This window comes from Zea mays, chromosome 6 (genome assembly GCF_902167145.1).
Source record: "Zea mays cultivar B73 chromosome 6, Zm-B73-REFERENCE-NAM-5.0, whole genome shotgun sequence".
Taxonomy (NCBI): domain Eukaryota; kingdom Viridiplantae; phylum Streptophyta; class Magnoliopsida; order Poales; family Poaceae; genus Zea; species Zea mays.
Window position 1 is genome coordinate 163,997,139 of NC_050101.1, and position 72,089 is coordinate 164,069,227.

The 72,089-nt window shown below is 48.4% G+C and overlaps 2 protein-coding genes across 2 annotated transcripts; both read left to right on the plus strand.

Annotated features, from left to right (window-relative positions):
• Positions 1 to 5,634: 5,634 nt before the first annotated feature.
• Positions 5,635 to 6,448, plus strand: LOC100502077 (RING-H2 finger protein ATL66). The gene has a single exon (NM_001196612.1). It carries the CDS (start codon positions 5,816 to 5,818, stop codon positions 6,344 to 6,346), a length of 531 nt encoding a protein of 176 aa, NP_001183541.1. The 5' UTR covers positions 5,635 to 5,815; the 3' UTR covers positions 6,347 to 6,448.
• Positions 6,449 to 36,127: 29,679 nt separating this feature from the next.
• On the plus strand, positions 36,128 to 37,541 carry LOC100274863 (uncharacterized). The gene has a single exon (NM_001294248.1). The coding sequence runs from the start codon at positions 36,195 to 36,197 to the stop codon at positions 37,350 to 37,352; it is 1,158 nt and encodes a 385-aa protein (NP_001281177.1). The 5' UTR covers positions 36,128 to 36,194; the 3' UTR covers positions 37,353 to 37,541.
• Positions 37,542 to 72,089: the final 34,548 nt, after the last annotated feature.

The following is a 72,089-nucleotide window of genomic DNA, read 5'->3' on the forward strand; positions in this document are numbered from 1 at the left end:
CCCGATGGTGATACCAGCCGGTAGGGGCAAGTCGCGCATACAACAGAGAAGGACGAACTGATCTCTCCAGTCATATCCGATGTAATCTACTTCAACCCTATCTTACCAATTGATCTAATCAAACCGTGTATCAAGTAGATCCATCTCATGAACCTAGATCCAGACCTAAAACTACGCAGAACCTGGCTCTGATACCACTGTAGGATTACGGGGAGGCTACACTAGCGCAAAACAAAATTTTTAACCCTATAATACCAAGAACTACTGCGGTTATAGGTCATGGAATTACCACTAGACGCGCAGAGCAGCGGAAGACGTCTCGATGTAGACGAACGCGTCGAGCAGTGCCGTGCAGTCGTCGGCGTCCTTCACGTCCTCGCACGGTCCGTCCAAGTGCTCCAGATGCAGCACCTCCGAGGTATCCACACGTACAGGGAGGAAGCGCCGCGTACCGAACTGCTAGGTTCGCGACGGCGGCTTGGCGAGGGCGAGAGGTGGGCGGAGGCTGTTAGTTCGCTGGTGGCGAATTAGGTTATCTCTTAACCGCGCCCCCGCCCCTCATTATATAGGCGTTATGGTGGGCTTCTGACGCCGAGGCCCATCATTAACCCTAAAGCCCAGTCTAATTTCGGATCTAATCCGAATTAGGCTTCCTTCCCCTTAAGTGTGTGACCCTATAGGTTCACGTACAAATAGACATAGCCCGAGTACTCTTACTTGGCCCAATAATTGACAGCGGCCTCTAGCAAGACATGTCAACTCCTATGTGTACGTAAAGATCATATCAGACGAACCATTGCGACATTAAGTACATGCTGTTCCCTTTGTCTCACGATATTTGGTCTGACTCTAAGCTGACCTCTCTTTCTCGATACTGTGAATTGGAATCCTTTCAATGGTTAACTCTTAACCCTAGCACGGCCATGCATTTCTTGATCCAGTCACTCGAGGGGCCCAGAGATATCTCTCTCAAAAAGAGAGGGACAAATTCCATCTTGACTGACCATGCCTCATAGCATGCTTCCTGACAAACCCAAAACTACCTTTATAACTACCCAGTTACGGGATAGCGTTTGATAGTCCCTAAGTAAGTCAATTCACATCTTGAGAACATGCGACAATCTCAGGTCTAAGGATACAGTATTCATGTTGCAAGAAGAGAACTATATTACAATATCTCACGTTGGGTCGGTCCAGTCTCATGTCATACATGCGCCCACATTATTAATTTAACATCTCCATGTTCATGACTTGTGAAATGTAGTTATCAACTAATACATGTGCTAGTCATCGACTCTGACTAGGGACATCATTTAGAATAACCATATAAGTAAAGAATCTCACAAACAATTCACATAATTGCTAATCAATACAAGGTGCCTTCCATGGATATTCAATTAAGCAATATATATATCATGGATACAAAGAAATATGCTCATCTCTATGATTATCTCTAGGTCATATTTCTAACACACAGAACTTGGATAAACCGACCTAGGCTTCGGTGAGCACCGCCTGGAGTCGCCTCCCCACTTCGATCAGTAAGTAGCTCGTTAAGTGCCTGCACATCCTGCCTCTCTGTAGGATCGTCTAGGATGAACGAAAAACCTGACCAGCCTAAGGGGTCCATCATCTCAATCCAAGGCAAGCCGGAGCAGATCCAATGCTGCTTCGTACTAAGGGCTTGTTCGGATTAAAGTGAATTGAGAGAGATTAGAGGGATCTCATCTTATTCAAATTTAGATAGAAGGGAATTTAATCTCTTCTAATCTTTATCAATCCATCCCTAACTGAGCAAGTATTAAAAGGTGAAATGACCCTGTCTGGCCACTTTCGGCTTTTGCCCTCCTGTGGATGAACAAGTTGTATCCTGTACCAGCGATAGCCGATAGATGAGGCGTTGCGTTGGTCTTGGTCCATATGATCTCATCAATCACCTGCCGTTGCCATGCATCCTCCCGGCACGCACTGACGCGACCCGTCAGGCCATCCACCGGGCTACTCTACTCAACGGGGGGCCATCATCGTGCAGCAGTGGCCAGACGCTATAGCTTTCACATCGGACATGCACTCACCGTCACATCTTTGGATCTGAAAGGCAAGATCAACGCGTCTCGTCGTCCATCTCCTCGTCAGCTGTGCACTGTGTGCTGGGACTGGGAGCAGAGATCCAGTGGGCCGCAAACCCGCAATCCGCATCCGCCCTCCCAATCCTCATCTCATCAGCCATCATGGATGGCCGGCCGCTAGCTGGGCGGTCAGCTAGCAGCAGGGCACAAGGCAGCAGCAGCAGCCGCCCAACAAAAGGACGACGGATCCACCGCCGGATCGCACAACGATCCGTCGATTGCCCAGTGTGGTGTGGTGTGGCAATGTGCACGCATGTGTGCTTTTGCAGGAGATAGAAGGTACGTACTACCTGCCTGCCTGCACGTACATCAACTGGGATGGCTGGGTAGTGGGTAGTGGTGCGATGCTGCCCAGGACACGGGCGCTTTTGCATGCATGCCCTGCTGGAACGAGCGCCGCTTTGAGCTTTCATCCGCCGCACCGCATGCATGGCCGCTTGCCGGATGCGGCATCGGCAGGGCCGCGTGCGCCTCGCCCTCGCGCACGAACGACCACCCGATCGACAGCCTGCAGTCCTCTATACACTACTACACAGGCAAGGCTCTCACCACCGGCAGTGTCCGGCGCTACTGCACTACACGACCATAAAAAGCACGGAAAGCGGCGTCCCATCTTGCCATGCCGCTGCAGGATATTTTCGCAAGTCACGGTGCCTGGGCTATACTATTAGTCCTTTCGCAGCGGCGTGCCCCTGTCGTTGTTAGCGTGAATAATTTATTGACGGGATAGGATTGATCCCGTGGGTGGCGTTGGCAAAAAGATATGGTGATTTCTGCCGCTAGTTGATATGGATGACCCGCACTCAGGCCTGGGCAGGAAGGGGTCCCATGGCGCGATCTATATTTTTCTCTGTGCCTTCAGCCTTATCATCTCTGTGAGCGCGAGCTAGCTATATGCCAGCGTTCGCTTCCACCTGCGCAGGGCCGTGCCTGAGGTAGGGCGGGAGGGGCGGCCGACCTGGGCCCCATCTCACAGGGGCCCCACAGCACACAAAGTCCAATAAGAATATAGGATAGAAACGGATATTATTTACTATATCAATATATTTTTGAGTTTGTTAGGAGAATGGATTGCTATCACAATATATTTGTTGCTTATCGAATATTATTTACTATACCAATAACTGTGGCATCAGCTGAAAGGAGCTTCTCAAAGCTTACGTTATTGAAGAATTATTTAAGGTTTGCAATGTCTCAAGAAAGGTTAGACGGGCTAGCAACTTTATGTATTGAGAAGAAATTATTAGATGATGTAAATATTGAAGCCATCATTGATGATTTTGCATCTAGAAATGTTAGAAGACATTTTTAAATTGATCTCTAAAATATATTTAAGGTAATAATCTTACTTATATTTTTTACTGCTAAAGTCTTTCTGTGGTACATCAAGTATAATTAGTTGATACTCCCTCCGTTTCTTTTTAGTTGTCGCTGGATAGTTCAATTTTGTACTATCCAGCGATAACTAAAACGAAACGGGGGAGTATATATAATAGTAAAAAATAGTTTTTATGGTGTTGGGGCCTACGTTTATAATCTTGTCCCGGGCCCCTCAAAAGTCAGGAACGGCCCTGCACCTGCGTCGCCAGACCATGCACACCGCGCGCGGTGGGTTGCACTTTTTTTTTTCTTTTGCACGCAGCGTCGCATGTCTCAGGCACGTACCAGGCGCGTACCATACGCGGTGGGTTCTCCGTAGCTCCTGCAGCCTTTGTTTTCCAGCAGTCGATGTCGATCCGGCCTGCCGTGGAAAGCCTTTGCCCAAAAAAATGCGTGTGCGTCAACTACTGGAACGCACAGATCGACAGACAACCACGCATGCATGCATTGCACGCACAGTTTGCATCAGCACGGAACTTGAAGAGCTTTCCTTTGTTTAATTTGGTGGTGTTGGTGTGTGTGCGCGCCACGGTAGACGTTCGGGGGCCGGGAACCATATATGCACGGATCGGAAGACCATGACGACGGACCACGTCTATCTATCTGCATTCGGCGGCAGGGTGGTTTATTGAGGGGTCCAGAGTGAGATTTATTAATGAAGACCCTAATACCATAAAAGCTATTTTTTATTATTATGTATCATAATAAAAAATGGAGTGGTTTAAAAAATAGGAGAAATTATTACCCCAAATATATTGTAGAGATCGCTTTAGAAAATGTTGTCTAGATGCAAAACCATCGATGATGGCTTCAATAAAATAAATTGATTTATGTAATTTGTTAAGCGTAATTACCTGTTAGAGAAATTGAAAAGAATGCATGTATATAAGTTATATGTCAGTTGTTATACACATGCTAGTATTGGTTTATCATTCATGGATTAATATTTAAGAAATAAATAATATGTTGTGCCCCTACAGCCCTGTGACATGTGGTGATGTTGTTTGCCTTGTTTGACAGCCTGCTGCCTACTACGCTGAGCTCTAGCATTTGTTGTGGCGCAAAACGTCTGATGCCTGAATTCTGATGATCGCGCGTGTGTGTGTGTGGAACTGCGAATGCGGCGTGCCCTAGCGTATTTACGTTCGTTACTTGGTTGTCTATTAGCTATCGCTAGACTAGGTCCTATATGCACTGGGACGGCCCCTAGGAAGTGGGGGCCCAGGCAAGGCAAGGCGTGGCCCTGTTCGGCGGCGGTGTATTGCATTCGTTGCCTTGTCGTATTAGACCCGTTTTGTAGGCACAACGGACAGCGACCTCGATCAAACGCCCGTCCACGTGTACATGTACATGTACACATGCCTACCTGTGCCGATTCACAGCTGGTCGAGTCAGCGGAGGTGGAGCCATGGAGGTCGGAATTGTTCGCCTGAATGCATTGACCGTGGTCCGGCCACGGCGGAACAGTCCTACATGCTAGTACAGTTTTACGCCTACAAGTCTACCGTGACTGTTACAGATCCAAACTCTAGCCTAACCAGCGACCGAATCTTTGGAGCTACATGCTGAGAACGAAGCCACGCACGAACCATGCCGGATACAGTCCAACGAGCCAGACAGAGACCCGACCGTCCCGTTCCGTCGGCACGCCGACTGCCGGACTGATGACTGCAGTCGGCATGGATACAATATTGTTGGAGCCAAAGTTTTAATTAATCTCTGTTATTCCCCGCTCAAATTCAAATCAAGTTCCAGAGATTCTTACCGTCCATTTAATTTAGCGCTCATTCGCTGTTGCCACTTTGCAATTTGGCCGTCAGTTTGGATCGAGGCTTTTGTTGGTTCATTACCCCACTGGCTGACGGCTCTGGCGCGCGCGGTAGCCTCCGCCCTCTCGCCAACCTTAAGGCCTTGTTCGGTTAATCCCGTTACCCATGGATTGTATGGGATTGGAAAAAATTAAGAAAGAGTTTGACTTAGTTGGGATTTAAACCCATCCAATCCCACTCAATCCATGTGGATTGGGAGCTAACCGAACAAGCCCTAAAAGTGACCGGACCGGGCGCTTTCAAATTTTATAACCACACCCCCATCGCACTTGCCACCCCCGCGACCGTGATCGCTCAGGCCGCGCCCGGTCGCCAGCCTCGGCGAACCACACGCCACCGCCCGCCTAGCTTGACCACACACGAGCGAGCGAGTAGCTACCGATCGACGACGCTCCTTCTGCTTCTCCCCGTCGTCGTCGTCGTCCCATGCACCTCTGCCACATATTGTGAGCGAGCGGCAGCGGTGTGTGCCGAACAATGGCAGCGCAGGAGGCCGCAGCAGGCGGCGGGAGCCCGCAGGTGGTGATGCGGTGGCGGTACGGGGACGTGGGCGACAGCAACTTCGCGGTGCACGGGCGCGCGGTGCCGCTGCTGGTGGGGCTGCTGTGCGCCGTCGTCTTCTTCGTCGCGCTGTGCCTGTACCTCCGCTGGAGGTGCCACCGCCGCCACGCGCCCGACGACCCGGAGGCGGACGCCAGCTCCCCGTCGTCGGCCGCAGCGCCGTCGCTCCCCGGCCTCGACGCCGACGCCATCCGAGGGCTGCCCGTGACGCTGTACCGCCCGCCCGCGTCGCCGCGCCTCCGAGGGGAGGCCGGCGACGACGACCCGGCGGCGGCGCTGTGCTCCATCTGCATCAGCGCGCTGCTGGCCGGCGAGAAGGTGAAGGTGCTCCCGCCGTGCGGCCACTGCTTCCACCCGGACTGCGTCGACGCCTGGCTCCGGTCCCAGCCCAGCTGCCCGCTCTGCCGGTGCCTCCTCGCCGCCGCCGCCGCCAAGGACGCCGTCTGAGTGCCAACGCCAGGCGCTTCGATCGTCGCATGACAAGCGGGCCCAGCTACCAGCGTCCCTCGACACCCGCGGGCTTTTAAATCAGCGCACTAGTTAATGATAGCGGCCGCCAAGACCGCGTCAGATCTACTCGTTGTGAGTGCGTTTGTAAAGACTAAAGAAGCCTTGGTTTATTAGGGCCTGATCACCAATGGCGTGGCGTGGCGTGCCGCTGCCCTCCGAGTCCGACGAGTTGTTTGGAGGCAGGCGTGGGGTCGGTCACCTGACCAAATCAGCCGGGCGGGGGGTTTCTCTGTGGCGCAAGGCTCTCCACTCACCAGTGCAAGAGAAAAGTGGTGTAAGCTGTACATAGCTTTTGAGTATTTATAACCAGAGAGAATTTTAAGGTACGATGTGGTGCTTCAGGTCGAATCTACTACTATGTTTTAGCGTAAAGTTCTCTAGTACCGGTGTATTACTACTACTACACGATGATTATGTTATGCCCATGTGTTTATTTTCGATTCCACAGAGCACAGCACTTCCGTAGAAGTGGCATTTGCAAATATCTCTGCCCTACATGAACTAAATATATTGTTCCTATTGTTAAAGTCATATTAGTAGTACATCTAATTATGGTCTAGCGAGGTGGAGGGATGAACATGTTCTAGAAAAAAAAATACACTAGCATCAAGATTTCGTACTATCGATGGTGCTGTTCTTCTTTATTTAGGTCAAGGTTTAGGGGGTACTACAGCTACTACATTTTTTTTTAGTTGTGTATTCCTAATTCAAAAAATATCTCAAGCTAGCCAGAGGTCTGGACACAATTGAGTAAGTTGTTTGATTGAGATGTTTTCTTTTTCTTTCTTTCTTTTCCGACAAAAGCACAGCTGGGTAAAGTCTAAAGAAGAGCATAACTGGAAGGCCACAAACAACACAAGCGAAATAAAATCTAAAGGCCACAACTCGGCAAACTACTAGCAGCGCAGCGCACAATGGACGTCGGAGATTGCGGCACCCTGGAAACAAACTGGCCTTGGAACTGTTCTTCTTCAAACACTCTTCAGGGTCAGAGAGAGGAAAACCTGAAAAAGGTAGGCATGAGCGCCAATTTGAGAACGACTCAAGTACGCTTTCCACTGGGAGGAGCTCCTATTGTAATCCGATTCCAATCAATGGTATCTTTGATGAAGCGTGCCACCAATATCAACATGGTTTGTACATACTAGTATTTCAATATGCCATCATAAACATATATCTGAAGCCACCAATGCAAACCTCGCGTCTACGCATATTTTAAAAGTTAGAGATTTGCCATCAGCATCTTCTCCACTGCTGTACTTTTCCCCCCCCTCCTATTCTAGTATAAGATTTTAGAAGAATTTCGAGGTTATTGATTTTGACAAAATTGTTTTGCCTACAACAAAGTGAAACAGGAGGCTAGCGCTTAGGCTATTCACAATGGAGGTTTCATGGGGTGTTTCATGTATTAATTAGTCTGCCACATCAGCTATTTTGATGACATGTCACATCATTTAAGAAGGAAGAGTTTCATGGAGTTTCATAGGGATAAAACCATGTTAACTCGTTTCCAAGATCTTGGAAACTGTGTGAAACCTCCACTGAGAGTGTTTTGTTTCATCTTCATATAATTGAGTAAATCCTATTGGTTATTCATATGCAGCATTTAAGAAGTATGTTGACATATGAAATAGTGAGATGAAACTCTCTATTGAGAGAGGGTATTTCATTCATCCATAAATCTGATGTGTCATTTTTGGAAACAGTGACATGAAATCCCCATTGTGAATAGCCTTAGTTGCAATTGAAGCTACCTTTCTGTCCTCCACTTACGTTCTAAAATGGGCATGGGTCCTTGGAGTAAGACGGCGGCCCATCGGTTCTGCTGGGTTTGGCTAAGGCTGAAAAAAATAAACGAGAGGATGACGGGATGTATATTAGCTTTATAGTATATATATAATGGCCATGATGTTTGATTGTTTTTCTTTTAAAAAAACTGTAACTTTTGAACTGGTAGCAACTAGTACTACGGGGTAATAACAGATAAGGTTGCAGAGACAAATTGTGAAAAAAAATCAATTGCCGAAAGCTTTCATGGAATAATAATATGTTGTTCAAGGATCAAGTGAGCTACAGCATCTTCTCGGGCTGTCGCAGCACAGGCACAAGGTACGTGCACATCTGCACACGAAGGCGTGAAGCAACTTTATTGGGCAGCAGTACCACTTGCAGGTTCCCGAAGCAACTTGGATTCTGGATGGAGTTCCAGATGTTCTGCATATACGGAGTATATATACTGGCTGGATCCTTGGGAGTTATCAGGAACAGGGGGCGCCACAGAGCAGCACCCAGCACTTGACCAATTCTTCTTTTTTTTATGGTCTCGGCTTGATTAGTTTTTCACGCATGCAACTAACCCCATCCCGCTGTCCATCATGCGGTCTCCCGCTTTCCCCCAGCTGGGACATTCGTTCTGATCCGGAAAGATGATGAAGCTCGACGAGCAAACTACAGGCGAACGAACTAGCAGGTAGCGAGTCGATCGGTCGAAGATACTCTCCGGCGAAAAAGGTGAAAGATATATCAGAACTGATGTTGTTTCTGTTCTGCTCCTTGTCTGCCCCCACAGTGCACTAGCGTGCAGTATTTAAATTCAGCCTGGATGTCATGCGCGTGGATTTGAAAAAAAAAACAGAGAACAGGATGGGGTTATCGCCGCTCGTCACCAACTCACGATACGACGGATGGATCGAGCAGCGACACCGCACACGAGTACACGAGATTGCCACGGACCGCGTGCTGCGTCGAGAACCATTCACCTAAGGGCTTGTTCGGTTATTGATATTACATGTGTATTGGAGTGTATTGAGTGGGATTGTGATGTATTTTGACTTGTTATGGATTTAAACCGGCTCAATACCACCCGATACATGTGGATTATCACCAAAACGAACAAGCCCTAACCGTTTTGTTATCGAAACCCGCCCATCGCTGGTATATATCGATCGGCCGGTTTGCTAGGACAAATTCAAAATTTTTAGTGTCCGTTTATGGATGAAAAAAATCATCGGTAAACTGGTCAAAACCCTGAATTTTTTATGCTCACTATAGAAAAAATAAAAAAAATGACAGGATTCATTTGTATTGCTTAATTCATGTTGCACAGTAAATATAAATTGATCTATGTTTCACCGAAATGTCATGCACCAAACATATATTACCACAAACTACAATTCTCGCTCGTACAACAAACAACCAGAGAACTCCGCAATACTCAAATACAATTTACAGTTCTCCAGCGACACAAAGGTCGATTTGTTTCACAATACTCACGTATTCAGCTCATATCATATTGATGGTACTCAGGCATATTGGAAGGATCCTGATATGGTTCCAGTCCATCATAGTGATAGTGATAGTCCTATACAAAAGACATGAGACACCAGCGAGAAAACAAGAACGACAAATAAATACTTATCGACAAAGCAAAAATAATATACTTGTATGCTTATAGTTACATGTGCATGCATCTGAAATACTTGCACTTCTATGTGTGAGATGCTCCTTCAAATAGGTACCACCACCTCCGCTCTTCGTTTCTCTACAATACTTACACTTGAAACCCGTGCCAACCTTCTCTCCATGCTCCTAGACTATGACAGACATGTCTCTTACAAGAACAATATATAGTTGACATAAAACATGTAACTAAAATATAAAACATGTCATGTATGAACAGTTAAACACTAACAATGTCTAGGCACTAAACTAGCACTTAAACTGGGCAAAAAATAGCATCTAACAATAAATCATCTTCACATATAGCATACAACATCTTCACATATAGTATATAATAGTGAACAAACTAATATGCCTAAACTGGCCACTAAATGCCTAATCTGGAACTAAATCTTAGCATTTCCCGGCAAAAAATGGCGGTTTACCGAGCCAATAGGGCGGTTTACTGAGTCAATAGGGTCGTTTATCGGTGGTTTTCATTTTTTTTTCAAAATTTTTAAATTTAGAGTAAATTTTGAAAAATCCCGATGGTTAATCGGTACCGCTGGCGCGGCGGTTTCGATAAACCTCTCAATAAAGCGACAGTTTGTACCGGTTTTGTATTTCTTGTCGAGGACGGGAAGATGGGCTGGCATGGTGTTTGGCTCCAGATACTAAGACTACTAAGTTAGTTTATGTTAAATCATATGTTTAAATATTAATAGATAATATAATATTCATGTGTTGCGATGACATATAATCATATTTGATGATGTTGAGTGGGATAGGTTAGGTCTTACCAGTAGTGCAATGGTTGAGTGACATACAAGGGTCCAGTAAACTAGTGTGGTGTATCATCCTCACAGAAAACCCATAATAAATAAATATAATATGAAAGTGAACACATGGTCCAAATACCAGATACTCCCTCCGTACCAAAATATAATTCTTTGTAGCCCTCTTTTTTCATCCATATTTGAATGTATGATAATAAATGTAGACATACATATAAACTATATTCATATGTTAATTAATGAATATAAGTTTAGTCTAAAACGAATTCTATTTTGGGATAGAAGAAGTATTAAAGTAATAAGAACAAATATTATATTTTATCTAAGTTAAAAGATCAAAAAAGATATAAGTTGAAAAGAGCATGAGTCCTTTTTCATAGCTTAGTTCGCTCAGTCACTCGTCCTCTTTCAGCTAGCGAGGTAGTAATATGTGTGAGCATTGTGTTGTGTGTGGCTTCCTGTCGTATTGGGATCGGTGATTTCTTATAGCCCATCTATGGGATAACGACCCACTGGTAGCGCGAGATGCGAAGGAGAGGACACGCTCGTGTTGGGTTTGGTGGTTTCTCATAGCCCATGTGTGCAGTAATGATCCACTCATAGGTGAGAAACGCGGGAGAAAACAGATCTACACGCTCCATGAGACACACGAAACTCGTGCTTTAAATGAGTAGAGATTACGAGTATTAAATATAGTATAATTATAAAACTAATTACATAGATGAAGGCTAAATAGCGAGAAAAATTATTAAACCTAATTAATCTATAATTAACAAATATTTATCTTATCGTTTAGTCCTTAGAGAAAGGCAACATGTAACTCAGCTGCGTTCTCCATGTTTGACAAGAGCTGTGTGAATCATAATTTGAGAGGTACTGCATGTTTTCAGTATAAACTTTTAATTTCTTCGTGTCAATACTTCTGGGCCTATCCTTCCATCATCAATCTAACATGGGTGTGTGCATTCTGATTTTTGGCAATGTTTGTGAGCATTCATTTGGGTAAATTGGGCGTTACTTTTCTACTTATCATTCAGATTCCATTCTTAATATCTTGATCCAGTGATCTTCTCATTTGACTTGATATAACTGCAGGATTGAATTTTCTGACCCAGTTGCAGTCAGGCATGCATTGTCATTATTGTCTGAAATTGCTACGAAAGATCCGTACTCTGTTGCAATGGCATATTGGCATTTGCGCCACAGATGGTCGATCTAGCTCCAGTATATCTGGCAAGACATAGTATCTTATGAGCAAGGAGCCCTGCTGCTCTCATGAGCAAAATCAATCCAGATCACACCCTCTACATCCAACGGTGCTGTGTCAGGGGGGTTTTTATAAAATGTACAGAGTTGCAAATAACATTTTATAAAACCCCCTGACGCAGCACCGTTGGATGTGGAGGGTGTGGTCTGGATTGATTTTGCTCATGGGAGCACCAGCGCTCCTTGCGCACAAGATACGGTCTCATCTGGCAAAGGCATTGCACGATCTTGAAGTTGAGAATGGTGCAAATGCGCCTAGGATACACTCCATGGATGATTATTTCATGATTGAAGTTGAGAAGGTCAGCACGAATTGGAAACTACTGTTCTTTCTAATATTAATTTAGTTTGTGTAATAGTCTTAATCTGGGTAATCTGGCCAATATTCTCTTTAGGAAGTGGAAGACATCGAAAGCTATCCTTGCGAGTTTTTACTGCCATAAAATATAACCAAGCTGACATATTTGTGCGCAAAACTTGTTTCCCGAACCCTGAATTTATTTATTTGTGCAAAGCATTACGTGTCATTGGTGGAGCTTGAAAAGCTGAATCCACAACTCTAGTGCCAACATCGACCATGGCAATCGAGAAATGCAGAGCATGGACACACAGGATCCAACAGTTGTTTCCATTCCCTGTCCTCGTCTTATTCATTCTTGATTCGTCTTCTAGCTCCTTCCATATGCGAAGAAATTGCTCAGTCGTGTTTTTGTAGCTTTGCTTGGATTGCTTCAACTTCCGTGTGATTGGATAGCTGTATATGTGCAGCACCGTTCGCTGGAGCCTGGCCAAACAAATACGCAACTTTCACACGTATCCACAGATGCAGATAAAAGCCTCCGCCAAAAACGTAAATTGCACCCGCGCATGCAATTCTAATCATCTAATGCGGTCAACCAAACATATCCGAACACTTAGTCAACGCATACGACCAGCCAGGCTACCGACGTGCCCACAACCAAACACACGACTTGTGTACATGCATATGCAAATAGATGGCTCTGTTTCAGATGCAACCCAAGGTTGGAAATTTGTCATCCAAGAAACTGATAAAGAAATTCAAGGATGAATTTCGATGGTATATTAATATGTTATTGACTTCAGTGTTGGTTCTTGCCCGCTATGCATGAGACCAGGTAGTCCCAGTGTGCTTTTATATGGAACGACCCGGCCTGCAGCACAACCGTGGTGCTCCCGTCGGAGCCTAGGGACAACACAGTCTTGGAGGTACTGAAGAAGCGTTTGGTGATATTAAGCCTCACATGAGCTGGAATATTCCTGCATTTGTTGCTGTGTCAGTTGTTGTGACTCGTCCAAGGTGATTGCCTAAGCACATTGTTTTGGATCCATATCTACTACGCTAATGTTTCTATGTTATTTGCAGAGTACAGGTTGGAGTTCTTCCCTTTACAGACATCCTTGTTCTGAGTTCAGACAATGATCCACTTCTCTATGTAGGTTCCCTGTTCAAACTATGTCATTTCTATATATTTTGTTATGTAGATATGATCATGAAGTCAAGTTCGCACTGTTTTTGTAATTTGGTCTTGAAGACCCAGCACTACTATTTGTCACATGGAAGACCCCAGTTGTTCATTCCTTTATTTGACTAGAAATCGATATAATTAATTTCTATTGCATTAATTATGAATTCAAACAGTTTTTAGAGTTAAAACATTAGTACCCTTAGATATTGTAATTCTTTTGGAGCTTACTCTCCCAATCTAAAGTGAATTTTGAAGAGTAAATAATTACATGTCTTGTGGAAATGTGAAATACCATTGTGGGTTGCCGAATTTTTTGTTTTTGAGTCCTTTTTGTGTCAATAATTTCCAATTAGAACCCCAGAAAACTTAAATGCAATTTTGGACCCATTTCTCAACGCCATGAGCTATGTAAACTCGGCGCCATAGATCTTGGCGCCGAGCTCGCGTCGTAGACGACAGCGCGGCAGGTAGCTCGGCGCCAAGATCTATAGCGCCGAGCTCGAATGTGTAACCACAAAGTTTGTCTAGCTTAGTTGGTATAGTGCAAGGCTCTTAACCTTAAGGTTGTGGGTTCGAGCCCTATCGTGAGCGTTTAATATTTTTTTGTCTTTGTCACTGATTTGTTTTTTTATTGTCCAGATTTTTTCGTTTATGTCGCTGATTTGTCCGTGCGTTCAATATTTTTTTGTCTTTGTCACTGATTTGTTTTTTATTGTTATTATGTATTTAGAATTTATATTCAAAAGAACTCAATGAAAATATAATATTTTTATTTGATCACGATTGAAGTAAGAGTGTTCTCATTTGATTTTTATTGTGGTTAGCTGAGCAAACAAGGGGAGAAGTTGACGGCTTGTGAGCACTATGGCACACAGCCGCTGTGCTCGCTGAATAAAAAAAATCTGGACGAATAAACAAATCAGTCACATAAAAAACTGGATGAAAAATAAATCTGGACGGACAAATCAGCGACATAAGCGAAAAATATGGACAACAAAATAAACAAATAAGTGACAAAAACAAAAAATATTAAAAAAACGTCCAATGTGGGGCTCAAACCCACGACCACAAGATTAAGAGCCTTGTATTTTACCAACTGAGCTAGACAAGCTTTCTATACAGAATAGAGCTCGGTGCCAAAATCTATGGCGCCGAGCTCGGTACCACGTCAGCGCCACGACGTCCGTTTGTGCCAACGCAGCACGTACCTCGGCGCCATAGCCTATGGCGCCGAGATGTGTTACCTCGGCGCCATAGGCTACGACGCCGAGTAAAGGGTCCAAAAATGACATTAAAATTTTCTAGGGTCTAAACATGAATATTTTTCGATAAAGGACCAAAATACAAAAAATTCGGTGTGGGTTGCACCTTCTCACGTAGAAGGAAACCATGGCCCCAATTACCCAGGAGGCATGGGCATGACGATATGCTTCTATGCTAATTATTAAAGATTGTTAGGGCTGATCTATATAGAAGGCAGCAGTCACATTGATTTCTTTTAACAAGAAACATATCTAAAGTTTCCCTATTCAGGGCTTGTTCGGTTCTACCCCAATCCATATGGATTGAGGGGGTTTTAATCCCTAATAAGTCAAAATCTCTCTCAGTCCGTATCAATCCCCTACAATCCATATGGATTGAAAATAACCGAACAAGGCCTCAAGGAATCTGTGATCAGAGCCTCTTCCTTGGCTTATGGCTTTATGCCTTTATCAAGTCCAGCTGAGTTGAGTGGCATCTACTCTATTGATATTAAAAAGCTGTACAAACTGCATTTTGAATACTGTAAAAAAAGATCCTTATTTCACACCTGATTGTTTGGTTATTGAATAGTATGCCTTTTGATTGCTTTTTTATAAAGTTCCCTGACAGTTCCAGTGTAGATTTTATCTAAAAAGGACATCACTAGCAAATTCTGGTTGTATTATTAAACTTTCGTCTTTCTCTTTGCAAAATGTAAATTAGTAATCACTGGTTCATTTTATGTCAAATGCAGTCTGGGAAGCAGTGCCACTGCAGATATATTCTCCCTAATGACTTGGGAAATGGTTTCTTTTCAAATCATGAGCTAAATTCAGATATTTACTCTGATCTGAAGATCACAAGCATAGTTGATGCTGTTGAAGGCCGTATAAATGTGACATACAGTAATGACTTGGTAGGATGTTCATGTACTTTGTCCTTATGTGTCCTGGTTTACTCCACATATTATTGGTTTATAACTGTCTTTGTTCCTTTCGTTTTGACAACTATGTCGTTTACAAAGAGTGTGATATGTTGGGTTGTGTTTTGATCCTTTGTTCTGCATCGGCTCTGTGTTTGTTGTGTTAATTTTTGATTATTTTATGGTTTATAGTCAAATTAAATAACAAATAGGAAAAATGCTATTGATTGGTTATATATTTTTTGCATGTTGTTCATTAACTAATCTATTATCCTATCCAGATTAATCATAACTTTCCTATGTGATATATTCTGAAAATATTAATCAAGAAAGCTATTTTGCTTAACTCTACAAAAACTTAAATTTAAACGTTCTTTTCAACTGTGTTCCTTTTCTCACTGTAATTTACAATTTTAGACTTCTTTGATATGTATCCCTCGGTTGATCTTATTGCAATTTTGTCCATTTACTCCTTTCCAGATGTTCATTGCGCAAAAATCCTTCCTCTTCTTTGGTAAGTGACTGCATAACTGCAATGGCAGAGGGTTTGCAAAGCTGCTTTTACAATCAGTTCGTTTTTCTTTTTTGGGTAGTGATGCTGCCTACCTATATTCAAGCTCTCAGGTCAGAATGGGAATTTTTTAGTCGTGAAATTAAAAGAGTTCGTACAAAGTATGTACAAACTTTGTCAACTAAATCACTCACTTTGCCAAGTAAAGCTTGGGACTTCCTGATCAATAGCAAATACCATTCCCAATACTGCAAAAGGGCCCTATCATCTTCCAATTCATTTTTGCCTGTCATATAATACATGCAAAACTGTTTTTAATCCCTTTCTCTAGGATGAGCATAGTTTAGATGTGTCATAATATTTAGTTCACGAGAGACCTGACCTGCAACACAACCATGGTGCCGCCTTCGGTGCCTAGAGACAGCAAGCGGTCTTGAGGTGCTTGTCCTCTGCTTGAGGCTGCCGGAAGTGACGACGTACACAGCATGTGGCGGTAACCAGACACATGACAGCGCGACACTACCACAGGCCACAAGTCCACAACTATCAGCAGTGCATCTTTTCTTAAACATCAAATCGATTTTTTAAAAAAAAATCGAACAAATTTACAACAAAATTATAATCATTAAGGTATTGTGCAACTCGATGTCTATTCATATAGGACCGTATCAGATAAAAAATGTTACAATATCCCTATCCCATGAAACAAAATTGGGATATCGTTCATTAATAAGGGGTTTGATTTTATCCAACTATCGTTATATGATTATGTGTCGTTATAACGCACGTGCACTTAACTAGTATTTACTATAATAACTTAATATTCATTTGAATGACTTAATGTTGTCTCAATGCATGAACGACTTTGCTTGGACTCTGAATTGATTTAATGTTGTCTAAACGTTAAAATAATTTAATATTGCATAAAATGTCTCAATCAATAATAAGGAATATTTGAAATGCATAAAAATGACAGAATGACTAAATGTACGATGGAATGTCTTAAACAGAAGAAAAATAAATTAATAGATGCGCGCCTATGGAGCCGACGCGTGGTACATAGGGATCCGCGTGTTGGGGAGGAGCCGACGTGTGGCTAGGAAACGCGCGGGTGCGGAGCCGCGCGTTGGGGAGGGGCGCGGTTGGGCGGTGTCGGCGTTTCGACCCCGGGGGGTCCCTAGACCGACGAGTAAAATTATCGCTGCGTGTCCTAGCCCAGATGGGTTGGCGCAAGATGGAACACAAGGGGGGGAAACGCAGCTCGTGTTATCCTGCGCCCGGGGGATGCGCTTGCAGTAGGGGTTACAAGCGTTCGCGAGGGAGAGAGAGAGCCTGTTCGTCAGCCCGTCCTCCCGCGCGACCCTCCCCGCATGAGGGCCCAGGACCTTCCTTTTATAGGTGCAAAGAGAGGGTCCAGGTGTACAATGGGGGTGTAGCTATGCGCTAACGTGTCCGACAGAGAGGTGCCTGAGCCTTGTGTACATGCCAACGTGGTTGTCGGAGAGGTGCTAGAGCCTTGTGTACGCGGTGTCGTGGCCGTCGGAGGAGCGCTTGAGCCCTGTAGAAGCACAGCTGTCGGGGCTGCTGAGACCTTGCTGACGTCTCCTTGCTTCCGTAAGGGGCTGAGAACCACCGTCGTCATGGACGCACGCGGGGAGCCATCATTATTTGTTACTGGGGCGAGCCTGGATGGGACGCCGGTCTTGTTCCCTCGTAGCCTGAGCTAGCTAGGGGTAGGGTAATGATGTATCCCCCGCGGCGCGGTCGGTCCAAGCCCAAGGTCGGGCGAGGCAGAGACTCCTCCTGAGGCCGAGGCCGGGGTCGGGCGAGGACGCGATTCCTCCCGAGGTTGAGGTGGAGGCCGAGCCCTAGGGTCGGGCGAGGCGGAGACCACCTTCCGAGGCCGAGGGTGAGGCCGAGCCCTAGGGTCGGGCGAGGCGGAGACCTCCTCCTGAGGCCGAGGCCCAAGGTCGGGCGAGGCAAAGCTTCCTGTTGCGCCTGAGGTTGGATTTAGCTGCTGTCAGCCTCACCCTAGCGGGTGGCACAGCAGTCGAAGAGGGGCGAGCGGCGCTGTTTTCCTGTCAGGTCGGTCAGTGGACGGGCGAAGTGACTGCGGTCACTTCGACCTTGCCGACTAAGGCACGTGTGTCAGGATAAGGCGTCAGGCGGTCCTCGCATTGAATGCGCCTGTGATATGGTCGGTTGGTGAGGCGATTTGGCCAAGGTTGCTTCACAACGAATCCTGCCCGAGCTAGGCTTTGGGCGAGTCGAGGGTGCGCCCGTTGCTTGAGGAGGCCCTCGGGCGAGGCGTGGAATCGCATGGGACTACTGTTCCCGCCCGAGGCTGGGCTCGGGCGAGGCGGGATCATGTCCCTTGAGCAGACGAAGCCTTGACCTGAATCGTGTCCATCAGTCTCTGCAACTTGTGCTGATGGTGGTTACCAGCCGTGTTTAGGAGTGTTGGGGGTACCCCTAATTACGGTACCCGACAGTAGCCCCCGAGCCTCAAAGGGAGTGTTGGTACTCGCTTGGAGGCTTTGTCACACTTTTTTGCGAGGGGACCGGCCTTTCTCGGTTACACTTTGTTCCGGTGGGTGCGCACGAGCGCACCCGCTCGGTGTAGCCCCCGAGGCCTCGGAGGAGTGGTTTGACTCCTCTGAGGTCTTAGTGCCTTTCGTGATGCCTCGGCCGGTCTGGTTGTTCCCTCATGCGACCTGATTGTAGCCAGGTTGCGTGGTCAGGTTCCGAGTTTTCAGGCTGGTTTGTTGACGCTGTCAACGGTTTGGCCGTAGCCGGGTTTGCGAAAGCAGCCCTCGAGCCTCTGCACGGAGCAAGAGGACGATCAAGGACTGTCTCAACTTTTATCATACGCCCCTTCATCGCCTTTCCGCAAGGAGGAAGGGGGGAAAGCGCCATGTTGCCCTCAGAGGGTGCCGAACATGGTGTCTCCAGTGAGTTGCTAACGGGTGATCCGAGTGGACGCCCGTGCCTCGTTCGATAAGGGTCGGCTAGTGGCCTAGAGGCGCGCTCCAAAAGTACCTGCAGGTGATCCGGACCCGGTCCCGTTCGATAGGGTCCGAGGGCTTGATGCCTCCCTCTGGTGGGATTCCGTTACAAAATCGCTCCTGCTGGTCTTGGAAATGTCCTAGGGTACCTCGGGAGCGTAGCCCGAGCCTCGGCCATGTATCGGACGTACCCAGAGTCATCCCTCGCTCTGCGTGCTCTGGGGCGGCTGTCGAACCCTTCCGAGGGGCCAGCCTTCGAACCCCTGATCAGTAGTGGGCGCGGAGCCCGAGTGCTCTGAGGCGGCTGTCGAACCCTTCCGAGGGGCCAGCCTTCGAACCTCTGATCAGTAATGAGCCTGAAGCCCGAGTGCTCTGGGGCGGCTGTCGAACCCTTCCGAGGGGCCAGCCCTCGAACCCCTGATCAGTAGGAGGGCTTGGGGCCCGCTTCCTTCGCGGAGAAGGATCCCTTTCGAAATTTCCCCTTTCCCGGTCCCTGTAGCAAGAGAGAGAAAGGGGAAGAGGAAAAGGATATGAATTTAAACGGTGTGGCGCACCTTTTTTGACGCGGTCATCATGGCGGAGGTGAAACGACGCCCGCTTCGCCTGCCAAAGGTGTCGCTTGCCCTGCCGCGGAGTTAATGCGACAGGATGGGTGGTTCGCGGGGCGGTCGCGTGCGCGAGCCGTTCGAGGAACGGAACACGGGCGCATCGTCTTCACGCCGTGGGAGAAGGCTCCCCTGCTGCTCAAGGAGGGGATGTGAGCCTGCAGACGATTTGACCGCTCCGCTCGTCTGCTGCCGCCATTACTGCCGGTCCACTTTTGGCCATATCAACCGTCGCGCCTCCTCCCGCGGCTGACTGACCCGTGATAGATGTGCTCGATTGGCACTGTTGGGCCATGCGTAGAGTTGCCTCGAGTCGCGGTACCGGTTCCGCAGTCGAGGAGGCGCGACATTGGCGCGAGTGGCGGTGCGGTTGCTTGCACGTAGTAACCAGCGCGCAGGTTACATGACGTGTGGGCCTGGGCCTCCATGCTGGATGGGACGAAGCCGAGGGGGTGCGCCCTCGCGGTACGGTTGCACACCACCTGCATGGCGGTCCGCCCTTTCAACCGCTGGTTTCAGCGAGGATGGAGGAGTGCTTGTAACCGCGGGGCGGTTACATGCTCCGCGTGCGGCGGTTTGGCTTCTTCCGTTCTGGGCCAGCTTGCATGACGTGTGGGACCCAGCCCTCGTGTCGTAGGGGGAGGGCCCTGGAGTACGTTGGTGAAGACTTTGTCCGTGACGCCTGAGGACGCGAGTGGGGAGAGCCGCCTTTAAAAAGGGGTTGATCCCCCGGGCGGTAGCCATGTCTTCACACTCCCCTCATGCATCACGCCCTTCCACCTTCCATGCCCCCGGATGGGGAGCGCCCGCATTGCCTTCGTTTTGTTGTTGGAGGAGCGCAACCTCACGGAGGTTGGCACCCTTCAGCCATCGCTTGGCTTCAAGGATTTTCATCAGGCAGCCCGGCTGCATTCCCTCACCAATGGTCACCCAAGATGGTGACCACCAGTTCGATGGTGGGGAGAAGCAAGCCGGGCTACGGCCTCTGCCCCGCCCTCAGCTTCAAGGATCTTCATCATCCTTGTTGGGGAGGAGGGCGGGGCAAATCGGGGCCTGCCTCTGCGTGGGCCGGCGACCCGCTTCTTCCTCTGGCATCCGGGGGAGGAAGACATCCTCCAGCTCTGCGGAGGAGGCGTCCTCCAGCCATGCGGGGGAAGGCGAACTGCAGCTGCCTGGCCAGGGTGCAGCATTCCGTCCTCCGTCCGGGCGACTGGGGCCGGCTGCACCGGTGGGTCGCACAACACGTCGTACGTCGCGAGGGTGGTACTCGTGTTCTGGGACGGTACCGTTCTTGTTCTTGTGGCGAGAACGGGAGTGAGGACCTGCCGGTGCGCTTTGGGGCGGCCAGCGCTCGCTGGTGCGGTGTTGGTGGGCAGGTGGCCGCTGTCGTCGGTGCTGAGGTGGTGGCAGCCGGAGAAGGTTTCTCCACCGACGACAATGTTAGTGCCACCTGCGCTCCGGGCCTCTGGCTCTTTGGCTTTAATAGCTGGTTCTCGTCCCCCGTGAGGGGACGCGAACGAGGGCCTTCCAGCAGTAGCGTTCGCCCTGGGGCCATCGCTGCTGCTGTCTTGCCGTCCGAGACGGAGGTCGTTGCTGTGCTGTGGGTGCAGCGGTCGCCGGCGAGCCACCCGGAGTTTGTCGTCCCGCAGGCCCTTCGATGTGGAGGTTGTTCATACCCGCGGGAGTGGAACCGGAGTTCTGTTCGTAATGGCACCTTGAGTACCGGTGTATGTTCATTGTGGCTGTCGGGGCCTGAACATCTAGGTATTTTGGCGTGAAGCCGCGCTTCTTCCTCATTTCGAGCACCAGGACTCGCCTGTCGGCTAGCTGAACCGCTTAACCGAGTGTGAGTTGCCTTGGGCGGAAGGTGACGAGTGAGGTATCCGTATCCCGGAGGCGTAGGAGTCCCTCGGCTCGGTCGGCCTTGCCACTCAAGGCTTCTCTTGCTCAGTTCTAGAAACTTCGGCCGCTCTGCGATGAGCTGGAGCCGGAGGCAACGGTGTCGGCATGGACAGAGGCAGAGTCGGCTCGAAAAGAGGCTTCGTCGGCCCAGGAGCAGGCGGCTTCCCAGGTCGAGGAGGTGCAGCAGCGACAGCTGGAGCTTGGCCAGGTCGTCCGCTAGCGGGACCAACCCCGGAGTCATGCTGCCGAGGCCATGAGCCGGGCTGATGTCCTCGGGGGACAGCTGGCTGAGGCTACGGAGCGGCCGGTCGAGGTGTCTGCTCGGGATGGGACCCTTGCGGAGACCCTGGCTACGATGGCCCAAGCGCAGTGCTGGCGTCCTCCTTCGAGGTGGAGATCCTTCCGCCCGTGTCGTCGTCCGAGGCCAGGCCAGATTCCGCCGAAGGTGGAAACAACGCCGAGGATGTTGCTGCTCCCTCTGTCGATGTCTGAACTTGCAGGAACAGTTTGTCTGTAGTATGCGTATGCTTGTTGCGACCGTCGAGGCCCAAACATATCATTGTCGTGTTATAAAGTTGCGTTTCCTTTCCTCTTGTTTCGAGTATCAAGACTTGTTCGTCGGTAGCAGAATCACTTTTTCGAGCGAGAGTTACTTTTCGCAGAAGGTGATGAGTGAGGTATCTGTATCCTGGAGGCGTAGGAGTCCCTCGGCTCGGTCGGCCTTGCCGCTTACGTGTACTCTTAATCGTCCGCAGGATTCTGTTATCGATATAGTCGAGAAGGCACGAAAATCGTTCTGGCAGAAAAGTTTTCGAGCGTTAGGACTTGTTCGGTAGCAGAATCGCTTATCCGAGCATGAGTTACTTATCGCGGAAGGTGATGAGTGAGGTATCCATATCCTGGAGGCGTAGGAGTCCCTCGGCTCGGTCGGCCTTGCCGCTTACGTGTACTCCGTCGTTTTCAGGACCCCGCTATCGAAGCAGTCGAAAAGCGCGAAAGATGTTCTGGCAAAAGACTTTTTCCGAGGAAAATTTTGACGCAGAGGGGGTTCCCTCCTTCTAGCCCCCGAGGGAGGGTCGGGCTTTGTCGAGGCATGGCTGACCCTTCCTTGACGGTTAGACTTTATTTTTGTATGTATAGAAAACGAGGTATATGAACGACTTGAAAACATCTTAAGGGTAAAAGCGACGTAGCTGTCGGATGTTCCAAGCGTTGTTGTAGACCTCGCCCTGATCGTTGGCCAACTTGTATGTTCCGGGCTTCAAAATCTTGGCGATGATGAACGGCCCTTCCCAGGGAGGAGTAAGCTTGTGGCGCCCTCGGGCGTCCTGCCGCAGCCGAAGTACCAAGTCTCCCACCTGGAAGTCTCGGGGCCGAACCCCTCGGGCGTGGTAGCGTCGCAGAGACTGCTGATACCGTGCCGAGTGTAGTAAGGCCATGTCCCGAGCCTCTTCGAGCTGGTCCAGTGAGTCTTCTTGGCTGGTCTGGTTGCTTTGGTCGTTGTACGCCTTTGTCCTCGGGGAACCGTATTCTAAGTCTGTGGGCAAGATAGCCTCGGCCCCATAGACTAGAAAGAACGGCGAGAAACCCGTGGCTCGGCTTAGCGTCGTCCTCAGACTCCAGACCATCGAGGGTAGCTCCTTCATCCATCGGTTTCCGAACTTGTCGAGGTCGTTGTAGATCCTCGGTTTAAGTCCTTGCAGAATCATGCCATTGGCGCGCTCCACCTGCCCATTCGTCATGGGGTGAGCTATAGCGGCCCAGTCCACACGGATGTGGTGGTCCTCGCAGAAGTCCAGGAGCTTCTTCCTAGTGAACTGGGTGCCATTGTCGATGATGATGGAGTTCGGGACCCCAAAGCGGTGGATGATGTTGGTGAAGAACGCCACCGCCTGCTCGGACCTGATGCTGGTTAGGGGTCGGACCTCGATCCACTTGGAGAATTTGTCGATGGCGATCAGCAGGTGCGAGAAGCCCCTGGGTGCCTTCTGCAAGGGACCGACGAGGTCCAAACCCCACACAGCAAAGGACCAGGTGATGGGTATTGTCTACAGGGCTTGAGCGGGCAGGTGCATCTGTTTCGCGTAGAATTGACACCCTTGGCAAGAGCGTACAATCCTAGTGGCGTCGGCCACCGCGGTCGGCCAGTAGAAGCCTTGTCAGAAGGCGTTCCCAACGAGGGCTCGAGGTGCTGCATGGTGACCGCAAGCCCCCGAGTGTATTTCTTGCAATAGCTCCTGTCCTTCGACGACGAATATGCATCGTTGGAGAATGCCTGAGGGGCTGCGGTGGTAGAGCTCCTTTTCATCACCTAGTAAGACGAACGACTTGGCGCGCCGCGCCAGTCGCCGAGCTTCGGCCTTGTCGAGGGGTAGCTCTCCTCGATGGAGATATTGCAGGTACGAGGTCTGCCAGTTTCGATTAGGTGTGACCCCATTCCGCTCTCCCTCGATGCGCAATGCTTCACCCTCGGCGGCCGAGGATACCTCGGGCTGGGCCGAGGCCTCCTCAGGGTCAGGCGTGTCATCGGTCTTGACGGAGGGTTGATGTATGTCTCTGGAGAAGACGTCCGGGGGAACCGTTGTCTGCCCCGAGGCTATTTTAGCCAGCTCATCTGCAGCCTTGTTGTACCGTCGAGCGATGTGGTTGAGCTCGAGCCCGTAGAACTTGTCTTTCAGGCGCCGAACCTCGTCGCAGTAGGCCTCCATCTTCCGGTCGCGGCAGTGGGAGTTCTTCATGACTTGGTCAATGACGAGCTGCGAGTCGCCACAAGCGTTGAGGCGCCGAACCCCTAGCTCGATGGCGATGCGCAACCCATTAACCAGAGCCTCGTACTCGGCCACATTGTTTGACGCCGGGAAATGGAGGCGCAGCACGTAGCGGAGGTGCTTCCCGAGGGGTGAGATGAAGAGCAGGCCCGCGTCGACTCCTGTTTTCATCAGCGACCCATCGAAGTACATGGTCCAGAGTTCCGGTTGGATCGGAGCTATTGGCAGCTGGGTGTCGACCCATTCAGCCACGAAGTCTGCCAAGACTTGGGACTTTATTGCCTTCCGAGGAGCGAACGAGATTGTCTCGCCCATGATCTCCACCGCCCACTTTGCTATCCTACCCGAGGCCTCTCGGCACTGGATGATCTCCCCCAGGGGGAAGGATGACACCATAGTCACCGGATGAGACTCAAAGTAGTGTCGCAACATTCGCCGCGTCAGAATTACTGCGTACAGTAGCTTCTGAATTTGTGGGTAGCGGATCCTGGTCTCGGATAGCACTTCACTGATGAAGTAGACCGGCCTCTGGACGAGCAGTGCATGCCCTTCTTCTTGTCTCTCGACTATGATCGCGGCACTGACCAACTGAGTGGTTGCGGCTACGTAGATCAAGAGGGCTTCTCCCGCAGCGGGGGGCACCAAGATGGGCGCGTTTGTAAGGAGCGCCTTTAAGTTTCCGAGGGCTTCCTCCGCCTCAGGGGTCCAAGTGAAGTGCTCGGTCTTCCTTAAGAGGAGGTACAAGGGTAGGCCTTTTTCGCCGAGGCGCGAGATGAAGCGGCTCAGAGCTGCAAGGCATCCCATGACCCTCTGTACTCCTTTCAAATCTTTGATAGGCCCCATGTTGGTGATGGCCGCGATTTTCTCTGGGTTTGCCTCGATGCCTCGCTCGGAGACAATGAACCCCAGGAGCATGCCTCGGGGGACTCCGAAGACACACTTCTCGGGATTGAGTTTCACGCCCTTCGCTCTCAAACACTTGAATGTCGTTTCAAGGTCAGAGAGGTGGTCAGAGGCTTTCCTCGTCTTGACTACGATGTCATCGACGTAAGCCTCGACCGTTCGGCCAATGTGCTCTCCGAACACGTGGTTCATGCACCTTTTTTATGTTGCACCTGCATTCCTCAAGCCAAATGGCATAGTAGTATAGCAGTACATGCCAAAGGGTATGATGAAGGAAGTCGCGAGCTGGTCGGACTCTTTCATCTTGATTTGGTGATACCCTGAGTAGGCGTCGAGGAATGATAGGGTTTCGCACCCAGGAGTAGAGTCCACAATTTGATCGATGCGAGGCAGAGGGTAGGGAACCTTCGGACATGCTTTGTTTAGACCAGTGTAGTCTACACACATCCTCCATTTTCCACCTTTCTTTTTCACAAGCACAAGGTTGGCTAACCATTCAGGATGGAATACCTCTTTGATAAACCCTGCAGCCATAAGCTTGTGGATTTCCTCGCCTATGGCTCTGCGCTTTTCTTCGTCGAAACGGCGCAGAGGCTGCTTCCCGGGTCGGGCACCGGCTCGGATATCCAGTGAGTGCTCGGCGACATCCCTCGGTATGCCAGGCATGTCCGAGGGACTCCATGCAAACACCTCGACGTTCGCACGGAGAAAGTCGACGAGCACTGCTTCCTATTTGGGGTCAAGCTTGGAGCCGATCCGAACTTGCTTGCAGGCATCATTGCTGGGGTCGAGAGGGACGGACTTAACCGCCTCAGCTGGTTCAAAGTTGCCGACGTGGCGCTTCGCATCTGGCACCTCCTTGGAGAGGCACTCCAGGTCAGCGATGAGGGCCTCGGACTCGGCGAGGGCCTCAGCGTACTCCACGCACTCCACGTCGCATTTGTACGCGTGTCGGTACGTGGATCCGACAGTGATGACCCCGTTGGGCCCCGACATCTTGAGCTTGAGGTAGGTGTAGTTGGGGATGGCCATGAACTTGGCGTAGCACGGTCTCCCCAGCACCGCATGGTATGTTTCTCGGAAACCGACCACCTCAAACGTGAGGGTTTCCCTGCGAAAGTTGGAGGGAGTTCCGAAGCAGACGGGCAGATCGAGTTGTCCAAGGGGCTGGACGCGCTTCCCGGGGATGATCCCGTGAAAGGGCGCCGCACCGGCCCGGATCATGGACAAATCGATTTCCAAGAGCCCGAGGGTCTCAGCATAGATGATGTTGAGGCTGCTGCCTCCGTCCATGAGGACCTTGGTGAGCCTGGTGTTGCCGTTAACGGGGTCGACAACGAGCGGGTACTTTCCTGGGCTTGACACACAGTCGGGGTGGTTGCCCTGGTCGAAGGTGATGGGCTTGTCGGACCAGTCTAGGTAGACTGGTGCCGCCACCTTCACCGAGCAGACCTCCTGGCGCTCCTGCTTGCGGTGCCGAGCCGAGGCGTTCACCACTTGCCCACCGTAGATCATGAAACAGTCGTGGACCTCGGGGAACTCCTCTGCCTTGTCGCCCTCCTTCTTGTCGTTGTCATGGCCCTTGCCACCTTCCGCCGGGGGCCTGGTCTTATGGAAGTAGCGCCGAAGCATGACACATTCCTCAAGGGTGTGCTTGACGGGACCCTGGTGGTAGGGGCACGACTCCTTGAGCATCTTGTCGAACAGGTTGGCACCTTCGGGAGGCTTCCGAGGGTTCCTGTGTTCGGCAACAGCGACAAGATCTGCGTCGGCGGCGTCGCGTTTCACTTGCGACTTCTCTTTCACCTTCTTCTTTGCGCCACGCTGGGCGGACGCCTCAGGGACGTCTTCCTGCTGGTGCCCTTGAGGCTGCTTGTCCTTCCGGAAGATGGCCTCAACCGCCTCCTGACCAGAGGCGAACTTGGTGGCGATGTCCATCAACTCGCTCGCCTTGGTGGGAGTCTTGTGGCCCAGTTTGCTCACCAGGTCGCGGCAAATGGTGCCGGCGAGGAACGCCCCGATGACATCCGAGTCGGTGATGTTGGGCAGCTCGGTGCGCTGCTTCGAAAACCGCCGGATGTACTCTCGCAGGGATTCCCCTGGTTGCTGGTGACAACTTCGGAGATCCCAGGGGTTCCCAGGGCGCACACACGTGCCCTAGAAGTTTCCAGCGAAGGCTTTGACCAGGTCGTCCCAGTTGGAGATCTGCGCAGGAGGCAGATGCTCCAGCCAGGCTCGGGCGGCGTCAGAGAGGAACAGGGGGAGGTTGCGGATGATGAGGTTGTCATCGTCCGTTCCACCTAGCTGGCAGGCCAGCCGGTAGTCCGCAAGCCACAGTTCCGGCCTCGTTTCCCCCGAGTACTTGGTGATGGTAGTCGGGGCTCGGAACCGGGTCGGGAACGGCGCCCGTCGTATGGCCCGACTGAAGGCTTGCAGACCAGGTGGTTCGGGCGAGGGGCTCCGATCCTCCTCGCTGTCGTAGCGTCCCCCACGTCTGGGGTGGTAGCCTCGGTGCACCTTCTCGTCGAGGCGGGCTCGACGGTCACGGCGGTGGTGCTCGTTGCCGAGGCGACCCGGGCTGCAGGCGTCGCGTCCCGCATGCACCCGTTGTGGACCGGGGCCTCCCGCATGAGTCGGGAAGTTGCTGCACAATGCTCCGGGGGGTACCCTTGCCTTCGGGAGGCAGAGCTCTCCTTGGATACGCTGCCCCTCGGTGGTGGACGGCTCTGGCATCGCTCGGAGTAGTATTGTCGCTGCAGCCAGATTCTGGCCGACCCCGTTGGAGGCCGAGGGCAGCCTTGCCCTGGCATCATCAGCGATACGGTGCTGGACGTCTCGGGTCTGATGACGCACTTCTCCGGCCAGTGCTCGGCCTGCCCACTCCTGCTCGATGTTTTGCCGGAGCTGCACAAGTTGTCCTGCTTCCTCGTCGAGCTTGGCCTGCATCTCGCGGATTTGCTCGAGCTGTGTGTCCTGACCCCCCGCAGGGACTGGGACCACAGCTAGCTCCTGCAGGATGTCAATGCGAGGCGCAGGCCCAGGGGGATCGTCATCCTCTGGCATACCAAGGTGGTTGCCTTCGTCGTGACCCTCTAGATCGACGTGGAAACATTCACGACTTGGGCCACAACCCTCGTCGTCAAGGCTGTGGCCATCATCGGAGCAATCGGAGAGGAAGTAGTCACATGCGGTCATGAAGTATCGCATGGCACTGGGATTACCGAGCCCGGAGAAATCCCAACCAGAGTCGGGCTCGTCTTCTTCCTCGGAACCTGGGGGCCCGTAGGTCGAGACGACCGTCAGTCGGTCCCAGGTTGACCACATATGGTACCCCGGAAGGTTAGGATATGCCTTTATGAAAGCGCTCACCGAAGCGGGGTCGCTTGGTGGATCGAAGCTGAATCTAAAAGGCACAGGGTGGAAAATGGACGGTACCTCTCGATCGATGGACGGTGATGAAGTCACGTCGGGGACGGACTGCACCGTTATCTCAGGTACGAGGCTAACGCCCAGCAAGTCCTCCGCAAGAGTGCTGGCCTCATCTGTCCGCTTGGGGCTGGCATGTTGCGGGAAACGACACTCGCCATCGTCTCAGGCGCGAGGCCAACACCCGACATGTCCCCCGCTGGGGTGCCGGCGTCGTCGACCCGCTCGACAGCCGACGAGATGTCGCCTCCTGCCTGGCCACGGTTGCCCCGTCTCCTCCTCCTGCTGCAAGGAAGGCAGTGGGACAAACCCGGATGCTGCTCTTCCGCCACGGGGGGAAGACGTCGTCGAGTCCGCCGCCGCTGGGCGGGCTGATGGCCGTCGTTGTCGCTGTCGCGTTGCGGGGGAAGGAGTACCATGTCGTAGCTGCCATCGAGGGGCATGAACTCGAGGCTCCCGAAGCGGAGCAACGTCCTGGGCTGAAGAGGTTGCTGGAGACTACCCATCTGGAACTCAACGAGAAGTTGTTCGTCAACACGCAGCAGGCCCCTACCTGGCGCGCCAACTGTCGGCGTTTCGACCCCAGGGGTCCCTGGACCGACAAGTAAAATTGTCGCTGCGTGTCCCAGCCCAGATGGGTTGGCGCAAGATGGAACACAAGGGGGGAAAACGCGGCTCGTGTTATCCTGCGCCCGAGGGATGCGCTTGCAGTAGGTGTTACAAGCCCCGACAGCCTGTTCGTCAACCCGTCCTCCTGCGCGACCCTCCCCGCATGAGGGCCGTGGACCTTCCTTTTATAGGTGCAAGGAGAGGGTCCAGGTGTACAATGGGGGTGTAGCTATGCGCTAACGTGTCCAGTAGAGAGGTGCCTGAGCCCTGTGTACATGCCAACGTGGCTGTCGGAGAGGTGCTAGAGCCCTGTGTACGTGGTGTCGTGGCCGTTGGAGGAGCGCTTGAGCCCTGTAGAAGAATAGCTGTCGGGGCTGCTGGGACCTTGCTGATGTTTCCTTGCTTCCGTAAGGGGCTGAGAACCACCGTCGTCATGGACGCACGCGGGGAGCCATCATTATTTGTTACCGGGGTGAGCCTGGATGGGACGCCGGTCTTGTTCCCTCGTAGCCTGAGCTAGCTAGGGGTAGGGTAATGATGTATCCCCCGCGGTGCGGTTGGTCCGAGCCAAAGGTCGGGCGAGGCGGAGACTCCTCCTGAGGCCGAGGCCGGGGTCGAGCGAGGACGCGATTCCTCCCGAGGTCGAGGTTGAGGCTGAGCCCTAGGGTCGGGCGAGGCGGAGACCACCTTCCGATGCCGAGGGTGAGGCCGAGCCCTAGGGTCAGGCGAGGCGGAGATCTCCTCCTGAGGCCGAGGCCCAAGGTCGGGCGAGGCGGAGCTTCCTGTTGCGCCTAAGGTTGGACTTAGCTGCTGTTAGCCTCACCCTGGCGGGTGGCACAGCAGTCGGAGAGGGGCGAGCGTCGCTGTTTTTCCTGTCAGGTCGGTCAGTGGACGAGCGAAGTGACTGCGGTCACTTCGACCTTGCCGACTGAGGCACGTGTGTCAGGATAAGGCGTCAGGCGGTCCTCGCATTGAATGTGCCTGCGATATGGTCGGTTGGTGAGGCGATTTGGCCAAGGTTGCTTCACAACGAAGCCTGCCTGAGCTGGGCTTCGAGCGAGTCGAGGTTGCGCCCGTTGCTTGAGGAGGCCCTCGGGCGAGGCGTGGATTCGCCTGGGACTACTGTTCCCGCCCGAGGCTGGGCTCGGTCGAGGCGGGATCGCGTCCCTTGAGCAGATGAAGCCTTGACCTGAATCGTGTCCATCAGTCTTTGTAGCTTGTGCTGATGGTGGTTACCAACCGTGTTTAGGAGTGTTGGGGGTACCCCTAATTACGGTACCCGACAGGCGGGTAGGTGGGCACGCCAGGGTGGTACAGGTGATGGACCGTTGGGTCCATCACCCTAGGTGTCGAATAGAGTATATACACAAACAACATTGTATAATCCACCAGTTTAAACTTGCAAAATCCACCAAACAAATTGCACCCAGATTTAACACACCTTCAACATCAACGGTTCAAATAGCTGGATAACACATTTTCCCTTACTCAAATATGATAGTCAATATTATTTCGATCATCCCTAATTATTCATCCCTCCCCCGTGACCCACCACTCCCTACCTTCCACCTCTCCCTCAACCTCGCCGTTGTTGATCCTCCCTCACCCCATCGCCACCACTAGCCCCTCCCTTACTCTCATCCTGCGACTTCAATGTCCTCTCCCTCATCCCCTCACTTGTGTCGTCATCGTTGTCGACCTCTCTTTGAGATCGTAGTATTAGGATGTGTTATATAGTTGTTGAACACCAAAAATGTCCTGACGGACTATCCGGTCTGAGGCCGGACGGTCCGCGGTCTGGACTGTCCGCGGTAGCAGCGCAGACCGTCCACGCGTGCGCAAAATCACTTAGGGTTCAGAATTTCTTGTGGAATTTGTTAGCTAAACCTGCGGGATTAACTCGAGAACCGACTTGTAACGGGTCTAGACCTCCCCCATTATATAGATGAAGGGATGTGACCGATTGAACCCCCACAATCGATCCAATCAACTCTACTTATCGTTTTTACCTTATGCATTAGGAGTGGCTCTAGTTTATCTCTAGTTTAGCCCCCTCTACCGCGAATCTTCACCTCTCTTCGGGTCTACGTTGACTAGATGCATCTTGGGTGGCCTGTCGATACCAAGACACACCCTAGGATCTCTCGTCCCCGATGGGGTCCTCCCGGGAGGTGAGATCTAGGTCTGCTTCGAAGAATATGACCCTCTATACCATCGTGAACCGTCCGAGCCCTAGGCGCGGACCATCTAGAGGTATGCAGAGGAGGAGCCACTCCTACGCCCAGGTCACGGACCGTCTGTCTCCCTATGTCGTGGACCATCCGCGCCTACGTAGAGAGCACCACCATATGGTTCGTTTTAGTGTTTGGCGCCCAGATTGACGCCAACAATAGTATAGAGAGAGAATGTACCTTCTCCTTGTCTCATTACAGTTGACCTAAATAACTTTAGCCCGAAAGACTCACAAAGCGATTCATTGTCAAAACGGAGCTTCGCCTTCATCTTGCAATTTGTAACAGATCTCCTACGCTCTCTGCCCATGGCTCTTCTTCTAGAATAAAAGGGGTCCCGACACTGCAAGGCTTCCATTCCCCGGAGTTCTTGGAGTCTTGTCTTCGGCCTCTCGCTAACCGCCATCGACCACACTGAGCCCCAAGCCCCCAACTCCTGAGCCCTCGCACCTTCATCCCTGCCTCCCATGGCTTTGCCTCTGTGGTGGCGAACCTCAACATCGACCTGGTGATAGATATCATGAACTGTGTCCCATGCGCAACCGACCGCGTGTGAATGGCTGTCGTTTGCTAGGCATGGCTCGAGGCGGTCGAGCGGGCAGAGCCTGACATTTCAGCTCCCGTCGCTCCTCCTCCCACTCGCGGACGTGACTGGCGTCTACTGCTACATCAACAGCTTCCGTGAACACAACATGTTTCCCGGGCCCCGCTACTTTGGCTCGTACGATGGCTGTTGGTTCTTCCTCGCCTATGGCCAGACTCGTGGGCACCGGCTGCTTAACATCCACATCGGAGAATCCCACGAGCTAACCTCTGCGCCATCGCGGGCTGTGCAAGCCCTAGGCACGGACCGTCAGGAGGTACATAGAGGAGGAGCCACACCTTCGCCCAGGTCACGGACCGTCTGGGCCTGTGCCACGGACCATCTGCGCCTCCGCCGAGAGCATCACTAGGTGGTTCGTTCTAGAGTCAACACACTTTTTATTGACTCCGCTGGAACTGAGGTGTTTAGATCTACTAAAAATTAGGCACTCAAATGGCCGGTTCTAAAGATCACACCGATATCTCCCCGGAAAATATCCTGAATCGGCCATTGAAATTCTAACGGTCGATGAGCAACACCAATATGAAGACTACATGCGTCAAGCGAAGGATAAATTCTTGTCACAATACACGGTGGATCGCGACCAGAAGGTTGTCAAACATGGACAGACCGATGTTGCATCTCTTCTATCTTCGCTTCAAATCCCCAACGTAAGTAAACCCGACGACATCCAATCTATTAAACATTATGTAGATCAGCAGCAGAATCAAATGAAACAATAGTTTGGAGGGTTAGAAAAATCAATTAGAAAATTAACGCGTTTGTTGGAGAAATCTGTAGCTCCTAGTTTTCCATCATATGAAACTAGTAATAGGATATCTATGCCTAATACATTGGCAACAAATGGGGATTCACAGCCCCAACCATTATATGGTATGTCGATGAATTTATATCCCGGGCAAATACCATCATTGTCGTCCCTGCTTCGCAAATCGACGCCCCCTAGACACAGTTGGACCGTCTGAGCTTTTGACCGAATAGTCCAGCCCTTACACGGACCGTCTGGCTTTGCCTGTCGGATAGTCTGGGACCACCACGTGGCGCCCCAATAGTAGCGAACACAACCGAATAGTCCGACACTACGTCGGACAGTCCTTCATCGCGTCGAACAGTCTGACTGCTTGGGCCAGACCATTCGGATGCGCATACGCAGAACCTACTGTTGCACACTATGCGCCAATTTATTACACACAACACCAGTAGTATGTTCCGCCCCTACATATTTAAACCACAATGCACCATATAATTACAGGCTGATCAACATTACTGATCGGTCACGATAAGAAGGTCGGTATAACAACGCCCGACCGAATGAGCCCCACAGCCCAGGGTCCGGTGGTCTGCCACCAGGCGCAATGGAGAAAATTAGGGAAGAGATGACTGAACTATTTTGAGATATGCTCGGAGTTAGTGTAACCAGAGTAGGGTAGTCATATCAAAATCCATATGGTCACCGGTTTGACACTATCCCGTACCCGTAAGGGGCAAGGATACTAGAGTTTTCGAAGTTTTCTGGTTAAAGTGGTAGAAGCACACACAAACATGTATGCCAGTTTCTAGCACATCTAGGCGAAATGGCCGATGGGGAAGCCTTTCATGTTCGTTTATTTTCTTTATCTCTTACTGGTACTACTTATGCATGGTACTTTGCCCTACCTCCTAATTTCATTAATTCCTATAATGATTTAGAGAGTAAATTTCATGATCATTTCTTTTTCGAGGAATATGAATTAGGGTTGGCTAATTTAGCCTCAGTCTAATAGGGACGCAAAGAATCGGTTAATGATTATATTCGGAGGTTTCAAGACACTAGAAATCGATGCTTTCGAATCCATGTCACAGACAAAAGAGCTAGCAGGCTATCTTTTAATGGGTTGCTATCCTACTTAAGAGACAAATTAGATGGCACTAAGTTCTTTTCAATAACTCAGCTACATTAGCGGGCTTTAGCCTATGAAAGCCGATGTAAAGAGACATCAAAATCGGCCGCCCATACTATACATCTAGTAGAGCATGATAATTCAGATGATGAATTCGCAGATGTATATACTGTTGAGCTTGTTCGGCCAACGAAGGCCAAACCTTTTGCATGTTCTTCTTTGCAGCCGGTTCAAAATAATTAGCAAGAAGAAGTTAAATTTACTTTTAATGTTGCAAAATGTGATAGAATATTTGACGAGCTAGTAAAAATGGCAACATTAAATTAACACATACTATTTCTCCTATGGATGAATTAAAGAGACATGCTTATTGCAAGTGACATAATTCTTTTTTCCATGCCACCAACGATTGTAATGTTTTTCGTCGATAGATACAATAGGTCATAAATGAGGGTCGATTGGTTTTTCGGGAGATGCAAGTGGACACATAACAATTTTCTGTCAATACGTTAGAACCCACAAGCAAAAAAGTCTTGGTTCGGTCGGAAATAGCCGATAAAGGCAAATGCTAAAGCATCATCATTGATGATCCTTGCACGTCAAACATATCACAAGGAAAGATTGCTCGAAAGGCTCCAGACAAAAAGACTAACAAGTCCGGAAGCACTTGGGGGTAGACTCAATTGAGCAGCCGAGCATGGCTCCCTGACTCAAGCATCCCGGACTGTCCATCACCTACATGCGGACGGTCCGGCTGACTCAGGCGGACATAATGCCCATGGTCAGAGGTGTCAGCCTCCACACAAAGCGAAAAAGAAGACACACGAGCAAAGCACATATAACATACATGGTCGGCTGGTCAAAGTCGACCCTACTTTTGATCGATTGCTCTCTAAATACGTTAGCAAGAAAGCTGTTCTACGCGATCGGCCAAAATAGAAATCACGATCACCTGCTAAAAAAAATGGTCTGAAAGGCGACGCAACAAGCATCACCTATTCATCTAGTGATGCAAGGATACTTCGCACCCGCCTACTCATCATCGGTCAATTGTCCTATTCAAATGTGGAATGATACGATGATGAACTTGTGGTACATACATAGTCCATTTGCCTATTCATGCTGGGGGGCACATCCATTTTATACCTTTTGATCCTTTGATGAGATGGTCATGGCCGAGAAAGATGCAATCTGAAACGACCCTTTATGCACTAGAGCTCTATTGAATGATCACCCTATTGAATTGAAAAGCCGATGACTTACATCAGGCTTACTGTCTATGCTTTTGGTTTGTCAACCTTCACCAAAATACATGGGGCATATGTTGAATGCCAAAATTGTCCAGGCGGACGGTCCGGACCTCCACAGTGGCAGCGCAGACCGTCCGCGTATGCGCAGAATCAGTAAGGTTTCAGGATTTCTTGTGGATTTATTAGCTAAACCTGCTGGATTAACTCGAGAACCGACTTATAATAGATCCAGACCTCCCCTTTACATAGATGAAGGGTTATGGTCGATTGAACCCCCACAAATCGATCAAATCAACTCTAATTATTGTTTTTACCTTATGCATTAGTAGTAACTCTAGTTTAGCCTCACTCTACCTCAAATCTTTACATCTATTTAGCTCTACGTCGACTAAAGACGTCTTGGATGGCCTGCCGACACCAGGACACCCTAAGATCTCTCCTCCGTGACGAGGTCCCGTCCGGTAGGCCAGATCTAGGTTTGGTGCGAAGAAGATGACTCACTGCGCTATCACAGACCGTCCAAGCTCCATGCGTGGACCTCCGGAGGTATGCGGAGGAGGGGCCGCTCCTACGTCTAGGCCGCGGATCGTTCGTCAGGTAGTTCGTACCAGTGTTTGACATCCAGATCGATATCAACAATAATATAGAGAGAGAATGTATCTTCTCATTGTCTTATTACAGTCGACCTAAATAACTTTAGTCCAAAAGACTCACAGCGCGATCCATCGTCGAAACCGAGCTTCGCCCATCTTGCAAGTTGTAACGGACCTCCTGCGCTCTCTGCCTACGGCTCTTCTTCCAGAATAAAAAGGGGTCCCGACACCGCAAGGCTTCCGTTCCCCAGAGTTCTTAGTCTTCTCGGCCTCCCGCTAACCGCCATCCACCACACCGAGCCCCAAGCCCCCCAACTCCCGAGCCCTCGGACCTCCATCCCTGTTTCCCATGGCTGTGCGGCCTGTGCCTCCGCGGTGGGCGAACCTCGACATCGACCTGGTGACGGAGATCATGAACCGCGCCCCGTGCGTAATCGACCGCGCGCGAATGGCCGCCGTCTGCCAGGCGTGGCTCGAGGCGGTCGCGCGGGCAGAGCCTCTGACATTTCAGCTCCCGTCGCTCCTCCTCCCGCCCGCGGACGTGACTGGCGTCTACTGCTACCTCAGCGGCTTCCGCGACCACAACATGTTTCCCGGGCCCCGCTACTTCGGCTCGTACGACGGCGGCTGGTTCTTCCTCGCCTACGGCCAGACTCGCGGGCACCGGCTGTTCAACATCCGCACCGGAGAATCCTACGAGCTACCCGACGGGCTCGCGGATATCTTCACTAACGATATCCACAGCATGGTCGTCCTCGCCGCCACCCTCTCGTTCCCGCCTCATCACCCGGGATGCGCCGCCGCAGGCATCGTCACCTACCAGCCGGACCTCGACGCGCCGCGCCAACGCCACTTCGCGTTCTGGCGCCCAGGGGATAGGATGGCCGTCTGCGACGTTGTGCCCGCCGTGCCAATTGAGCCGGGTTTGGAACCGGAGGACGTCGTGTACTACCGGGACTCCTTCCATTTCCTCACACAAGGTGGGCATATCCTCGTGTGCAGTCCGATCTTTGATGGTGAGGGGCATATCCCAGGAGCGCTTTTAGAGTTAATGCGCTTCCAGGAAGCGTGGTGCACTGACGAGCAGTTCGTCCGCGCTCGCTACCTCGTGGTATCCCGCGGGGAGCTGCTGGTGGTCGTCAGGCTCGCTGCCCACCATCACGCGCCGACTTCGTCGTTCAAAGTATTCCGGGTGATTCTAAAGTCTAAGACCTGCCGGTTCGAGGAGGTTGCATTGTGTGGCCGGATGCTGTTCTTGGGGCGAGGATGCTCCAGGTCATACGAGGTGAGTCAGTACCCGGGGTTCAAGGACAGCATCTTCTTCTTGGACGATAGGAGCTTCTACGACGACGCCGAGATGATGTTCGGCGGAGTCAATGAGAGGCAGTACCCTTGCAACGACATCGGTAGGTGGTCGCCGGAAGGGCTGCTGCCTTCCCACGTCGAATTCTACTTCCCGGAGCGGGTTCCTTCTTACAACTCTCCTCCAGCTTGGCTTCTCCCTTGAGATAGTAACTGAAAATGTATGCACTGTTTGGTTCGCATATTTGAACCAAACGGCACCCAGATGTGTTCTGTTTGTTGCGTCTAGCATTCCAACTATTCTGTACTTTGTGCTACTCTATGTGAAATGTGCAGAAAAGGTTGCCAGTTTATGACATCTTTGTGTGAATTAACGGGGAATCCGGTTTCTTTTTTATTTTGATGCGTAATGGTTCCTTCTGATTCACCTTGTCTTGAAACTGAACTAATTTTGAATTAGTATCCTTCAATTCATTTTTTTGAGGAAGTACCCTCCAATCCATTTACCATCTTAACGTTGACGCTCTAAGCATAAATGCAGAATCTAGGATGGCTGAGTAACAATTATTGGGTTTTTTAAGCTGGTGCCCACAGTTTTCAGTTATACCCTTAATTGTGTTTTTTTCTCAGTTTTGTCCTTCCAGTGCTATAGAACAAAAGGGCAAAACTGAGAAAAAAACACGACTAAGGGTATAAATAAGCACAACATCAAAACTGAGGCCACCAGCTTAAAACACCCACAATTATTTGGTAGTCTTTCTAACTGTTAGGTTTACATGACATGCTTCTTTAGTCTCACTGAATATTCTGTGCACTCTCGGCACAAGTTTTTTTTATCATTTGTAGGAAGATTATTTTAGCTTCTTTATGATTTGTTAGCAAAGAAATACATAAGTTAGTGCTGAAATCCGCATGGCTCAATGTCTCCATCTAGCACTAGGTTCACAATGCAGGATCGTTAAGATTATCTGAACTGGATGACCGTTTTTTAGATGTGTGGACTGATGTATTATTATTATTATTATTATTATTATTATTATTATTATTATTATTATTATTATTATTATTATTATTGGGTTTTTTACACTGAATAGTAGTTCTAACATTCTATTGCTATACTTGTGATCTTGTCATTTTGGTCATCTGGTTAATTTTATTGGAGAGATATGGTTAGGCTGGAGAGATTGGATAGTTCATTGTGTATTCATGTCTTTCCCATGAGTGAAATGGAATAACATGAAATATGTGACTCGATTTCATAATTTAGCAAAGAGAGGGTTTGCTTGTGCTTATATTTTTCAGAAACATATCTAGTGCGCATGGCACTTGGTACACGTATTAAGTCATGACTATCCATCTTAAATCTAATGTCCCTTGTTCTATATGTTTTGCAAAGAGCACCTTCCACTATTACTCTCTAACCCCTGCTCGAAGTATGTTCTTTGTAAAATATATAGAATAGTAAGAGATTTTAAATATGGAATGAATGGTCATGACCTAATATGTGCACCATGTTCACCAAAGTGATGTGCTCTAGATATGTTCCCATATTTTTCTAATTCATAATAGTTCTCTAAGGATTTGTTCGGTTCCATGGGGATTGGAAGAGATTGAGCGTCATATAATCATTTGCTAGTCAAAATTAAATAGCAAGAGATTATATACCCCTCAATCCCTATGCAACCAAACAATCCCTAAAAGGTCTAGATCATTGAATTTATTTCATGTCGTGTGTTTGTATTCAAAGATAATTCTGTAACTCCCTTACAATTTGTTGTCAGCTAGTAGTACAACGATGCATATAGTGGAGGAGGATGGTTTGCACTTTGCTTTAGCTCACCCTATTCTGAACTTGTATATATCTGTATTCAAATGTTTTGTGAATGAGTAAGAGACACTGGAAAACCTATCGGGTGGCTAGAATAGGCTAGTAGGTCAACTTATGAGCTCAGTCTCGTAGGCCAATGGTTCTGTTTAGGGATGAAAACGGTCGGAAATGATCGGTAAACACTAAAATCATTTTCGTTTCCATATTTTCCTTGGAAACGAGATCGAAAATGGTAACTCCGAAAATGAAAACGACATCGGTAATTCGGAAACATCGGAAACAAAAGTTCTGTACGAAAATTACGTCAGTTACGATCGGAATCTAAAATTCGATCTGTAGAAATTGTAATATGTACCTTCAGTTGACTTAAAAAATTCACGCAAGTCATACATTCATATAGAATTAGTAATATTATATAAGGCAGAAGGTCACAGTAAATATATAAAGTAAGAAGTCATAAAATAATAAAATCATTATTATATATTTAAATAAAGTAGAATTCAAGATGTGTCCTCTTGATCCTTCTTAAGTTTTCGTCCAAATTATGAATATATGTATCAAGAATAATAATATGTAAGAAAACATAAATAAGATTTATAAAAGTTTCAAACCATTCTAAGCTATATACCATTAGATAGATCTTGATTTTAGGAAAATAATAAAATTAGTTTCATATTTTTCTAAGCTAAGATGAATTTATTATGAATTTATAAAGATCAGTTCAAATTTAATATTTTTTTGAAAAATACAGAATTTATTAGCGACAGTAAAATACCAAATAAAAACGGTAATTTCCGAGAAACGGTCGGAAGAGACCCAAACAGTTTCCGATTCCGAGTTTGTCACAGAACCTCCCAAGTTATCGGACCCGCATGCACCTGTCTTTGTCCCAAGGACCTCATACGACTATGCATGTGTACCAAACAACTTAATAGGATCTCTCCGAGTGTCCCAAGGATCTCGGATAAACCGCTTATCGCCAAGGTAGCAAGATTAAGTAAACACAAATCACACACCAACATTTGCAGTGGAAATAAGTTCTTTATTGCAAAATGATTACATGTTACAATAAGTTTACATTATACAAATATCGGAGTGATTACAAAAGAAAGTGATTCAAAAGAATTACACATTGAAATGTATAAAACATTTATAAGTTTTAAAATACATGCTAGCTTAAGTGATAATCCTCAATAAAGAAGCTATAGTGGGATGTACTTATATAAGAAGGTCGAGCCCATCGGCACTTAGCACCATCCACAATAGAACAAAATTATAACCTGAAAAACAACATGGAATAAAATCCTGAGTACACAATTACTCAGCAAGACTTACCCGACTAACGAAAAGACTCTCAAGGGTATGCTGGTTTGTTGGGAATCAAGGTAAAGCTTATCAAATTTCAAAGACTCATTTTTGCAGAAAAGCTTACTAGTAGTGGATCTTTATGCCAAACTTTTACTTCACATGTTAAGTACTTGAGAGCACCTAGAGGGGGGGGTGAATATGCTGGTTTGTTGGGAATCAAGGTAAAGCTTATCAAATTTCAAAGACTCATTTTTGCAGAAAAGCTTACTAGTAGTGGATCTTTATGCCAAACTTTTACTTCACATGTTAAGTACTTGAGAGCACCTAGAGTTCACCAAAGTGATGTGCTCTAGATATGTTCCCATATTTTTCTAATTCATAATAGTTCTCTAAGGATTTGTTCGGTTCCATGGGGATTGGAAGAGATTGAGCGTCATATAATCATTTGCTAGTCAAAATTAAATAGCAAGAGATTATATACCCCTCAATCCCTATGCAACCAAACAATCCCTAAAAGGTCTAGATCATTGAATTTATTTCATGTCATGTATTTGTATTCAAAGATAATTCTGTAACTCCCTTACAATTTGTTGTCAGCTAGTAGTACAACGATGCATATAGTGGAGGAGGATGGTTTGCACTTTGCTTTAGCTCACCCTATTCTGAACTTGTATATATCTGTATTCAAATGTTTTGTGAATGAGTAAGAGACACCGGAAAACCTATCGGGTGGCTAGAATAGGCTAGTAGGTCAACTTATGAGCTCAGTCTCGTAGGCCAATGGTTCTGTTTAGGGGTGAAAACGGTCGGAAATGATCGGTAAACACTAAAATCATTTTCGTTTCCATATTTTCTTTGGAAACGAGATCGAAAATGGTAACTCCGGAAATGAAAACGACATCGGTAATTCGGAAACATCGGAAACAAAAGTTCTGTACGAAAATTACGTCAGTTACGATCGGAATCTAAAATTCGATCTGTAGAAATTGTAATATGTACCTTCAGTTGACTTAAAAAATTCACGCAAGTCATACATTCATATAGAATTAGTAATATTATATAAGGCAGAAGGTCACAGTAAATATATAAAGTAAGAAGTCATAAAATAATAAAATCATTATTATATATTTAAATAAAGTAGAATTCAAGATGTGTCCTCTTGATCCTTCTTAAGTTTTCGTCCAAATTATGAATATATGTATCAAGAATAATAATATGTAAGAAAACATAAATAACATTTATAAAAGTTTCAAACCATTCTAAGCTATATACCATTAGATATATCTTGATTTTAGGAAAATAATAAAATTAGTTTCATATTTTTCTAAGCTAAGATGAATTTATTATGAATTTATAAAGATCAGTTCAAATTTAATATTTTTTTGAAAAATACAGGATTTATTAGCGACAGTAAAATACCAAATAAAAACGGTAATTTCCGAGAAACGGTCGGAAGAGACCCAAACAGTTTCCGATTCCGAGTTTGTCACAGAACCTCCCAAGTTATCGGACCCGCATGCACCTGTCTTTGTCCCAAGGACCTCAGACGGCTATGCATGTGTACCAAACAACTTAACAGGATCTCTCCGAGTGTCCCAAGGATCTCGGATAAACCGCTTATCGCCAAGGTAGCAAGATTAAGTAAACACAAATCACACACCAACATTTGCAGTGGAAATAAGTTCTTTATTGCAAAATGATTACATGTTACAATAAGTTTACATTATACAAATATCGGAGTGATTACAAAAGAAAGTGATTCAAAAGAATTACACATTGAAATGTATAAAACATTTATAAGTTTTAAAATACATGCTAGCTTAAGTGATAATCCTCAATAAAGAAGCTATAGTGGGATGTACTTATATAAGAAGGTCGAGCCCACCGGCACTTAGCACCATCCACAATAGAACAAAATTATAACCTGAAAAACAACATGGAATAAAATCCTGAGTACACAATTACTCAGCAAGACTTACCCGACTAACGAAAAGACTCAAGGGTATGCTGGTTTGTTGGGAATCAAGGTAAAGCTTATCAAATTTCAAAGACTCATTTTTGCAGAAAATCTTACTAGTAGTGGATCTTTATGCCAAACTTTTACTTCACATGTTAAGTACTTGAGAGCACCTAGAGGGGGGGTGAATAGGTGATCCTGTAAAAATCAAACACTAATAGACACAAAACTTAGTTATGAGTGTTAGTACGACTAAGTAGCTTGAAGCGAGTTCTTGTGAACACAAACAATCACAGAGAGATCAACACAAGACACGCGATTTTTATCCCGTGGTTCGGCCAAGCAACACTTGCCTACTTCCACGTTGTGGCGTCCAAATGGACGAGGGTTGCACTCAACCCCTTTCAAGTGATCCGATGATCAACTTGAATACCACGGTATTTTCCTTAGAGTATTTTCCCATTTGCGAGGAATCTCCACAACTTGGAGTCTCTCGCCCTTACAACAAGGATCACAATAAAAGCACGAAGTAAGGTTGGGAGAAGCAACACACGCAAGACTCAAATACGCAGCACACCCACGCACACAAGTGAAGACTCGAGCTCAAAGGACAACACAGTGAGTTCGCGACTCGAATGGAGCTCAATTCTCTAACACAGCAAAGCAAATGCGCGGGAGCAGAGTCTGGATGCCTTAGAATACTTAGTGAATGTTTGGGTTTCTCCTCCATGCGCCTAGGGGTCCCTTTTATAGCCCCAAGGTAGCTAGGAGCTGTTGAAGACCAACAAGGAAGGCTATCCTTGCCTTCTGTCGCGTGGCGCACCGGATTGTCTGGTGCGCCACCGGATAGCTACTGTAGCCTGTCCGGTGCGCGACTTCCTTCCAAATTGGGCACAGACGACCGTTGCAGCTCCGGACCCATTGGCGCACCGGACAGTCCGGTGCCCCCTGCCGACCGTTGGAGCTGTCACGCGTCGCGCGAAGATTGCGCGGTCGACCGTTGGCGCTGGCGATCGTTGGCTCACCGGACAGTCCGGTGCACCACCGGACAGTCCGGTGAATTATAGCCACGTCGCCCCTTTGCTTTTCCTGAGGGCGACGAGTTCGCCGCGGATGACTCACCGGACAGTCCGGTGCACCACCGGACCATCCGGTGAATTATAGCCGTACACCGCCGTCGAATCCCGAGAGCGGCATTTTCACTGGAGACCAGCCTGGCGCACCGGACACTGTCCGGTGCACCACCGGACAGTCCGGTGTGCCAGGCCGAGCTAGACTTCGGCTGCACACAGCCAAGTTGTCACACCCGGTTTTTAGAAGGCAAACCGAATGCGAACCATGTACGTGCCAGGATCAGTTATTCACGTACACAGCAGTTACATAACATGGACATCATCACACAGTGCTCAAAATAGTATTAAAAGGGGAAATAATAGTCGATTACATCATACGTCTGAGACGTCCATATAGTTCTTACAATAAATCAAAGTACGAAAACGAAACGTAGATAATCGCGACCTTCACAGGCAGCCGACTGGGGGTTGCCGCTAACCCACGCCTAGAACTCGTCGTAGTCTTGGAACTCCTGGAAGTCTCCTTCCACAGCTTCATCTTCCCCTGAGCAGTGGTTGCAATGCTGACAACCTGGGGATGGGGGGGTTTGGTGTGTAGAGCAAGGGTGAGTACACATCAACATACTCAGCAAGTATCCTGTTTGGCTGTAGTGGACTAGCTTTATGTGGGGATAAGTCAAGCAGTTGCTTTTAGTTGGTCAGATTATTATTTCTAGTAGAGAAAGCCAAGTTTTAGATTTAACCCACGTTATTAACCCAAACGTACTCCTTTCCAAACGGAAAGAGTACCACTTACCAGCACCATAGTCATAACCAAAGCCATCGATCTCATAGCCACTTGTACCATAATGTCTCTGATCAAGTACCACTAATCACTGGAGCTCCCTTGGCCGCTCATAACCGCGAGCACGGCTGATATAACAGTTTTCAAACACTCTGCAGAGGTTGTGCACTTTACCCACAAGCCGTGATTCCCTCTTGCCTCGGGCCGATCAAACCCTTAAACACTACCAAGGTGAATAGGCAGGGTCTCACTACGTAGCCTTTACAAAGATTCCCCGGGGCTGTAGCCGCCCGTTAAGTTTCCTAAATGTACCGCACTCCTCCCCAAGGGACAAATCAACCTTGGCAGAGCGAGCCGCATACACCGAGCCCCATTGACGGCACGACGGCGAAGCGAACTACACCCCAGATCCTCTAATTATTCAGCTAAGGGCACCCCATTCCACCCTCATGGTTGCACTGTTTTCCCGGGTGGTCATCCATAGAACAGGTCCTTACGGAGAGGCACTCGAGAAACCGCTCGAGCCCCCTTAAAGCCACAAGTACAACGTCATAATAAGAGAAGGGAAAACAGCGTATCATAGATAATCTCATCATGTTCATTGATTAGAGTTAAGCAATAGCATAAAGCTAAACAATAATAATCCAACCCAGATAGGTAAACAAGGACATGGATAACAAAAGCTAGTCAAACCTTAGGTATAAATATGTAAAGCGGGAGGTGAATTAAATAATGAATAGGAAAGAGATAGGTCAAAGGACACTTGCCTCCACCAACCGACTGCTGCTCAGGGGCTTCTCCTGCGGGTTCTTCGGGTTCTCCGACCGGATCGTTCTCTATGCGAGCGCAAACATAGATACATCCACATATTTAATACAAAAGAACAGTACACCATTCAATAGAATGCAATAAGTAAACAGACGTTCCACGCGGGCTCGCGAGTACGGTTAAGAGAGAAAGAGGAAAAGACAGTCGAGAAACGATCATGTTACATGATTATAAATTAACCACTCGCTTAATGGAAGGAAATTTAATGTAGACACTATGTTTAGCGTAAAGTAAAGTCATGTTTCATGTCTAATCATTATAAGCAGGTGGAGATAAATAAAAAGGATGGTCGCGCGGCGAGACGCGCGACATAGCACTCTAAAACAAATTAAGAAGTTAACGACTCGTCGCGCGACCGAGCACGCAACGAGACACTTCGCCTTAGTTATGAGGAGACGTTAAGCGTCGCGCGACGAAACGCACGACGGCATACGTCGACTAAACTGAGTCCAAAGTGGAACGTCGCGTGAATACACACGCGGCGTTACACCTTAAACAACCTGAAATTAAAATGGATCGTCGCGCGACGAAGCGCACGACGCAACACACAGATAGAATCTGAAATTAGACAAATCTGTCGCGCGGCGAAGCGCACGACGCAGCACGCTAATTAACAAATAATCACCGCGAGCGCGAGCGAGCGGGGACACGGTCGGGCGAGGCCGGGACGGGGCGGGGCGACCGGGCCGGGGCCGGGGCGGTTGAACCGGCCAGGGGCGGCCGAGCCGGGGGCGGGCGCGCGCGGGCGAGCGGGGCTCGCCGCGCCGCGGGAGGGCACCGGGCCACCACGGCCGGCCGAGCCGAGGGGCGGGGCGGGCGAGCGCCACGCGCAGGGGTCGGGGCAGGGGCGGGGCCGCGCCGCCGCGAGGGGAGGCCGGGCGGGGCCGAGCGCCGCCGGGGAGGGAGGGGGAGGGGCCGAGCGGGGGCCGAGCGCCGCCGGGGAGGCCGGGGCGGGGCCGAGCGGGGGGCCGAGCGCCGCGGGGGAGGCCGGGGCCGAGCGCCGCCGCGCGGGACCGGGGAGGGGCGGGCAGGGGCGCCGCCGCGGGCCGGGGTGGGGGGCCGCGCCGCCGCGCCGAGGAGGTCGAGCGGGGGCCGCGCCGCCGCGCGCAGGGGGAAGGGCGGGGACGCGCGCGGGCAGGGGGAGAGGGAGGGCACGCGCGGGGGGAAGAAGAGGAGGGAGAGGGAGAGGGAGAAGGGAAGGGGAGGGGAGCTCACCTCGGGGTCCAAAATCCGGTGATCGCCGTCTCCAAATCCTAGGGCACCACGAGGAGAGAGAGGTGGAAGAGGGAGAGGAGAGGTTGTTGCGCGGGAGATCCAAATGAGAGAGAGAGAGGGAGAAGGGGGGCGCATGGGGGGTTTGGGCGCCAGGGGCGCGCAGGGCCGGGCCGGACCGGGCCGGGCAGGGCTGGGCTGGGCCACTTCGCGGATCGAAAACCCATGACGCGCGCGGACCACTAAACGGAATTAAATCGCAAATCGAAATCTGGAACGGAACGAGACGAACACTCAACATCAGACCAAGAAACGTGCTTCGGCATGATGCAACACCCATGACACTTAGGTTTTGGTTTATACATGACACGAACACATGTCACTATACTGGTTTGAAATTGGGAAGAATGAGCAAAACGGGGAAAGAGAAAAGAGAGTAACGCCCGAATTTGGTGAGAGAAAAGAAGAAAAAATTCTACCCCCAAATTCAGGGCGTTACAAACCTATCCCCCTTAAAAGAATCTCGCCCTCGAGATTCAGGGTTGGCTAGCAAAGAGCTCAGGGTATTTAGCCATCAGATCATCTTCACGCTCCCAGGTTGCTTCTTCCTCAGAGTGGTGATTCCATTTGACTTTGCACATTCTGATGGTCTTCCTTCGGGTGGCTCTGTCTGCAACCTCAAGGATTTGCACTGGCTTCTCGACGTAGGTCAAGTCCTCCTGGACTTCAAGACCTTCCACTGGCAACTGCTCTTCGGGCACACACAAGCACTTCTTCAACTGAGACACATGAAAGACATCGTGCACAGCAGACAAATTCTCTGGCAAACTGAGCTGATAGGCCACTTCTCCTCGTCTTGCAAGAATCTGATACGGACCAATGTAGCGGGGTGCTAACTTGCCTTTCACTCCGAACCTTCTGACTCCTCTGATCGGTGACACTTTCAGATAGACAAAGTCTCCGACTTCGAAACTCAGCTCTCTTCTTCTTGTGTCTGCATAGCTTTGCTGTCTTGATTGCGCTATCTTCAGATTCTCTCGGACCATCTTGATGTTCTCTTCGGCTTCAAGCAGAATGTCTGGCCCAAACACTTGCTTCTCTCTAGGCTGATCCCATTGCAACGGAGTTCTGCAACTCCTTCCATAGAGCGCCTGAAATGGTGACATCTTCAAACTGGACTGGTAACTGTTGTTATAGGAAAATTCTGCATAAGGCAATCGCTTGTCCCATCCGGACTGATCTTGCAACGCACAAGCTCTCAACATGTCTTCAAGAATTTGATTGGTTCTTTCGGTCTGGCCATCTGTCTGCGGATGATATGCTGAACTGAAATTCAGATGCGTGCCCAAGGCTTCATGCAACTGCTGCCAAAAATGGGAGGTGAACTGCGTTCCTCTGTCTGACACTATCTTCTTTGGCACACCATGAAGACAAACGATCCGAGACATATACAACTCTGCCAATACTGCACTGCTGTAGTTGGTCTTGACAGGTATGAAGTGGGCTGACTTGGTCAAGCGGTCCACTACTACCCAAATGGAATCGTAGCCGGCTCGAGTGCGAGGCAATCCGACTATGAAATCCATACCGATTTCGTCCCATTTCCACTGAGGGATCTGCAACGGTTGCAACAATCCAGCTGGTCTCTGGTGCTCTGCCTTAATTCTTCGACAACTATCACACATAGCCACATGCTCTGCGATTTCCCTCTTCATTCCGTACCACCAGAATTTCTTCTTCAGATCCTGATACATCTTCTCACTGCCAGGGTGAATCGAATAGGCTGTCTCATGAGCTTCCTTGAGGATCAACTCCCGAATGGACTGGACATTGGGAACACATAAGCGGTCTTTGAACCATATCACGCCTTCTGCATCTTCTCGAAAATCTTTGCCTCTGCCATCTAGAATCAGTCGCCGGATCTCACTGATCTTCTCATCATTCTTCTGCGCTTCTTTGATTTCGCGCTCTAAGGTAGGTTCCAACTCAACTGTGACTCCTCGCGAATTGTTCAGAAATCCGAGACTCAACCTGTCGAACTCCTTGGCCAATTCATAAGGCATCGGACGAGCGACCATCAGATTGACTTGACTCTTTCTGCTCAAAGCATCTGCCACTACGTTTGCTTTGCCTGGATGGTAATGAATCTCCAACTCATAATCTTTGATCAACTCTAACCATCTTCATTGCCTCATGTTCAACTCTGACTGAGTGAATATGTACTTCAGACTCTTGTGATCTGTGTAAACATCGCATTTCTGTCCATACAGATAGTGCCTCCATGTCTTCAGTGCGTGAACCACTGCTGCCAACTCTAGATCATGGATTGGGTAGTTCTTCTCATGAACCTTCAGCTGTCGGGACGAGTAAGCCACAACTCTTCCCTCTTGCATCAATACGCATCCCAAACCTATGTAACAAGCATCACAGTACACAGAGAAGGGCTTGTGCACATCACGCAAGACTAGGACAGGCGCTGTAGTCAACTTCTCTTTCAGCGCTTCAAAGGCCTCTTGGTATTTCTGGGTCCACTTGAACTCAACTTTGTTGCCTAGCAACGCTGTCATTGGTTTCGCAATCTTCGAAAACCCTTCAATGAATCGCCGATAATATCCGGCCATTCCAATGAAACTCTTGATTCCTCGAGCATCTGTTGGCGCTTTCTAGTTCAGAATGTCTGCCACTTTCTTCGGATCCACAGCCAACCCTTCTTTGTTGATTATGTGACCCAAGAACAGGACTTCATTGATCCAGAACTCACATTTGCTCAACTTTGCATACAACTGGTGCTCTCGCAATCTCTGCAATACCATCCTCAAATGACTTGCATGCTCCTCTTCGCTTTGAGAATAAACCAGAATGTCATCAATGAATACCACCACAAACTTATCAAGGTAATCCATGAACACACTATTCATCAAGTTCATAAAGAACGCTGGCGCATTGGTCAAACCAAAAGACATCACTGTGAACTCATACAACCCATACTTGGTAATGAATGCTGTCTTCGGAATATCCGAAGGTCGGATCCTGAGCTGATGATAACCTGACCTCAGATCAATCTTGGAGAACACACTGGCTCCTCTCAACTGGTCGAACAGATCTATTCTGGGCAAGGGATACTTGTTCTTGATCGTGACCTCATTCAAAGATCGATAATCGATACACATCCTCTTGGTGCCATCTTTCTTTTCCACGAACAAGACAGGAGCGGCCCAAGGCGAGGTGCTTGGCCGAATGTAACCTTTCTCTGACAGCTCATCGATCTGCTCCTTAAGCTCAACCAACTCTGGTCCCGATATTCTGTAAGCTCTCTTAAAGATAGGGGCAGTTCCAGGAAGAAGCTCTATAGCAAACTCAACTTTCCGCTCTGGTGGCATACCCGGTAAGTCCTTTGGAAACACATCCGGGAACTCGGACACAACCTTGATACTCTCAATTGGGTCTGCTTCACTACTGTCGACAGCCATCTGATAACAACTTCCTTTCTTTGGCTCAGGCGGGACTAACTCCGTCACCACTTCCTCTCCAAGTGGGGACATTAACTTGATTGTCCTCTTATCACAACTGATAACTGCCTGATACTTATCTAGCCAATTCATCCCTAGGATGACATCTATTCCCTGAGTACCCATTACTATAAGGTTGGCATGAAACACTATCCCCCTTATTTCCACACTTATATTCAAACAAATGCTATCGGCTCGAATTCTACCACCGGCTGAGTCAATTTGAATAGGGGTTGACATGGTAGTAATTGGAAGATTATGTGCTTCTACCCATGATGCAGTAATGAAAGAATGCGTTGCTCCAGTATCAAATAACACTTCTGCAATATGGGAGTCGACTGGGAACATACCTACTATCATGCCGGGGGTCTCCTGAACTGCTTCAGCCTCCAAGTGATTCAGCCTTCCATGATTGTAACGCGGCTGAGAGCGATTGCCTGCTCCAGACTGAGGCACATTCTGCCTCGCTGGGGCATTGGGGCCTGACTGCTGCTGGGCTGCCTTCTTTGGACATTGCATCACCCAATGGCCTTGCTCTCCACAGTGGAAACATGCTCTGTTTCCAACCTGAGCTGGCGCTGCCTGACTGCTCTGCTGGGCTGCTGGGGCAGGAAGACGAGGTGCCTGCTGATTCTGCCTCTGAAACTGACCTCCTGACTGATTGCTCTGACGGTTCTGGTACTGATGCTGAGGATACTGCCTTTGGAACTGCTGATACTGCTGAGGTAGACGCTGGTTCTGCCTGAACTGCTGAGGTTGATTGCCTGAGAAACGAGGACAGCTGCTGCTTCCAGGCCGGGGTCCACTGATCTTGCGCTTACGATCCTCCATCTCCTTACGCTTCCTCTCTATCATGATTGCTCTGTCAATCAGGTGCTGGAATGTCGGGAAGGTGTGATTCATCAGTTGATACTGCAGAGGGTCAACCAAGCCTCTCAGGAAACGGTACTGTCGCTTGGCGTCGGTGTTGACATCTTCAGGAGCATAGCGAGACAACTGCAGAAACCTGTCCCGGTACTCACTGACAGACGATGACCCTTGCTTCAGGGCCAGGAACTCCTCCTTCTTCACTGTCATCAGACCTGCACGAACATGGTACTGACGAAAGCTACCTCTGAACTCTTCCCAGGTGATGGCGTCAGGGTGGGCATGGGTGGCGAGGTAAGACTCCCACCATGACTGGGCTGCTCCTCTCAACAGACGGGGACCATACAGGACTTTCTCCCTGTCATCGCACTGAGCGGTATGCAACTCCCGCTCCATAGTGCGCAGCCAGTCTTCAGCATCCATGGGGTCAGCAGAGTGAGCGAACGTTGGTGGATGACCTCTCATGAATTCAGCACGCTTGTCTCTGGGCATCTGAGGCATCTGAGGCTGAGGTGGGGCCTGCTGCTGCTGCTGCTGCTGAATGGCGGCCAAAGTCTGACCGATGGCTTGAACTGCCTGAGTCTGCATCAGAAACATCTGCTCGATGGACATCGGGGGCGGGGGTGGCAGGTGCTGCTGCTGAGGCACCTCCTCCTGTTGAGCGGCTCGCTCCTGCTGAGCACGCCTTCCTCCTCTGCGCCTGTTCTCTGACATCTGCAGAATGCAACCACACATCAGAACTGATCTGGCAAATCTTGCAGCATAAGAAAAGAGTATAGAATTCTTCAACAGCACTGAACAGATGAGCATCTTCACTGATCTCCAACACAGACCACACAGCTTCTCAGATAAAGAGGAAAGTGGAATAAAAGGTTTCCCAACTATATAACTAACTCCATTAACATAATAGGTAAACCAAAATGCAGGGGATACCCACACTCTGGTGACAATCATTACAAAGATCCAAACCAAACATAGTTCATCATGACAAACATAAATGCACAGGATATAGCAAACTACCCTGTCTAACTAAGACTAACTAAGACCGAGACTAACGCTAAGACTGAAGCTTCTACGTATATATATATATCGTATTAATTACAAGATCCAACTCTAACGAGCTATGGTTCTAGATTTATCTTGGTCTTGCAGTCGGGGTTGCCATAAGACTGGTGTCCACGCCGAGGTGAGCGGTACGGGTGCTGAGTCCCAACGGGAGCGGGGGAACCATCGTCCAGGTGACGACGTTCCGCGCGCTCAGCCCGCAGCAGGGCGAGCTCAGCACGAGCCCTACTCAGCTCGTCTAATGCATGGTCCAGCTCCGTGTTTAGCACGGCGGCTAGGTTGACTGTGCTGCTCAACCTAGGATTGCCCTCACCAACAGGTGAGACAATCACGCCTCCTGTGCTGCCAGATGGACGGCGGGGGTAATACTTCAGGTCAAGACCGTCAGCTACCCCACCGAAAACCGAGCAGTAGTGCGAAAGCGCACGCCGTGCAGCATCTTGCATGGCTGCCTCAGCTGAGTCCCGTTCAGAGATAGAATAGTGCTCTGAGCAGGCCTCCGCACCCTGGAGACTATTCTCCGGGCGGCGCACCAAGCAGGTTGCCTCCCAGCGGTCCGGGTAGACCCCACGACTATGCTGGTAGACCACACAGCGATACTCGATGGACCAAGTACGCCGGTTAAGTGCCCGACGTAGCAGGGTGTCGAGCGCATCGTGGAAGTGACACCCGCGAGCAGCGTCGCGAGTGATGGGTCGAGCAACCCATCCTTCCGGCTCAGGGTTAGCAGGGAAGTCGGTGTCGTGGCTCGAGCTGTCGTCGCCGCCTCCGTCATCTGGGTCTCCTCCAGCAGCTACTCCAGAAGCTGGGGCGCCCAGTGGTGGTGCAGGGGGCGCCTCCAGAGGAAGCACGGGGGAGCAGCTCCTCACAGACTCTATCTCCTGTTGGAGCAAGAAAGAAGAGCCCTGCTGCTCCTGTCGTCGACGTTCCTGCTCCTCATGCAGGCGGTGGTGCAGTCTCTCCAAGTGGCTGGACTGTCCGGCCACGGGACGGCAAAGCGGACGCTCAGCAAGGCAGGAGGGTAAGAAGGGGATGACGGACTTTCGTGCAGTGTGTCTAAGTCGAGCCATCTACAAAAGACATCGCAAGCAAAAGGGTGAGAACAGAATCAATATGACCAGCAAGTAATGAATCATAAATAAATGAAGGATTAGAATAAAACACAATTTTCAGCAAGGTATATTATATAGTAGAACATAGGTTTGGTCGGTATGACCAACTTTTGAAGGGATATCAAAGTCAAGGCAGGAACAGAGGTCTATAGTCCTTAGAACGACCATTCTACTCTAGGTTAGCGGTCCTACAGTCAGCACGGCTTTGATACCACTTATGTCACACCCTGTTTTTAGAAGGCAAACCGAATGCGAACCATGTACGTGCCAGGATCAGTTATTCACGTACACAGCAGTTACATAACATGGACATCATCACACAGTGCTCAAAATAGTATTAAAAGGGGAAATAATAGTCGATTACATCATACGTCTGAGACGTCCATATAGTTCTTACAATAAATCAAAGTGCGAAAACGAAACGTAGATAATCGCGACCTTCACAGGCAGCCGACTGGGGGTTGCCGCTAACCCACGCCTAGAACTCGTCGTAGTCTTGGAACTCCTGGAAGTCTCCTTCCACAGCTTCATCTTCTCCTGAGCAGTGGTTGCAATGCTGACAACCTGGGGATGGGGGGTTTGGTGTGTAGAGCAAGGGTGAGTACACATCAACATACTCAGCAAGTATCCTGTTTGGCTGTAGTGGACTAGCTTTATGTGGGGATAAGTCAAGCAGTTGCTTTTAGTTGGTCAGATTATTATTTCTAGTAGAGAAAGCCAAGTTTTAGATTTAACCCACGTTATTAACCCAAACGTACTCCTTTCCAAACGGAAAGAGTACCACTTACCAGCACCATAGTCATAACCAAAGCCATCGATCTCATAGCCACCTGTACCATAATGTCTCTGATCAAGTACCACTAATCACTGGAGCTCCCTTGGCCGCTCATAACCGCGAGCACGGCTGATATATCAGTTTCAAACACTCTGCAGAGGTTGTGCACTTTACCCACAAGCCGTGATTCCCTCTTGCCTCGGGCCGATCAAACCCTTAAACACTACCAAGGTGAATAGGCAGGGTCTCACTACGTAGCCTTTACAAAGATTCCCCGGGGCTGTAGCCGCCCGTTAGGTTTCCTAAATGTACCGCACTCCTCCCCAAGGGACAAATCAACCTTGGTAGAGCGAGCCGCATACACCGAGCCCCATTGACGGCACGACGACGAAGCGAACTACACCCCAGATCCTCTAATTATTCAGCTAAGGGCACCCCATTCCACCCTCATGGTTGCACTGTTTTCCCGGGCGGTCATCCATAGAACAGGTCCTTACGGAGAGGCACTCGAGAAACCGCTCGAGCCCCCTTAAAGCCACAAGTACAACGTCATAATAAGAGAAGGGAAAACAGCGTATCATAGATAATCTCATCATGTTCATTGATTAGAGTTAAGCAATAGCATAAAGCTAAACAATAATAATCCAACCCAGATAGGTAAACAAGGACATGGATAACAAAAGCTAGTCAAACCTTAGGTATAAATATGTAAAGCGGGAGGTGAATTAAATAATGAATAGGACAGAGATAGGTCAAAGGACACTTGCCTCCACCAACCGACTGCTGCTCAGGGGCTTCTCCTGCGGGTTCTTCGGGTTCTCCGACCGGATCGTTCTCTATGCGAGCGCAAACATACATACATCCACATATTTAATACAAAAGAACAGTACACCATTCAATAGAATGCAATAAGTAAACAGACGTTCCACGCGGGCTCGCGAGTACGGTTAAGAGAGAAAGAGGAAAAGACAGTCGAGAAACGATCACGTTACATGATTATAAATTAACCACTCGCTTAATAGAAGGAAATTTAATGTAGACACTATGTTTAGCGTAAAGTAAAGTCATGTTTCATGTCTAATCATTATAAGCAGGTGGAGATAAATAAAAAGGATGGTCGCGCGGCGAGACGCGCGACATAGCACTCTAAAACAAATTAAGAAGTTAACGACTCGTCGCGCGACCGAGCACGCAACGAGACACTTCGCCTTAGTTATGAGGAGACGTTAAGCGTCGCGCGACGAAACGCACGACGGCATACGTCGACTAAACTGAGTCCAAAGTGGAACGTCGCGTGAATACACACGCGGCGTTACACCTTAAACAACCTGAAATTAAAATGGATCGTCGCGCGACGAAGCGCACGCCGCAACACACAGATAGAATCTGAAATTAGACAAATCCGTCGCGCGGCGAAGCGCGCGACGCAGCACGCTAATTAACAAATAATCACCGCGAGCGCGAGCGAGCGGGGACACGGTCGGGCGAGGCCGGGACGGGGCGGGGCGACCGGGCCGGGGCCGGGGCGGTTGAACCGGCCAGGGGGGGCGGTTGAACCGGCCAGGGGCGGCCGAGCTCGCCGGGAGGCGGGCGGCCGAGCCGGGGGCGGGCGCGCGCGGGCGAGCGGGGCTCGCCGCGCCGCGGGAGGGCGCCGGGCCACCACGGCCGGCTGAGCCGAGGGGCGGGGCGGGCGAGCGCCACGCGCAGGGGCCGGGGCAGGGGCGGGGCCGCGCCGCCGCGAGGGGAGGCCGGGCGGGGCCGAGCGCCGCCGGGGAGGGAGGGGGAGGGGCCGAGCGGGGGGCCGAGCACCGCCGGGGAGGCCGGGGCCGAGCGCCGCCGCGCGGGACCGGGGAGGGGCGGGCAGGGGCGCCGCCGCGGGCCGGGGTGGGGGGCCGCGCCGCCGCGCCGAGGAGGCCGAGCGGGGGCCGCGCCGCCGCGCGCAGGGGGAAGGGCGGGGACGCGCGCGGGCAGGGGGAGAGGGAGGGCGCGCGCGGGGGGAAGAAGAGGAGGGAGAGGGAGAGGGAGAAGGGAAGGGGAGGGGAGCTCACCTCGGGGTCCAAAATCCGGTGATTGCTGTCTCCAAATCCTAGGGCACCACGGGGAGAGAGAGGTGGAAGAGGGAGAGGAGAGGTTGTTGCGCGGGAGATCCAAATGAGAGAGAGAGGGAGAAGGGGGGGCGCATGGGGGGTTTGGGCGCCAGGGGCGCGCAGGGCCGGGCCGGACCGGGCCGGGCAGGGCTGGGCTGGGCCACTTCGCGGATCGAAAACCCACGACGCGCGCGGACCACTAAACGGAATTAAATCGCAAATCGAAATCCGGAACGGAACGAGACGAACACTCAACATCAGACCAAGAAACGTGCTTCGGCATGATGCAACACCCATGACACTTAGGTTTTGGTTTATACATGACACGAACACATGTCACTATACTGGTTTGAAATTGGGAAGAATGAGCAAAACGGGGAAAGAGAAAAGAGAGTAACGCCCGAATTTGGTGAGAGAAAAGAAGAAAAAATTCTACCCCCAAATTCAGGGCGTTACACAAGTCTTTTGCAATTCGTTTCTTTTCTTCTCTGCTCTATTTCTAACACTTAGACAAATACATTAGTATACAAAAACCAATTACTAAGTCTAGAAACATACCTTGTTATATGATTTGCACTTTTTGCTTGTTTGGCACATAGCAACTCACTTACTATGTGTTGGACACTTAATCACCAAAATATTATAGAAATGGCCAAAGGGCACATTTCTCTTTCAGTATTTTTCCTGAATCTAGATTTGCCTAATCTAGAGCATTCACTTGTCCTATACTAGCTTCACTTTAGCAGCTTTAGTTTCACTTGTCATCTACGATGAGGGTCGAAGATCCGGTCTTGATATTCGAGAAGTACGATGATCTGAATCGATTAATACCCAGCTGGGGATCTCCAACCACACAACATATGTAGCACTTAACTCTTGCATATGACTCGCACCCGGTTTTCTCAAGACCAGAATGGGTTCACGCGACCCGAGAGCACAGTACCCCACCATCTAGCCACTTGCGAGGTGGGCACACGTTACTTCTGCCATCTCTCCACTCCCAGTGCGTGATGAGTGCTTCCCACCTGTTTCCCTGCCTGACAAGCTGCACAAGGTCTATCTTTCTTGAAACAAACATTGGTTAGTCCTAACACATATTCTTCCTTTAGAAGTTTATGAAGGTTCTTCATCCCAACATGTGCTAGACGGCGATGCCACAGCCAGCCCATACTAGTCTTAGCTATTAAGCATACATCTAGATCGGCCTCCTCTTTCGAAAAATCAACTAAGTAGAGTTTGCCGTCTAATACACCCTTAAAAGCTAATGAACCATCACTCCTTCTAAAGACAGATACATCAACATTTGTAAAAAGACAATTGTAACCCATGTGACACAATTGACTTACAGATAGAAGGTTGTAACCAAGTGACTCTACTAGAAATACATTTGATATGGAGTGCTCGTTGGTGATGGCTATCTTGCCCAAGCCTTTGACCTTGCCTTGGTTCCCATCTCCAAAGATAATCGTATCCTGAGAATCCTTGTTCTTGATGTAGGAGGTGAACATCTTCTTCTCCCCCGTCATGTGGTTTGTGCATCCGCTGTCGATAATCCAGCTTGAGCCCCAGGATGCATAAACCTGCAAGGAATTTAAGCTTGGGTTTTAGGTACCCAACTCTTGTTAGTCACAATAGTTTTTGGAACCCATATGCAAGTTTTGTCTCCCTGGCATTTGGATCCCAATTTCCTAGCCACTACTTTTGCATTCTTGCATGAAAGAATAAAAGATGTGTTGCAAGCATGGAAAACAGTATTAGATTCATTGCACATTTTCCTAGGCACTTGATGCACAATATGATTTCTCCTAGGCCTACTTCTACCATGAACAAAGGTAGAACTAGAGGCAAACATAGCATGTGAATTAAAAGCATCATGACCATACCTCCTATTATAATGAGCATTCCTAGAAAATTTTCTATCATAAATGTAGGCATGACTCTTTTGGGAACTACTAGCCATAGGGGCCTTCCCTTTCTCCTTGTTGAGAATGGGAGCCTTTTGGCTTGTTAAGTTCTTGGTTTCCTTTCGAAAACCAAGTCCATCCTTAATTGAGGGGTGTCTACCAATAGTGTAGGCATCCCTAGAAAACTTTAATTTATCAAAATCATTTTTGCAAGTCTTAAGTTGAGCATTAAGACTTGCCACCTCATCATTTAGTTTAGCAATATAAATAAGGTGTTCATCACAAGAATTAACATCAAAGTCCTTGCATCTATTGCAAATAACAACATGCTCTACACATGAGCTAGATTTATTAACTTCCTCTAGCTTAGCATTTAAATCTTTAAACTAGAGATAGATTCATGGCAAGCAGATAACTCAGAAGATAGCATTTCATTTCTCTTAGTTTCTAAAGCAAGAGACTTTTGTACACTAACAAATTTGTCATGTTCCTCATATAAAATGTCCTCTTGCTTCTCTAGCAATCTATCTTTTTCATTTAGAGCATCAATTAATTCATTAATTTTCTCTACTTTGGCTCTATCTAAACCTTTAAATAAGCTAGAGTAATCTACTTCATCATCGAAGGATTCCTCATCACTAGAAGTAGAGTACTTAGGAGAATCTCGACTACGTACCTTCTTCTCCTTGGCCATGAGGCACGTGTGGCATTCACTGGGGGAAGAGAGAAGACTTGTCGAAGGCCGAGGCTGCCAGTCCTTCATCGCCGAAGTCGGATGAAGAGCAGTCCGAATCCCATTCTTTTCCAAGGTGCACCTCGCCTTTCACCTTCTTGTAAACTTTCTTCTTCTCCCTCTTCCCGTACTTTTCTTATTCCTGGTCGTTATCATTATTGGGGCATTGAGCAGTAAAGTGACCAGTCTTACCGCATTTGAAGCAGGAGCGCTTTCCCCTTGTTTTATTCTTGTTGGGGTATTCTTTGCGTCCCTTGAGTGCGGTCTTGAAACGTTTGATGATGAGCGCCATCTCATCATCATTGAGTCCGGCAGCCTCCACTTGAGCTACCTTGCTTGGTAGCGCCTCCTTGCTGCTCGTTGCTTTGAGAGCAACGGGCTGCGGCTCGTAGATAGGTAGTGGACCGTTCAAGGCGTCATCTACGTATCGTACCTCCTTTACCATCATGCGCCCGCTCATGAATTTTCCAAGGATCCCCTCGGGCGTCATCTTGGTGTACCTGGGGTTTTCACGAATAAGATCGACAAGGTGGGGGTCAATTACAGTAAATGACCTTAGCATGAGTTTGACGACATCATGATCCATCCATTTTGTGCTTCCATAGCTTCGTATCTTGTTGACCAGGGTCTTGAGCCTGTTGTAGGTTTGAGTTGGCTCCTCTCCCCTGATCATCGCAAATTCCCCAGCTCGCCTTCCACCAACTCTATTTTGGTGATCATGGTGGCGTCATTTCCCTCATGAGATATCTTGAGGGTGTCCCAGATCTGCTTTGCATTGTCCAAGCCGCTAACCTTGTTGTATTCATCCCTGCATAGAGATGCTAGCAAAACAGTAGTGGCTTGGGCATTTTTATGAACTTGCTCATTAATAAACACGACATTGTCAGTGCTATCAAAGTGCATTCCGTTTTCAACAATCTCCCAGATACTAGGATGGAGAGAAAATAAATGACTACGCATTTTATGACTCCAGAAAGAATAGTCTTCTCCATCAAAGTGGGGAGGTTTTCCAAGAGGAATTGATAGCAAATGAGCACTAGAATTGTATGGAATACGAGAGTAATCAAATGAATAGTTTTGATTAACCGGTTTTTTCTTTGACGAGGAGTCATCGTCGTCGTCGTGTGGTGAAGAAGACGAGGCATCACTATCGCAGTAGATGATCTTCTTGATGCGCCTCTTCTTCTTCCTGTCTCTTTTCTTGTAACTCGAGCCTGAGTCGGTTGGCTTGTCGTCTCTAGGCTCGTTGAGGAAGGACTCATTTTCCTTGTCGTTGACCACCATCCCCTTTCCCGTAGGATCCATCTCTTCGGGCGGTTAGTCCCTTAGATGAAGAGTACGGCTCTGATACCAATTGAGAGCACCTAGAGGGGGGGTGAATAGGTGATCCTATAAAAATCAAACACTAATAGCCACAAAACTTTGTTATGAGTGTTAGTACGGTTAAGTAGCTTGAAGCGAGTTCTTGTGAACACAAACAATCATAGAGACATCAACACAAGACACACGATTTTTATCCCGTGGTTCGGCCAAGCAACACTTTCTACTTCCACGTTGTGGCGTCCCAATGGACGAAGGTTGCACTCAACCCCTTTCAAGTGATCTGATGATCAACTTGAATACCACGGTATTTTCCTTAGAGTATTTTCCTGTTTGCGAGGAATCTCCACAACTTGGAGTCTCTCGCCCTTACAACAAGGATCACAATGAAAGCACGGAGTAAGGTTGGGAGAAGCAACACACGCAAGACTCAAATACGCAGCACACCCACGCACACAAGTGAAGACTCGAGCTCAAATGACAACACAGTGAGTTCGCGACTCGAATGGAGCTCAATTCTCTAACACAGCAAAGCGAATGCGCGGGAGCAGAGTCTGGATGCCTTAGAATACTTAGTGAATGCTTGGATTTCTCCTCCATGCGCCTAGGGGTCCCTTTTATAGCCCCAAGGTAGCTAGGAGCCGTTGAAGACCAACAAGGAAGGCTATTGTTGGGCCTATGCTTCGTCGCCGAAGGTCTTCTAGGAAGAAGCGGCTTTCTGCTGAAGCTGTTTGTATAAGATGGTCGAAGGTTCCTCTTCATAAAGCTTCGGTATTACAAACCGACCTAAAGATAGAATGACCTTTTAGTCCATAAAGGTCTGAGTCAATGTTGTAAACTTTTATAAGGGGCATACTTGTAATTCCTCACAGGCTGCGCCCTGTGCCTATAAATAGTGAACAGTATTCCTCTACTGTTTAGGGATTCTGATAATTGCAATCGAATCTTTCGGAATCCAACCTTTACCAAGGCAGAGGTATTATTGTATTCAATGATTCATCATATCAAATAAACATAGTATAATATAATTCATTTATGAATTATTCACCCTTTTTATACTCTTTATTCTACGTTATCTTACAATATTTATTGAAATTTTATTACGAAGATTTAAGCTTCGTAATCATATTCTCGTTAACCTTCGTCTAAGGCTCATTATCCTCAAGGGAATAATGTTTCATGGACGGAGGACGTTAACATTTAACATTTTATGTTGCCTTGTTCTTAATTCATAGCATTTGAGAACAAGTCCCCAACATTGGCGCCCACCTCCGGTGAACTCACTTCCACTTTTTTGAGCTGATGGCTTCGTTCAACGATCAAGCTGGAGCTGCTTCGGACCCGAAGCTGGTGCTCCCGATCACAGGTGGCTCGTCCTCAGAGCCAGCTAACAAGAAACAAAAGAAGGAAGCACAGAGAAGGGTACAACATGTTGGGGTGCAAGGACCCTTCATCAAGTCAAGATGGTCTCACATTCCTATTACCTTCTCCCAAGAGGACCTTCAGCTCAAGGATTACCCACACAATGATGCCATGGTTATTTCTTGTGTTATCAAAGAATTTCTGGTCCACAATGTCTTGGTTGACACAGGCAGTGCAGCTGACATCATATTTGCTAAGGCCTTCAGACAAATGCAAGAGCCAGAAGATAAGATTCATGATGCTACACATCCTCTCTGTGGCTTCGGAGGGAGACAAGTTGTAGCATTGGGCAAGATTACCATGTCAGTGACCTTCGGGTTCATCAACAACACTAGAACTGAGCAAGTTGTGTTTGACATCGTTGACATGGAATACCCTTACAATGCAATTATTGGTCGTGGCACCCTCAATGCTTTTGAAGCAATTCTTCACCCTGCCTATCTTTGCATGAAGATACCTTCGGATCAAGGACCCATCGCTATTCATGGAAGCCAGGAAGCTGCCAGAAGGGCCGAAGGAAACTGGACTGATTCAAAAGCAATCCATAACATAGATGGAGCTGAAGCTTGTGAACAATACAAATTCAGAAGGGAGAAAGCAGCTTCAGCAGATCAGCCGAAGCCCATGCTCTTATGTGAGGATATAGCAGAGCAGAAGGTGCTGTTGGGCTCTCAGTTATCCGAAGAACAAGAGAAAACCTTGATAAGGTTTTTGTTCAACAACAAAGATGTTTTTGCATGGTCAGCCAATGATCTCTGCGGAGTTAATAGGGATGTTATTGAGCACTCGCTCAATGTCGATCCATCCTTCAGACCCAGAAAGCAAAGGCTTCGGAAAATGTCAGATGATAAGGCCGAAGGTGCTCGCAACGAAGTCAAAAGACTCCTCAGTGCAGGAGTTATCAGAGAAGTAAAGTACCCAGAATGGCTAGCTAACACTGTTATGGTAAAAAAGGCCAATGGCAAGTGGCGAATGTGTATCGATTTTACAGATCTTAACAAGGCTTGTCCGAAGGATGAATTCCCATTGCCAAGGATAGACTCTTTAGTTGATGCAGCAGCTTCTTCAGAGCTCATGAGTCTGTTAGACTGCTATTCAGGCTATCATCAAATCTGGATGAAGAAGGAAGATGAGCCGAAGACTAGCTTCATAACTCCAAGTGGCACATATTGTTATCTTCGGATGCCTGAGGGGCTCAAAAACGCTGGAGGAAGTTTCAGCAGAATGACTGCGAAGGTTCTCCAGTCTCAGATAGGCAGAAATGTGCTAACTTATGTTGATGACATCATTGTAAAAAGCACGAAGCAGGAGAATCATATTGCTGACCTGCAGGAGACCTTCGCCAGTTTCAGACAAGCTGGCTTAAAGTTGAATCCAGAAAAATGCGTCTTCGGAGTAAAGAAGGGGAAATTTCTAGGATGCTTGGTTTCAACAAAGGGAATTGAAGCTAATCCAAGTAAGATTGAAGCTATACTTCGGATGGAGCCACCAACTACAAAAAAGGGGGCTCAAAGATTGACAGGAAGGTTGACATCTCTCAATAGATTCATATCCAGATCAGCAGAGAGAAACTTACCATTCTTCGAAGTGCTGAAGTCAGTCGAAGTCTTTCAATGGGGACCAATCCAGCAGAAGGCCTTCGAAGAGCTGAAGCAGTATTTGATAGATCTAACAGCACTAACTTCACCTATGCCAGGGGCTCCTTTATTATTATATGTGGCAGCTTCGCACTCAGTGGTAAGTGCAGCACTTGTCCAGGAGAAGCTTGATGGCCAAGCCAGGAAGCAGGTCCCAGTATATTTCGTATCTGAAGTTCTTAGTATATCAAAGAAAAACTACACAGAATTAGAGAAGGTGTTATATGCTGTTTTGATGGCATCCAGGAAGCTTCGGCACTATTTTCAAGCTTACAACATAATTGTTCCTTCTTCACAACCTCTGAAGGATATTATGAAGAACCGAGAAGCTACTGGAAGGATTGGAAAATGGGCTGCAGAGCTCAATGAATTTTGTATTGAATATGTTCATAGATCTTCGATTCAGTCCCAGGCGTTAGCAGACTTCATTGTTGACTGGACGCCAGGGGCTCAGGAGGAAGAAACAAATAAAGACGCCGAAGCATGGACAGTGTTTTGCGATGGGTCCTGGGGAACCTTCGGAGCGGGAGCGGCTGCTGTGTTGGTTTCACCTTCCAAAGTTAAAACTTGTTATGCGGCAAAGCTTGATTTTAGTTGCACAAACAACATTGCCGAGTACGAAGCCCTGCTTCTGGGTCTTCGGAAGCTAAAAGCAATGGGAATCAGAAGGGCTGTTCTTAAAACTGATTCCCAAGTTGTTTCGGGTCATATTGACAAGAGTTGCAAGGCTAAAGATCCGAAGCTTGAAAAGTATCTGGATATCGTTCGAAGAGTTGAAGCTTCCTTCGAGGGATTTTCTGTCAAAAATATCCCTCGAGGACAAAATGAGCATGCTGATTTGCTAGCTAAGTCAGCAGCACAGGGGCTGCCCTTACCTTCGGATGTGTTCTTTGAAACAATAAAAGCACCTTCGGTCGAACTTCTTGAAAGAGCAGTCCTCAATATATCTCCTGTTTATAGCGAAGATTGGAGAACTGAGATCATCTCTTATCTTCAGGGTAAATTCCTTTCAGATGACGAAGCTTATAACAGGAGGATAAAGGCAAGAGCTCGTCCATATGTCATGATAGAAGGAGAGTTGTACAAGTATGGAGTTTGTGCTCCGCTACTCAAGTGTTTATCCAGAACCGAAGGTATAGAGTTGATGAAAGAAATACATGCAGGCTTGTGTGGATCTCACATTGGATCTAGGCCGTTACTTGGAAAAATTTTCCGCCAAGGATTTTATTGGCCGAAGGCAGCTTCGGATGCAGCGGAATTAGTCCAAAAGTGCGAAGGTTGTCAGAAATCTGCACGAGATCAAAAACAACCTTCGTCTTTAACACAGCTCATACAACCCATTTGGCCATTGCAAAGGTGGGGCCTTGACTTGTTAGGTCCGTTACCACCGGCCCAAGGGAACCTAAGATATGTTGTAGTGGCGGTGGAATATTTTTCTAAATGGATTGAGGCAAAGCCTTTAGCCACAATAACTTCGGCCACCGTCCAAAAGTTTTTCTGGCAGAATATTGTTTGTCGTTTCGGGGTACCAAAGGCTATCACTGTGGATAATGGAACACAGTTTGACTCCGAAGCTTTTAGGGATTTCTGTGATCAAATTGGTACGAAGATCCATTTTGCATCAGTCAGACATCCGGAGTCAAATGGACTCGTTGAAAGAGCCAATGGCATCATAATGACAGGAATAATGAAGTTAATCTTCAATCAACCCAAGGGAAAGTGGCCAGATCAGTTAACCAAAGTGGTGTGGAGCCACAATACAACAACATCAAGGTCTACAGGCTTTACTCCATTCAAGTTATTATTCGGTGACGAAGCAATAACTCCGGAAGAAGCTAAAGCCGGATCAATAAGGGTAGTAGCTTCGGCAGAATCAGGTTCCGAAGCTGCTTATTCTGTGGAAAAAGATGCTTTAGAAGGGATCAGGCTGCAAGCCATGGAAAATATCAATAAATATCAAGCCAAAACAATTAAATGGCGAGATAGAAAGGTTCGGCTAAAGAATATTGAGCCAGGACACTTGGTGCTTCGGAGAGTGGCCAATCCAGAAACAGTGGGCAAGTTGCAGTTGAAATGGGATGGACCTTTCTTAATAGCATCTTCGTCAAGACCCGGTTCATACAGATTGAAGGATATGGACGGCAACGACATTCCTAGATCTTGGAATGCGGATGAGCTTCGGCGATACTATGTATAACTCGATGTAATTTTTCATATTTTTTATTTTTCTTTCATGGCACCCTTTTCCTTTCCGAAGGGGGAGAAAGGTTTTTAATGGGGCCATCACATGTAATTTCCTTTTTTAGTTCTATAAGAGCAAAATCCCCCAAGGAATGTAAATGTAAAAGCTGAGAACGCACCATCGAGTGCCGAAAAGTAAAGGCGAAGAAGCTCCAAAGTCGTTCCTAAGGGAATGCAGAGCTTACAGCGAAAAGTCAACGCTGATTCCGCCAAAAGTAAAGGCGAAGAAGCTCCAAAGTCGTTCCTAAGGGAATGCAGAGCTGAGGTGTGATTGTTTTTAAGAAAATAATGGCTATGAGTATGGCTTCGGATACGTGTTTGGCCATTCATCTGCACATCACATTACATCATAGCATTTGCATTCATAAACATTCATCCAGGCATGTGTAGGATAATCATCTTCATGGCATAAGTGGTTGCTTCGGCAAAAAGAAAAAAAAGAAGGGGAAGAAAGAGCTTCGTGTACAAAAAGGAGAGCTTCGAAAAAAAGAAAAATGTTGTTTTCTATGCTTCGCTGCGTACGAAAAGAAGGGAAGGTGTTTTTTTTCGCCTTCGGCTCAAAAAAGAAAATTTCGTCCACATCAAAGCATTTCTTATACATCAATGGAAGGATAAGGATATATCACAAGGTACGAACAGAATTCATTAAAGACAAGTTTTAGTTACATTTACAAAAGTTATCTCAAAAGTTTCTCAAGTACTGTCTACAGTCTACTATCTAATCTCCAAGGAGCTTCGGCTTCGGCGTCATTTTTAATCATCGGCTTCGGCTTCGTCATCCTACATGAATAAGGTCGTTGTAAGTCAGAATCGACCTTGCAGGAAAAGGTAAGCACAAGGTATGGTTTCTTACTGGTTCAAGGTGGCTACGAGCTTCGTCTCCAGCCTTTTCTCGCCCACCTTTTGTCCATATCATTTTTACAAATCTATTAGAGATACTTCGGGCGAGATCAGGAATGTCATCTAGGATTGATGGTGTTAAAGTGAAATTTGGCCTATTGACAATCTTTCCATGATCGCAGCCAGCTTTCAGGAAAGCTGCAGCAGTGCCCCGAGAAGCCACCCAGGCACAGAAGTCACCGTGCCCAGCTATGACTTCGTCGAGCTCGTCAATCTCACCCTTAATATGTTCGAAGGTTTTCGGTAGATCTTTAGCTGAGGGGGTGAATTTTTCACTGCTGGCCCCAACTGAGTGAAAAATCTTTCTTAATCGTTGAATGCATTTGTTGCTAAATTCCAAACATTTTTCTTGAAGGCTTGTCAATAGTTTTCTCAAATCTGAATTTTGTTGAGCTTCGGCTTCAAGTTTTGCACTAAGATCTTGCTTTTCTCGTTCGAACTGTTCAGACTGGCGGAGAAGCTTCGTGTTCAGTTCTGTTATTTTTGCTTCAGCTTCCGCCAATAAACCTTCGGTTGCCTGGAGCTCAAAGTTCTTTTTCTCGAAAGCATCTGATTGCTCCTTTATTTTGCTTTCCAAATTTTCAATTATAACTTCGTGCTTCCTATCTTCAAAATGTTGCTGCATTTGCAAGGCTTTGCTCAACAGCATACTCTGCACGAGAACGACCTTCGTCAGACATGTTTTCATTATTAGAAACAATAAAAGTTAAGGCAAAAGTAGTTCACCTTGAAGTTGGAATAAAATAAACTACCGACGATATGTTGTCGTCGGTAGCGGCTGATGTCTGTTTCTAGCTTCGGAAAGCCGATACTCTTGGACAGAGTACCGATAACTTTGGCTCCGGTTTGATTTCGAATACAGTCTAATTTTTCATCATCAACGCCTCCGAAGAGGAGTGCTCCAGGTTTGTATCCGCAGGATTTTGCATATTCTCTAAGCTCTTCTCTTTCAGCTTTTGACAGTTTTTCTCCAACTAAATTCTGGAACATGAAGGCTTCGTTTTCTGAAGCTTCATCAGCAATTTCTTTCCCTTTCTCCGACGCTGCGGTCGCGGCCTCTTTGGCAGCGGTGGTAGCTTCTTCTGCAGCCATGTCTAGCAGTATTTTGTCAATGTGTTCGATTGTGCTCTCCAGGTTCAAATCTTCAGTCGAGGCAGCTTCGGCAGCTGTGATCTCCGAAGGTGTAATTTCAATATCTGTCCCTTTCGCAGCCGCTGGTGTTTTCTGAGCTGAAGCTCTTGGCGGTGTCTTGTCAATTACTTCTGTCACAGTAATAATTCTTTGTTTCTTTGCTTTGATTATTTTCTTCGATTTTTCGGGCTCCTTGTCCTTCTGAAAAAACTTTGTCAGTTGGGGCCCCAGTTGACTCAGCTTCGTAGGTAAGGATTCAGTCATTACCTTCAGAATTTCCTCAATGTCAGCGGCAGAGGGTGATGCGGGGGTTTCTTCTTCGTCGGATATTTTACGCTTCGGAGAAGACGCTCTCTTCCTCTTCGGAATTTTCTTCTTTGGTAGTTCTTTTTCATCTTCATTTAAGGCTTCAGTTATCCTTTTCCTTTTTTGGCCTCCGGCACCTTTGTTCAGATTTTCGTAATCAGGGTATTCGAAACCGAGGGCGTCCAGCACTCGGTTTAGTCTTCGCTTCGGACGGGTGCCGAAGGCTGCAGTCATCAACTGATCTTCTTTTTTAGAATAATTGCCAAGTATCTCATTGCACATCACTTCAATTGTATCCAGCCACTCTTGGCAAGGTGTTTTGAAGTATTTCTTAAACTTGAAGTAGTAAGGTAAGCGCACGAGTTCACCTTCTTTCTTCTCCCCCTTCAGCTTCGGCATTTCCCACTCCTTTACACTAGGAAAAACTTTGAAAGCCAAAAACTCCTGAACCAGGTCCCTTGTGCTGATATGCTCTGCAATAATTCTGAATTCATTCATTGCTTGTTGTGTTGGACCTTCGGGTGTCATATTGCAGCGAGGTCGGGTTTCTCCGAAGATTAATTCGAGTGGACTTTGTACAAGCTTTTCCTTGTCGTCATCAACCTTGACATAGAACCACTCTGATTTCCAGCCTGCTGCCCATTTGCTTCGGTAGCTAATTACAGGAAACTTTGTAGATTTCCGATAGGCGAAGTTATAGCAACCAAAATTGTCGTGCAATCCATCCTTTCTAGCCTTCGTTTGATAATGCAACTCGTGAACCCGGCAAAAGCTATCCGCAAATGGTTCCACCGCTTGGCTTCGGAGTGCCCAGATATAAACACTAAGCCTAACGATAGCGTTAGGGGTCAGCTGGTGAAAATAGATACCGAACCTCTTCAGCACCTCTGCAATAATCCCATGTAAGGGAAATCTTAATCCAGCCTTTAGGAATCTCTTGAAAATAACAATTTCATCCTTCTCCGGCTTTGGGGTAGTTTCTTCTCCTCCGAAGCGTAATAGCTTCTTCTGATTTTCAGTAAAAAAGCCTGACTTTACCATCTTGGACAGATCAGCCTTCGAAACAGTAGATTTCCCAAAGTCCAAGTGGCTGGGCTTGCTTGGCATGGCAATACGATAATCATCTTCAGGATCAGTTTCCTCAATATCTTCTTCTTCTGCTTCAGCGATTGCTTGTTCTGCTTGTTCTGCATCATCATTAGGGATCTTTTCCGAAGTCACCAGCCCGGATCGTTGCATAGCTTCGGAGATGGGAACAGTCTCCGAAGCTTCAGTCTCGTCCCCCTCACGCTCAACCCTGGCGGTAGAACGCACTCTGGCCATTTAATTATGAACTTGTGGAACTTTAATACTTTCTTCCTCCGAAGCAGGTTTCAAACTGGAGCTTCGTTCGATTCCGACAGACAAGCTTCGGCGACGGTTAAAAATTTTGGCAGCAAAACAGTGCAAATAGCAATGAATGCTGTGGTAACTTCACACCTACTCGTCTGATTATATAGTGTTGCAGGTAAGAAGGCGAAGCGCCAGGATTTTTACACCAGGCGGACACCCGCTCGCACTCGCTGCGTGGTGGACCGCAGAGACCGAACAGTAACTCTGAAAGGCGGGGCCGCTACACGCTGGGAAATTGAATCGTTTCTCGACAACTGAGAGCACCTAGAGGGGGGGGGGTGAATAGGTGATCCTGTGAAAACTTAAACTTATAGCCACAAAAACTTGTTAAGGGTTAGCACAATAATTGCCAAGTGGCTAAAGAGGAGATCTTGCACAATATGACAATCACAAAGAATTCAACACAGAGAAGACACAGTGATTTATCCCGTGGTTCGGCCAAGTACAAAACTTGCCTACTCCACGTTGTGGCGTCCCAACGGACGAGGGTTGCAATCAACCCCTCTCAAGTGGTCCAAAGACCCACTTGAATACCACGGTGTTTTGCCTTGCTTATCTTTATCCCACTCGCGAGGAATCTCCACAAATTGGAGTCTCTCGCCCTTACACGTAAAGTTCACAAAGAAGCACGGAGTAAGGGAGAATGAGCAACGCACACAAGACTTCAAAAGATCAGAGCAACAACACGCACACAAGTCGCAACAAGAGCTCGCAACACAACTCCAAGAGTTTGCAACTCAACAAGAGCTCTAGATGCTATCACAACGAAACGAATGCGTGAGATCGATGTCTTGGTGCTTAGGAATATTGTAGGAATGCTTGGTGTACTCCTCCATGCGCCTAGGGGTCCCTTTTATAGCCCCAAGGCAGCTAGGAGCCGTTGAGAACAAATCCAGAAGGCCAATCTTGCCTTCTGTCGTCGGGCGCACCGGACAGTCCGGTGCACACCGGACACTATCCGGTGCCCGATCTCCTTCCTAAAACAGCGCAGTCGACCGTTGCAGATGCGGGAGCCGTTGGCGCACCGGACATGTCCGGTGCACACCGGACAGTCCGGTGCCCCCTTCCGACCGTTGGCTCGGCCACGTGTCGCGCGCAGAATCCGCGGCCGACCGTTGGCTCGGCCAACCGTTGGCTCACCGGACAGTCCGGTGCACACGGACAGTCCGGTGAATTTTAGCCGTACGCCGTCAGCAAATTCCCGAGAGCGGCCTCTTCGGCCGAGGCAGCCTGGCGCACCGGACACTGTCCGGTGCACCACCGGACAGTCCGGTGCCCCAGACCGAAACAGCCTTTTGGCTGTACACAGCCAACTCGTCTCTTTTCTTCTTCTTTCTGTTTCTAACACTTAGACAAATATATTAGTACACAAAACCAATGTACTAAGACTTAGAAACATACCTTTGCTCTTGATTTGCACTTTGTTCACCCATGGGCATAGATTCACATTTAAACACTTGTGTTGACACTCAATCACCAAAATACTTAGAAATGGCCCAAGGGCACATTTCCCTTTCAATCTCCCCCTTTTTGGTGATTTATGCCAACACAACATAAAGCAACTAGAACAAGTGCAAAATCACTTCAAATAAAACTCAAATTGATTTTGATTCAATTTTGGCATATATGGATCATCCTTTGCCACCACTTGGTTTGTTTTTGCAAATCAAACTCAAATCTCTATCTCTAAGTCAAACACACATGTTGAAGCATAAAGAGAGTCATTCCAAAAGAGATTGATCAAAGATTTCAAAAAAAACTCCCCCTATTTCCCATAATCAACACTTCTCCCCACAAGAAGCCAACTTTTGACAAGAGAGACAATAGAAGCATTTGACAAAACAAAAACTCTATTCTACTATTTTCAAAATCTCTCAAGTGGTAGCTGATCCATTTATCGCTTTGGCCTTTATTTTCTCCCCCTTTGGCATCAAGCACCAAAACGGGAGCAATCTTGGCCCTTTTAACCCCATTGCCTCACCAAAATCTCCAATAAGAATACAAAGGTAATAAGAGTCTAAAGATGAACTTGGAATAAGTTACCCTCTCATCGGAGTGCAGTGGAAGTCTTTCATGGTCCAAGTCCACCGTTTCCCTTTCAACCCTCCTTCGAGACTAAATCATCAAACTCAAGCACATGGTTAGTCTCAAAGGGTCAAGTTGTAACACATCTCCCCCTAAACATGTGCATCACTTTGCAACGGACTTGTGAGGTCCAGGGAGTGTTTGTACAACTTGAGCACCATAATAAGCAACAAAATGCAAAAAGGAACATGATCAAAAGCATAAATACATGTATGCTACAATTCAATCCAGGTTCCGCGAATCTAAGACATTTAGCTCACTACGCAACCTGCAAAAGGTCTTCTCATCTAGAGGCTTAGTGAAGATATCGGCTAGCTGGTTCTCGGTGCTAACATGAAACACTTCGATATCTCCCTTTTGCTGGTGGTCTCTCAAAAAGTGATGCCGGATGTCTATGTGCTTTGTGCGGCTGTGCTCAACAGGATTCTCCGCCATGCGGATAGCACTCTCATTGTCACATAGGAGTGGGACTTTGCTCAGATTGTAGCCAAAGTCCCGGAGGGTTTGCCTCATCCAAAGTAGTTGCGCGCAACATTGACCTGCGGCAACATACTCGGCCTCAGCGGTGGATAGGGCAACGGAGGTTTGTTTCTTAGAGTTCCATGACACCAGGGACCTTCCTAAGAATTGGCACGTCCCCGATGTACTCTTCCTATCGACCTTACATCCAGCATAGTCGGAGTCTGAGTATCCAACTAAGTCAAAGGTAGACCCCTTTGGATACCAGAGCCCGAAGCAAGGCGTAGCAACCAAATATCTAAGAATTCGCTTCACCGCCACTAAGTGACAATCCTTAGGATCGGATTGAAATCTAGCACACATGCATACGCTAAGCATAATATCCGGTCTACTAGCACATAAGTAAAGCAAAGAACCTATCATTGACCGGTATGCTTTTTGATCAACGGACTTACCTCCTTCGTTGAGGTCGGTGTGTCCGTCGGTCCCCATCGGAGTCTTTGCGGGCTTGGCGTCCTTCATCCCAAACCTCTTTAGCAGATCTTGCGTGTACTTTGTTTGGGAGATGAAGGTGCCGTCCTTGAGTTGCTTCACTTGGAACCCAAGGAAGTAGTTCAACTCTCCCATCATCGACATCTCGAATTTCTGCGTCATCACCCTGCTAAACTCTTCACAAGACTTTTGGTTAGTAGAACCAAATATTATGTCATCGACATAAATTTGGCACACAAACAAGTCACCATCACATGTCTTTGTAAAAAGAGTTGGATCGGCTTTCCCAACCTTGAAAGCATTAGCAATTAAGAAGTCTCTAAGGCATTCATACCATGCTCTTGGGGCTTGCTTAAGTCCATAGAGCGCCTTAGAGAGCTTACACACGTGGTCGGGGTACCGTTGATCCTCGAAGCCAGGGGGTTGCTCCACGTATACCTCCTCCTTGATTGGCCCGTTGAGGAAAGCGCTCTTCACATCCATTTGGTACAACCTGAAAGAATGGTGAGCGGCAT

Bases quoted from the DNA above. Each gene is read 5' to 3' on its own strand.
- LOC100502077 (NM_001196612.1), top strand. From the start codon at position 5,816: ATGGCAGCGCAGGAGGCCGCAGCAGGCGGCGGGAGCCCGCAGGTGGTG.
- LOC100274863 (NM_001294248.1), top strand. From the start codon at position 36,195: ATGGCTGTGCGGCCTGTGCCTCCGCGGTGGGCGAACCTCGACATCGAC.